Source organism: Sorex fumeus, unplaced genomic scaffold, assembly GCF_029834395.1.
Source record: "Sorex fumeus unplaced genomic scaffold, SorFum_2.1 ptg000024l, whole genome shotgun sequence".
Lineage (NCBI taxonomy): Eukaryota > Metazoa > Chordata > Mammalia > Eulipotyphla > Soricidae > Sorex > Sorex fumeus.
The window spans coordinates 18,285,001-18,345,674 of record NW_026606081.1 but is presented as its reverse complement, the minus strand read 5'-3'; the positions used below and the strand labels follow the sequence as shown (position 1 = coordinate 18,345,674).

Below are 60,674 nucleotides of genomic sequence, written 5' to 3'. Positions count from 1 at the left end.
AAGTCCAACACGCTGAACCTCAGCAGGGTTCCGATGAAGGCGGTGAGGCCTGTTCTCTCGGGTCCGGGCAGGCCCACCCTAATGGCGTGTCCTTGCCGAGATGGGCCAGGGAGCTGGGGGGGTCTCTGTGTGCGTGCACCGGATGGCCGAGACGCTCCTGCAATGGCTAGTGAAGCCCCCTCCAGCTCCCGCGCTCCATGGAGGGATGGTCTCACAGGGCTTCTGCTGGCCTCTGCCGGTTCTGCGCTGACCCCAGGTCTCAGCCCACGCAGTTGGCCCTTCCCTCTCTGTGACAGTCATGGATGGAAATGACTCAGGGTGGCTGGGGTGCGGCAGGTACCGGCCAAACCTCATTATCAGGGGAAAACTGGAAAACCAATCACCGAGTGAATGACTGACGGCCAGGCAAGCAGGAGGGGAGATAGACACGTGGACTTTGTCCCCAGCACGAGGGAGCCCTGCATGTCCCTCCCTGACCGCTGTCCCTGACACTTTTCAGACTTCTTGGCTCCCCCAGAGCCCTGCCGGGGGTTACCACCCTGCCAGTGCTGGGTGGGGCTGAACTGGGTTCCTCTGGGCTCAGGGACATCTTTCCTTTGGGGGGCAGGCGTCTCTCAGCACTGCTCAGGCAGGAGATGGCCACTGACACCTGGGCACTCGGTGGACACTTGAGGATGAACTGATGCATGGCCACCCTTGGGTGTCAGGGAGCAAAGAGGGGCCACTCTTGACTCTGTGCTCAGGGCTGACTCCCGGCTCTGTGCTTGGGCTCACTCCCGGCTCTGTTCTCAGGGCTCACTCCCGGTTCTATGCTCAGGGCTGACTCCCGGTTCTGTGCTCAGGACTTACTCCTGGTTCCGTGCTCATGGATCATTACTGGCTCTGTGCTCAGGGCTCACTCCTGGCTCCGTGCTCAGGTCTCACTCCCGGCTCTGTGCTCAGGGCTTACTCCTGCTTTTGTGTTTGGGATCATTCCTGGCTCTGTGCTCAGGCTGACTCTTGATTCTGTGCTCAGAGATCTGGCTGTGCACTCAGAGATCACTCCTGGCTCTGTGCTCTGTGCTGACTCTTTGCAAGTTTGGGGTGACCATATGGGATGCCAGGGATGGAACCCAGGACAGTGGAGTACAAGGCAAGTGCCCTCCCCGCTGTACTATGGTCTGTCCGGGGAAGGCAGCATCCTTGGGGCAGGTTTCATCACTGGGGTCACAGGCGTGTCGGGGGTGTATGAAAAGGTAGAGAAACCAGGGACACTGCAAGGACATGAGCCGATGGTGCTCACGGCTGCACACGCCGCTCACAGACGCACCCTGGCTCCTACAGGCACTAATCGCGGCTCCGACAGGAGTTTCCCAGTTTCGACAGGCGAGCACCCCGGTTCCTTTAGGCACACCCCGGCTCCCACAGGCGCGCACCCCGGTTCCAATAGGCACGCACCCCGGCTCTTACAGGCACACCCCTGCTCTTAACAGGCGTGTACCCCGGTTCCCATAGGCGCGCACACGGCTCCCACAGGTGCTACCCCGGCTCCTACAGGCGCACCCCATGCGCCTACTGCCGTGGGGTCCGTGTCCAGGGTCCTCCCCGCCTCTGGCAGGGGCACCCACAGAACCACCCGTCGCTGGGGGCCGCGGGGGAGGCCCTGCCCGACCGTGCCCCGCCTGCCCGCGCCCACGTTCCCGCCTTACCCGCTCACGCCCGCGGGGCGCCTCCTGCTGAGACCGCTCGTGCTGGCCCACGTCCACCCTGATCCCTGCGCGCGGCTCCTCCGCCCCGCCCTGTGCCCGGGCTCCAGCCCGGCCGCCGGCCAGCGCCCTGGGGTTCCCTCCCTCCTGCCTGGGACCTACACGGACGCGCCAAACGGACTGACGCGGGACGCCTGGACTTGCTCTGGAGCGCGCCCGTGCACTTGGCGGGTGGGGGCTGTCGGGGGTCTGGCGCTTGCCGGCCGGGCTTCCGGGCCTCTCCGCAGCTGACCGGGAGTCGCAGCTTGATTTCAACACCGCAAAAGAAATCCGGGCATCCTCCCAAGCCTCGTCCACGCGCGCTCGCTGGGCGCCCGGGCTTGCTCTGGAGTGCCCCTGCCCCTAGAGCTGGCCTGCCCTGCGGCCGATGGCTCTGGGGACTGTTGCTTTGTTGGGGGGCCACCAAGCTCAGGACTTATCCCAGGAGCCCCTATGTGGCATTGGGGATCAGGCGAGCCGCAAGCCTGGTCAGAGAGCGCCTGAGCCCTGCTTCTGTCCCGCCCTGCCTGGTCCTGCCTGGCTCCTGGCCTCCTCCCCAGCCGGCCTCCGTCTCAGCCTTAACTCACTTCACCGCCTCCACCTGACCCCGCTACATCACACGGGGCCCAAACACTGTCCAGTCCAGGGCCTGCCTGGTGTTAATTCAGGTGGACAGAAAAGGCAAAAAGAATGTTTTCCAAAGTGGGCAATCGGGGCTCGGGCAGTAACCCAGGAAGCTGCGTGCAAGGCAAGTGACCTCCCTGCAGGGCCACCCTGGGCCTGCCGTGGAGGGAGAAAACTCGCTGCTGCTAGGCCTGGGACCTGAGGGCACAGCTGAGTTAGCAAACCCATATATTTAGCCTTTCCCTAGAAAACCCGATTTTCTTCTAGTGTGCACAGAGGCAGGGCGTTTGCCTTGCACATAGCCAACATGACCAACCGGAGTTCGATTCTTCTGTCCCTCTCGGAGAGCCCAACAAGCTACCAAGGGTATCTCGCCCTCACGGCAAAGCCTGACAAGCTCCCTGTGACGTATTCCATATGCCAAACACAGTCACAAGTCTCACAATGTTACTGGGCCCGCCCGAGCAAATCGATGAACAACGGGAGGACAGTGACAGTGACAGTGTTTCCCATTATATACTTCACTTACGCTTATTTATCCAGAGAGGATTTCTGAATTTCATGCCCTCTTGGATGGCTACCCTGGAGGTGGGAAAACCAATCTACACTTAGTCTAAAGATGTTCCTCAAACTAATGAGGAAGAAGGCCAGCTATTTCACTATGTCTCAGACCCATGACAAATATTGCACATTTTAATCAGTTGTCCCTTGTCATCCCATTGATCATTGACTTGTTCGAGCGGGCGCGCTAGTAAAGACTCCATTTGTCCCTGTCGCGTGCTAGTGTAGCCCAATGACGTATTCAGGGCTCTTTCAGGGTCAGGGGAATGAGGCATATTTTAATAATGATTTTTTTTAAGACTAAGAAAGAGATCATCATAAATGAATACCTCTGTCTAGTATGCAAACCTGAGGATGGGTTTTCTATTACGTAACAGATGAGACCCCTGTTCTGTGGAGTGGACAGTGGGCCAGGTGCCGGGTTTGACCGGGGCCTCGATCCAATGCTGTGCTTTCCTGAGCACTACCAGCTGTGCCCACAAGACGAAACAGTAGAAAATAAATGTGACTTTGAATCGAAACTCCTATTATGCAGGTTCTGAAGCCAAATCCCTTCCTGCCTTGGTGTTCCTATAGGAAAGTGTAGGCATTTCAGTTGGGGTCACACATGGACCAGGGCTGAACTGTGCAGAAATATCCGAGCACTGGGACATGGACAAAGTAGATTTAATCTCTTCTCCTTTAAAAACCTTCCCTTTTTTTCTGGGCCACGGAGACAGAATAGGAGTCCGTGCTCATGGGCTGAGACAGGGTCCCCTGAGTGTTGTGGGTACAGCCCTGGAGGTCCCCAGCCCCGCCAGCTGTGGCCCTGTCCCTCCCTTAGGCCTCGAGGACCACTCCCTGCACCTCGTCCTCAGGCCTCACTGAGCAGCCGGCTTGACCCCAGGTCCCCTCACCACCACCTGAGAGGACCCCCGACCCCTAAACAGAGTAAAACATTTCCGTTATTTCTATGCTTACATTTTAGTTGCATACGCTGACAAATCAGGGTTTATTTTAAAAACGATTCTTTCTGCAGTGACTGTTCTTACAAATCAAGGGTTATTCTTAAGATGATTCTTGGGGCTGTGATAGTTCCCTGGCAGCGCCGGGGATGGGAATAGGGTCTCACACGCAGGCACGTGCCCGGCGGCCACCGTGAGGGTCACCGTTGGTCTCGTCTACAAAGTGCTGGACAGCTGAGCGGAATGTGGCTCCTGCCGGCAAGTCAGGGTGGGCGGGAGGACAGAGGGACCTGGGCTCACAGGCTCCAGCCCCCGTCGATGACCACAGGGCTCCCCGTGACGTAGGCAGACTGGGAGAAGCAGAGAGGGGCACATGCGGTTAGCTGGGAGCTGGGTGGGTCCCCAGGGAGCACCTAGGGAGGTGTGTTCTGTACTTCGGGGGGCTGCTGGCACGCGGGTGCTCGGCTGGTGAGACCGGCTCCATTCTAAGCAGAACTGGCCACGTACTCAGGGTCAGAATCAGAAGATCCGCAAGTCTAGTGGCTTTGCACCAGAGAGCTAAGTACGGGGGAAAGAGCCTTTCACTTCAGCATAGTTCCTGCTGAGTTTTGAGCCGCAGACTTTACTTTTGGGTTTTGTGTGTGTGTGTGTGCGCGCGTGTGCGTGCGCACGTGTGCGTGTTGGGGGGGGAAAGGGTTGGGTCTACACCCCACTCAGGGCTGAGTCTGGCTCCACGCTCTGGGATCTCTCCTAGTGCAGCTCAGGGGACCCTATGGGTGTGCCCAGCCCTCTGTGCTATCCCTCCGACCCCAGACTCGAAACTCAAAGAGGACAGAGTGTGGAATGCCGCACCTCGTCGGAGGCCAGGTACACACACAGCAGTGCCACTTCCTCCGCAGTGGCGAACCGTCCGGTCTTCTGCCTCTTTAGGAAATCACTCAGCGCCTGTGATGAGAGCGTGAGGCATTGGCACTGGGGCCGCTCCCCTCCCGCAGCCAGAGGCAATGCCGGAGGGGTCCTGGAGGCCACAGTGACCATGAGCATGCTGGCATGCTGACCCTCAGTCACCCCCAGACATCCAACAGATGTCTGCAGCATGACCCCATGGCACATGCCAGGAGGAGGATATCCAAGGAGCATTTCGTGGGAGATACAGTGACATGACCCCATGTTGAGCTTCTCTGAGAGTGGGGCATGTCACTGCCACTGTCACTGTCCTCCCGTTGTTCATCGATTTGCTCGAGCGGGCCCAGTAACGTCTCCATTGTGACACTTGTTACTGTGTTTGGCATCTCGAATATGTCATGGGTTGCTTGCCAGGCTTTGCTGTGCAGGCGAGATTCTCTCAGTAGCTTGCCGGGCTCTCCGAGAGGGGCGGAGGAATCGAACTCGGGTCGGCCATGTCGGCCGCATGCAAGGCAAATGCCCTACCCGCTGTGCTACTGCTCCATCATGGGGGGATGAAAAGTGATGCTTCAGAGGCCCTGAGGTCACTCTTGGGCTGGCCATTCGGCGTGGCCGTCCCCTGCCTCTCGAGTGCCCAGCTCCCCGGGGTTTGGGATGTCAATGGGGTGCAGCCCTCCTGGACACTTCTCAGCTTGTGAGGCCGAGGCAGAGCCCCCAAAAGCCACTCCCGGCCCCCCTGCTCAGACCCGGGCAGCCCCTCCCTTCCACGAGTGGGCACCTCAGCGGGGTCCGGCCGGGCCTGGATCCTTTCCTGCAGAGACGGGGTGTCCACCGTTCCTGGAATCAGGGCGACACGGAGCTTGGTCACTCGCATGCTGAGAAACCCAGGAAGGCCTCATGGCCCTTTCCAGAGGCTCCTGGGGACAGCGCCAGTGTCCCTTAGCCGCACTTGACCCCACACATGCGATGACCTTCACAGACAAACACAGGCTGCGATCTTGGGGACGGGGGTGGTTCTGGGCCACACCCAGCAGCCAGGTGGTGCCGGGGTCCCGGCAGGCAGTGACCGTCTTAGCCCCAAGGATCCCCCCAGACTGGTTCTCTGGCCACTTGAGAACCAAGCAGGGGGCCACTGCTGTGGGTCCCCAGGATGCAGTGGACAGCGCCTCCCCGTGGCTCTGATGGCTCTCAGAGACCTTGGGGCCTTGTCGCTGACCACCAGCACAGCTGCTGTCGGGGACCTCGGGACAACGGCTGCTTGTCAGAGTCCTCAGCTTGGGTACTTCTGTCCTTCCCATGTTGGCTTTAAATGTTCAAAGTCTCTGTGGTCAGGAGCGGAGGGAGGGGTGTTGGGCCACACCCAGGGGTGCTCAAGGCTATTCCCGGCTCTGTGCTAAGGGCTCTCTGCTGGATCTGTGCTCAGGGCTGACTCCCAGCTTGGTGCTCAGGATGACTCCTGGCTCTGTGCTCAGGGCTTCTTCAGGCTCTGTGCTCAGGGCTACTCCTGGCTCTGTGCTCAGGGATCTCTCCTGGCTCTGTGCTCAGGGCTGACTCCTGACTCTGTGCTCAGGGCTCACTCCTGGCTCTGCACTCTGGGATCACTCCTGACTCTGTGCTCAGGGTGACTCCCGGCTCTGTGCTCAGGGATACTCCTGGCTCTGTGCTCAGGCTCACTCATGACGGGACCAGGGGACCCTGTGGGGTGCGGGGGGTGCAATCCAGAGCAGCTGCAATGCTAGTGCCTTTCCTCCACTGTCCCTCGGAGCCCCAAGTATTGAAAGTCTTATCTGTGACACTTTATAGTTTTTTCTTTTCTGTTTTTCGCGGGGACCCCAGGAAAGGCTCAGAGGGTCCCGTGACCATTCCGGAAACACTTAGCCTGCAGGGCTGACAGTGATGCCCAGTCAGATGGCCATGTGATGTGGCACCATGGCTGCTGCCCACCCCCCCCCCCCCCAGACACATGTGTGCCAAGCTGTCCTGGGCAGGCTCCTGTGGCCACCAGTTCCTTGTTCCCGAGTGCACGGTCACGGTTCCAGCCGTCAGAGGGGGCCGGTCACTGAACCAGGCCCCGTTTTCCAGTTCCCGCGTCATCCCTTCCACTGACTCAGTGGCACGGAGGCCCAGGGACCCGCCTCTTCCTGCATTCACCTTCCTGGTCCAGGGCCAGGAAACGCCACCCCCAGCCATGGGGTCACCAGCTTCCCTCTCGGGGGGCCCCACGCCAGGGGTCAGCGTGGGCCACACCAGTCTCCAGAACCTTCCTGACTTCGCCTCCCCCCACCCCCCACAGCAGTGGTGTCCCGGGAGACCCCGATGGTGGGGGGGGGGGTGTCCTGGCCCCTGTGCCCGCGCTCTCCCCGCCTCCATCCGGGTCCTGCAGCTGGCACAGGGCTGGCTGTGCTGAACTTGATCGTGGGCGAAGGCCCTGGGGTGCAGAGCGCAGAGAAGGTCCCCATGCCCCGCACCTGCCCTGCCCCCCGCCTCCCTCCCTCCCAAACCTCCCCAGGTTCTTTCTGAGTCAGGAACCTGGGCCGGCAGCAGGGCGGGGCTGTGGGACCCCTGGGCCACTCACCCGGGCACACACAGTTGCAGCGGATGCCCTGCTGGATGAAGTCGGCCGCCACCGCCTTGGTGAGCCCGATCACCGCCGCCTTGCTGGTGCTGTACACGCACCTGTTCACCACGCCTGCAGGCAGGGACGCGGGCAGGCCTGGGTGGGTGCGCCCCGCCCGCCGCCCCTCCCACCGGTGGTGTCCCTTTCTCCTTTGCCAGGGGTACCAGCCTGGGCCAAGACACCAGAAAAATGGGGCGAGAAGGAAATCTGGGGCCGAGCAGGGGCACAGCAGGCAGCTGCAGGGAGGGATGTGGGCGCCATTTCCTCATTTATGCCCTGGCCTCTGCCCTGGGGCCCCCTCTACGGTGTCCCGGAGGTGGGCTAGCCATTACCTTTGATGCTGGATGCCACCGAGGACATGTTGATGATGTTGCCGGCTTTCTGGGCCAGCATCTGTGAGAGACGGCGGGGAGTGGGCGCGGGCGCGGGTCCGGGGCGGGGGTCCGGGGTCTGGGGTCCGGGCGCGGGGCGTGGGGTGAGGGATGCAGGCGTGGGGCACGGGTGTGGGCCCTGGGCGCGGGTGCGGGTGCGGGCCCTCCCTGGGCGTGGGCCTGGGCTTGGGCTTGTCACCTTGGGCAGGAAGGCCTTGATCATCAGGTACATGCTGCGCACGTTGAGGTTCATGGAGAAGTCCCAGTCCTGCTCCGCACAGTCCAGGATGGTGCCGTGATGCACAAACCTGCAGGGCGCCACGTCAGCCTCTCCCCCCAGTGGGACCCCAACGGGTGGGGGCGGGGCCAGAGAGTTTGGCGCTCAGCCCAGAGGCTCATGGGCATCAGAAAGGGCCGCGCCTGGCCTGGGCCCGGACGCATGCTCCAACCCTTCCCTTGTCCCCTAGACGGACCAGATCCGTGTTTCTCCCGCTCTCGTTTCTTTTTTCCTCCCTTTCTCCCTACCTCCGTCCTCCCTCCTCCCTCCTTCCCTCCCTCCCTGCCTTATGGGCCATCCCAGTGGTGCTCTGTTGTTTTGAGGGCCTGTGTGGTGCCAGGGAAGGAACTGGGGTCACCAGAACTGGAGACCTTAAGTACAAACAGCCCCAGCGATCACCTGTCTCCCCCCAGGAAGGAGGTGGGTGTAATAAAACCAGAAGGGCGCTTGCCTTGTACACCACTAACCCGGGTTCGGTCCCCGGCATCCCATATGGTCCCCTGCGAGCCCCACCAGGAGTGATTCCTGAGTGCAGAGCCAGGAGTAAGTCCTGAGCATCACTGGGTGTGACCCCCAAACCAAAAACCAACTGAAATGAAGCAAAACACAAAGCCAGAAACAACAAACCCGGGAAGGGCCCCAGAGCCTGCGGATGTGGGTGGGGTCCATTTCCCAGGCAGCAGTGCCCCCTGGTGGCAAAGACGGGGCATGTCAAGGGGCATCCAAATGGCAGGGAAAATGGGGGTCCCCTGGGGAAGCTGAGGGACAGTTACAGTGGGCCCTGCGGACCCCACAATGAGGAGCAGCATGGGCAGGGTCTGGGCCACACCTGGCAGGCGCAGATTCCTGCTGACTGCTCAGGGCTCAGTTCTGGTGGGACACGGGGACAAGGGGGGGCAGCGTGTGTGAGGCAGCACACACACAGTGCCCCTGAGCTGTCTCCCTGAAGCTGCCGCCGAGACCCACTGTGTTGGCTTCCTTCGCATGCTCCCCAGGACAGCCAGGCCCTCCCTCTCCGCTGGTCACAGAACCCTCCAGGCCTCTGAGCAGAACCCGTGGGGCCTCGAAGGACCTCTCTGGCCGTCTTCCTGCTGGCCCCGAATCTGTTCTACCAGGCTCCGGCGGGTTGTTCACAAAGCAGACGGCACCGATGGCTGAATTTCTGCACGTCCCCACACACAATCAGCTACGACACGCTGAGAGGCTGTGCCTGTGTGTGTGCGTGCAAGTGTGTGTGGGCACGTTTGTGTGCATTTGTGTGTAAGTATGTGCGCATGTGTGTGTGCATGCGTGCGTGTGTATGCATGTGTGCATGTGTGTGTGTGCGTGTGTGTGCATGTGTGTGTGTGTGTGTGTGTGTGAGGGAGGGCACACGTGTCCTGAACATGGTGGGGACTCTGAGGCCTTGGTCTTCACGTTAGGGGAGTGATGCAAATGTGGCCTGGGTGCCCATGTGCTGCTCCGTCTCCCGTGTCCGTCATGGCTGTTCCCAGCTGCACCTCCCTGGCATGGCCCCTGCCTGGCCTGCACTATGGCACTCCACAGACTCGGCCTGCCCCACCCCCTGCGAGGCCAGTCTCCCGGTCCCTGGGTCAAACACCCATGTGCAGATGCTGCACTTCTCGGGGCGGGAAGCCAGGCTTGGGCACAGATCTGCACTGCCCCACACTCCTTGGGGCCCCTAGGGGGTGGTGGCCAGGGGAGCTCCCCTGGGGGTGCCTCCAAACTGTCAGCCATGAAGAACTCTCTGCCCTCTCCCGCCAACCACGCGGGGCGCCTGCACCCAACCCCCCAGCCCTGCTTTCTGGAAAGGATGCAAGTCCACAGTCAAGACAAGAAAAATCCCGAGTTTCGGTTCAGAGTCCGGCGGGGGGTGGGGGCGAGGGCGGAGAGGTGGCCTGGAGCAGGAGCATAGGCCCCGGGGTGCCCGTGGCTACCGCCACGGTGCCTGCCCATCATCCTGGCCATGCTGTGCCCAGGCCATGGCCCCCAATAACACTCTGCCATGTCCTCCACCCCCTTTGATGAAGACCTCGGGACGCTGGACATGGCAGCGTGATGCCGACTCACCCAGCGACATTGAAGAGCACGTCCACTCGCTCCACCTCGCTGGCAAACTGGTCGATCTGTTTCTTCTTCGTGACGTCCAGGACGCGGGTCTGGATGCCTGAGGGGACACAGAAGGGGCCACCTCTCGGGTCTCGTGGACAGAGCTTGTCTGAGGTGCTGCCCGCGGCCTGGCGCCCAAAGGGAGCTCTGCGATGTGAGGACTTGACTTGAGACAGTCAGTGGCTACGGGCTGTGTGTGTAGAGGGCCCCGCACCCCTGAGCTCAGCCAGAAGCAAGTCTTGCAGTGCCAGGAATGACCCCCGAGCATCTATCAGGGGCATCCCCAGAGCCTGGAGCACTGCGGGCGAGGCCCGGGTCAGCAAGACCTTGGCGGCAGCCTCCCGCATGGCTTTGCCCTGGAAGCTCGCCTGTGGCCACTTACCCGGGTGCCCATCCAGCTCCTGCAGCTTGGCTGCATTGATGTCAGTGGCGATCACCCTGGCGCCTTCCCTCGCAAACGCCTGCTCGGCAGAAGCACAAACCGGCCTTTGTGGGCTGGAGATGAGGCCACGCTCCTGCCGGGCCCTGGGGACAGCCCGGCCTACATTGCCCGGTCACGGGGCCTCAGGCCAACTGGGCCCCTAGTGCCGGGTGTACTCAGCTCTGGTTTCAGAGAGCGTGGGTCAAGGCTCCTGGCGTTTGAAGCCCGTGTCTGACCCCAAAACTTGAACAGGAGCCCCCCAACACCTTTTAGAGGGGGAACCGGGGAGACCAGTCTCTGCAGGCCAGAGGAGGGTGGAGGCGGAGGCAGCTCAAGGGTGGTGAGGGCGGGGCCAGTGAGGGCGGGGCGAGCGAGGCGGGGCTTATGAGAGAGGGGCGGGGCAAGCGGGGCAGAGCCAGTAAGGGCAGGGCGGGGCGAGGAAGGAGGGGCGGGTCTAATGGCCAGGGGGCGGGGTGAGCAGGGCAGTGTGGGCGGGGTGAGAATAGTGGGTGGGGCTAATAATCATAGGACGGGGCAAGCGGGGCAGAGCCAGTAAGGGCAGGGTGGGGCCAGTGAGGGCGGGGCTAATGATCACAGGGCAGGGGTGAGTGGGGAGGGGTGGGGCTGATGGTCAAAGGCGTGGGGCGAGGAGGGCAGATCCAGGAAGGGAAGGGTGGGGCCAGTGAGGGCGGGGCCAGGGGGCCACTGAGGCGGAGCTAATGATCAGAGGGGCAGGACAAGGAGGAGGGATGGGGCTAACAGGCAGAGGCGGGGCTAATGGGCAAAGGGGCGGGGCTCATGAGTAGAGGGGCGGGGCCATTGAGAAAGGGGCGGGCTAATGACCAGGGGGCGGGGCGAGTGGGGGCAGGGCTAATGGCCAGGGTGGTAGAGCGAGCAGGATCGAGAGGCCGGGGGCCAGCTAGTTGCTGTGGCTGGTACCCAGGCCCTGGGCGTCTGGGGACCCGGAAGCCCAGACCCCCTGCAGAGGTGGGTGCGCCCCCGCGCAGCCCCAACCCCCGGCGGTTGGTCCTGCTGTTCTCACCAGGGCAGCTGCGCGGCCGATGCCCTGGGCTGCAGCGGTCAGCACCACCACCTTCCCGTCCAGGCGGCCCATCGCGGACGCTCCCCGCAAGCGAGGGTTCGGTTCTCGTCGCAGCCAAGGCAGCCCCCCTGCGAATGCCTGTACAGGGCCCGGGAGTCCAGGTTTGCACGCAGAAGCCACGGAGCATGGCCCAGGGAAGGGGTTGAGGATGGACAGAGGGTTGGGAGCTGGTGTCCCCCACGGCCAGAGCCCACGAGGCGCAGCTACACGGGCCTTGTCCCTGCGCCGGACTCCACGGTTCAGAGTCCCTGGGCGGTGCTGCCTGGCTGCTGCCCTGGGCCACTCCAGCCACAGTGCTGTGATGGACAGGGTCCACAGACAGCTCTGTGTTGGCGGCAGGGGCACATGGGGGTGTCGGGGGACAAAGGGCAGCTTTGAGGGGGCCCAGCCTTCCGTGGCAGGAGACTCAGCAGGCTGCAGATGGGGCCACACGGCTCCACCCTGCCTCAGGGCAACCAGCTGACCACTGTCAGGGCGTCTGGCCCCAGGCTGCTGCTTGCTGGCCAGCGGACACTTGTGCCTGTCTGGGCCCCTCCACGGAGCCTGGGCTCCCCAGGCCAGGGCAAAGGCAGATGGGTGAAGACGCTCTCTCCATGCATGTTTTCAGCCCCATCCCCGGAGTCTCCGGCCCGAGGGCTGGCCAGGGTCTCAAACCACCGAGCTACCTCTCGGGGCTGAGCCCCTGTTTCTCTTGCCCTGCTGTCCCCAGAGCCTGCCGCACACCAATCACAGAGTGGCTGCAGCAGGCCACAGCGTCACGGCTGTGTTCCAGCAAAGGGAAAGAGAGAAAGGGAAAGGAGGAGGGTGAGAGAGAGAGAGAGAGAGAGAGAGAGAGAGAGAGAGAGAGAGAGAGAGAGAGAGAGAGAGAGAGACAGAGACAGAGACAGAGACAGCGCGAGAGACAGAGCCTCCCCCCTCCAGGGGCTGCCTGTCCCCAAGGGAGCAGGTGGGGCTGGCGCCACAGTGAGGTCGGGGGAGTGGGCGCGGGGCTGCGGGGAGGGTCAACGGGCTGGTCAGGCCGCTCCCTCGTCTGTCCACTCTGGGGGAACCTCCCCGGTTCCCAAGAGTCCACTCGCTGTCCCCCCGCCCCGGGGCCTCCCCCGGGCGCCCCCAGAGGCGCCAGAACTTACGTGCGCGCCGCTGAGTCCCGCGCCCAGACACCTGCCCAGACACTCCCGCCCCAGCTACTCCTGCCAGCGGGCGGCCGGACGCGTGACCACTGGGCCGGGCAGCGGGGGCGGCGCCGGGATGCTGCGGGGCCCCGCGCCACTGCCGCCCCCTGCCGGCCTGCTGGGGAACTGCACCCGGGTCGGGGGCGCCCAGCGTGGGGTCACTGCTCCGCGCGGGCGGGGGCCGCTGGCGGAGACGCGGAGGCCCCTGAGTGTCCAGGGTTGGGAGTGCGCCCGAGACGGGGGCTGTTCAGCCTGGAGTGGGGCGCTGCCTGCACAGATGCCCGGCAGTCCCCGCAGCCCTCCCAGGACTGGGACCCCCGGCCCAGCGCCTGCCTGCGCCTGCCCCGTGACCACGACTCACAGGCGCTGCTCTTCAGAGGGACGGAATGAGGGGTCGACACTGATTACACGTCTACACTGATTTACACATCTATACAGATCTACAGGTGTGCATTCACCTACAGGTGTGCGCTGATCTACACGTCTACACTGAGCACACATCTACACTCATCTACACGTCTACACTGATCACATCTCTATAATGATCTACATGTCTACACTGATCTACATGTCTACACTGAGCTATACATCTATACTGATTACAGGTCTACACTGACACATCTGACTACGCGTCTACACACTGATTTACACTGATCTACATGCCTATACTGATTTACACGTCTGATTACATGTCTACACTGATCTACACGGCTACACCGGTTTACACTTCTGATTATGCATCTATTCTGATTTACACGTCTACACATCGATACTGATTACACGTCTATCCTGATCCATGAATCTATACTGATTACACGTCTATACTGATCCACAGGTCTACACTGATTTACCCGAAGGGGGCAGCTGGGGTAACCACCTGCACATTTCCCAGAGAGTGGGAGGCTGACGCTGACACCAACAACTTTATTCTGTACACATAAATAAATAAAAGGGCGGGTTGGCCCTGGCGGCCAGCGGAAGCCAGGGTCCGGTTCAGCCCACCGGCGGCGGCTACTGCGTCTTGCACTCCGGCACGTCCACACTGGTCTCCGCCAGCCAGGGGCGGGGCTGCGCGTCGCTGTCCACGTCCTCGGTGCTGGGCGGCCCTGCGCGGGAGGGCGGGAACAGGCCGGTGTGAGCCCGGACAGGTCCCCCGCGAGTGGCCCCGTGCCCGGGCCGGGACCCCCGCACCCACCTGGCAGGCCGAGTCCCGAGTTGTCGAAGTAGCGCGCGGGCAGCGAGCGGCAGCGGCCGTCCAGCAGTCCTGGCGAGCCCGGGCCCAGGGGCCCCGCGTTGCGCTCCCGGAAGCGCGTGGGCGACGGAGTGGGCGCACGCGGGTCCGCAGGGGGCTTCGGGCAGGGGCGCAGGCTCCGCTCCTTCCAGGCGCGCACCTCGCAGGACAGCTGCTGGTTACTGCTGTGGAGACACGGGCGGAGACGGGGATGGGGTGAGGGGGCGGGGCTGGGAGGGCAAGGTTGCCGCGCAGGAGTGCGTGTGAGCGTGTGTGCGCGTAGGTGTCTGGGCACGAGTGTTTTCGCAAGCATGCGCGTAGGTGTGTACGTCTGCGAGCATGTGTGTAGGTTGAGTGTGCACGTATGTGAAAGATTGTGAGTGTTGAGTGTGCACGTGTGTGCATGAGTGTCTGTGTGAGTCCAAGTGTGTGTGTGTTTGAGAATGAGTCTTGGGGGCAGAGTGTGTGTGTGTGTGTGTGTGTTTGAGTACCAGTGTGTTTGACTGTGTATGAGCAGGAGTGTGTGTATGTGTGTGCGCATGTGTGTGTATGTGTGAGTATGAGTGATGAGTGTGTGCGTGCCTGCGCGCCCACTTGGGGCTCAGTCTTGGTTTCAGGAGATGGCCCCTCTGCGGTTCCCTCTGGCCGTCACTCATCCTGGCCCCTGAGGACTCTGGCCCAGGCCAAGCAGCTCCTAGACAGTGGCAAGTCTGTACCCGCCGGGGGTCCTGGAAATCGAGAGCATCCCCGGGGCAGAGTCCTCCCCGCCCAAGACCCCCCAACTTCCTCACAGTTCCCGAGACCTGGGCTGGCCTCCACCTCTGACAGTCACACTGCACGCCCGCTGCCTGAGGAGGGGCCCGTGCAGAGGGCATGGGTCTGGGCATGTGCGGAACCTGCATCCAACACAGGTGCCCTCTGGCCTCCAGGATGGGGCCCGTCGGGCGCAGGGTGCATGCATGGGGACGGCCCAAGTGGCGTGTCCGTGACTGCCACCTGCCACCCGGCGCGCCTCACCTCTCCAGCTGCGCATTCTGCCGCTTCAGCTGACAGTTCTCCTTCTCAAGCCGCGTGTACTCGCTCCTCAGGATCAGGGCCTTGGTGCTCTGCACGATGCCGCTGCCGCCGCCACAAGTCAGGGGCTGGCTTGGGGGCTGCGTCTCGGTGGGCTCCGGCGCCACTGTGGGGGGACGCGGAAAGGCCAGTGGCGCCACCACTGAACACGCCCCTGCAGGCCCAGCCGCGCGGGCCCTCAAGCACCTGGAGACCACTGGCCACAGACCCCGGACAAGTCGGGTCAAGGCCCTTGGCTCCTGCCTGACAGCAGCGCCGGCCCCAAGGCAAGCCCCTGTAGGACACTTCCTTCCTCCCTCCCTCCCTCCCTCCCTCCCTCCCTCCCTCCCTCCCTTCCTTCCTCCCTCCCTCCCTCTCCTGATGACTGATCCTGGCTCCATGGCGGGCGGCCCTGCACATCACAGCAGCAGAAGGTCAAGGCAGCACATGCCCCTTTGGCATTTTCAGTCCCGAGGACAGTCAGGACAATTTAGGAAAATGCCCGCTCTAAGGAACATAAGGCCGGGCCCGGAGAGATAGCACAGCCCAAGTGCTGGCCTGGTGTGTGGCAGAACCTGGGTTCGATCCCTAGCATGCCACATGGTCCCCTGAGCACCGCCAGGAGCCGGCTGTTGGCGCGGAGCACAGCTGGGTGTGGCCCCCAAACCAAAGGAGCCTCTAACTTCCTTCTGCTGCACACGGTTAAAATCCGTCAGACTATTCCCGTCTTTGCGGATAATGCTGCCTCAGTCGTTAAGTCACTGTCGGAAGTGCTGGGAGGACCTGCCCCGCCACCAAGCTGGGGCAAAGGGCAACTCCTGCCCACAGGGTTGCTGGCAGGCTGTGCCTGACCGGCTCCACTGCCACGAGACGCTGCCATCCCTCGCCAGCTGCCCGCCGCCCTGGGCACCTGTGGTACTCACTGGACGTGTCGTGGGCCTGCTGGGCCCTCCGCAGGTTCTCCCTCAGGACCCTGATCAGCTCCTTTTGGTGCTCCACGGCCGCCCTGGACGAGGTCAGTCTGTGGACAGAGGGAGCCGGTTACGGGGGCCACCCCGGGGATGGGCAGCGGGATGGCCCCTGCCCGGCCCCGGTGAGGAGCACCAGTGCAGCCGACTCAGCTCTCAGGGGACGGCGAAGGCCCCGGCGGCTTGTGGCGGTCACAGGGGCTGGGGCTTAGGTGCCGCCTGCGTGTCTGACCCCACAGGAGGGATGCGGAGGGAGAGAGCGAGGAGGGGCCACGGGCACCCGCCCAGCCGCGCCCTGTGTGGATGTGAGGCCTGGAGCCAGGCCCAGGCCGGCGTTCCCTGTGGCTCCCGCCGTCTGTGTGCCGATGGGCAGCACGGGGCCCCGGCAGGCCATGCAGCCGCTCCAGGCTCAGGGCCGCTCGCTCTCCACACAGCCAGACACCGTGGCGAGCTCAGTCCTGAGTCATGTTCCCGTCACGGAAAGAAAACCGCTGGCCCGCCACCAAAGGGGAGCCTGAACAGTGCTCTCAGCAGCCCCGGCAAGACGGCCAGGCGGGCAACAGTGCCAAGCGGGGCCGCAGTAACCCGGGACCACTGGGCACAGGCGTTTTGCTTAAAGAAGTCAGTGGCACTGAGTGACTTTGTTTTCAGAAAGCAGTGCAAGACCCTCATCAGGAACCCCTGCAGGGTGAGCGGGCTGGACACACAGACGGATGGACAGACGTACTCCTTCTTGAGCTCCTTGTTGTCCGTCAGCATCTCCAGGTCTCTCCTCACCAGCTTTGTCTTCAGCTCCTCGATCTCCTCCTTATAGGGCTGTGCCCCTGCGGCCACTCTGTCCTGCAGCGTTTGGGGGATGGGAAGAGCCGACCTGTCAAGCCTTGAGCATGGCCCGCCCAGGAGGGTTCGAGGGTCCGATAGGCCGTGCGGGGACAGTTACGCTGCTGGCCCAGGGGGACGGTTTAATGCCTGCTCCAAAGCTCTGAGAAGCGGGGGGAGGGGCGCACACATGTGACTGAGACAGGAATACGAGCCTTTGCTTCTGGGCGTCACCAGCAGCGCTCAGGGGCCTGGGGGTGGTGAGGGCAGGGGTCACTGTGGAGCTGGGGGTGGAATCAAGGACCCCACAGCTCCGGGCCCTGCTCCACTCCCCAGGGATACTCGTCACCCACAACGATGGCGGCTAGAAAGGCCCTTGAAGCTCGCAGACAAGACGGAGCAAGAGCACATCTGGGGCGCCCTCTAAGGACTGCTGCTGGGGGAGCACTTCCCAGTGCCAGGGGCGAGGAGTGCTGGGTGGGCGCCTTACTCCAACATCCAGGCCAGCATCCTGCGCCCTGGAGTCTCCTTTTAAGGCCACACCCAGCTGGGCGCAGGGTCACTCCTGGTGGGGCTCAGGGAACCATATGGGGTGCTGGGGTTGGCCGCATGCAGGGCAAGTGCCCTATCCACTGTGCCATCTCTCCGGCCCCTGGAGCTCCCCCTTTATTTTTTTGCTTTTTGCGTCACACCTGGCGATGCACAGGGGTTCCTCCTGGCTCTGCACTCCTGGCGGTGCTCAGGGGACCATATGGGATGCTGGGAATTGAACCCAGGTCAGCCGCGTGCCAGGCAAACGTCCTACCCGCTGTGCTATCTCTCCGGCCCCTGGAGCTCCCTTCTTAAAAGTGATTTTGGGGGCTGGCAAGAGAAAGCCCTGAGTCTGGCCCCCAAGTGAAAAACAAGCCAACGCCCCCTAAACAACTAACTCCCTGTCCTCCCCAGGTGAAACACCAGGTCCTCCCAAACGCAGCGGGGCAGGTGGCAGTTGGAACCCCATTTCCCCTCTGGATGGTGCCCCAGGGCTGGGGCGCCTGAGGGCTCTGGCCTCACCTGCAGTGCCTGGACGGTGTCCTGGGCCTTCTCCAGCGCGTCCTGCAGTTGGCTGACCTGGCCCCGCAGTGTGGCCACGGAGCCTTGGGCGGCCTCCAGCTCCCGCTGCACCTGGGCTGCGTGGCTGTCCTTCCGCCGGATGCTCTCCCTTGCCTCCCGCAACCGCGTCTCCAGCTCCCGCTCCCGCACCTGCTGCAGGAGATCGAGTGGGCGCTGGGCAGAGGGACGGGCCACGCGGCCAGCACCACCGTCCCTCCCGCTGGGAGGAAGAGCCCGCATCACACGGAGAGGCAGTGTTGGCTCCGCTCGTTGGGAGCACGGGGAAGGCTCTCTTATTCCTGCTTGGGGCCACATTCGGCGGGGCTCAGGGAACCCCGCGGGTGCCAGGGACAGAGCCCGGGTCGGCCTGTGAGGCCAGGACCCTCGCCGCGGCCTGTCGCTCCGGCCCCGACATCACGATTTGAAGCTGACGGTCTGTGGAAAGACCCTCAGGCCTGCCTGAGGTGCGGGATGCCCAGCCCCCAACCCCCCCCAGGCCCAGCGGGGGTCTCAAGACCTGAGTGCAGGGGCGGGGCTATGGCAGAAACCCCAGGACACTCCTGTCACTGCCCTGATGCTTCAGTCAGTTTATTTTTGTAAAAATGATAAATTATGATCAAATCAGGATGCCTACGAAGCCTTTTGGTGTGCTAGTGAGACAAGCAGCTCACGGAGCCCCAAGAAAGGGCAGTGAGTGGGCGCTGGGTGTCCCAGCACAGCCGGGCCTAAGAAACATCCTCGCTCCGAGGGCTCTGAGCACAGCCCGAAGCTAGGGAGGGAGCGAGAGGGAGCGAGCGACTCCCTCTGGAAGTGAGTCGAGGTACTGATACTGATGCCGAGGTGTTTAGACTCTAAGGAGAGCAACGCACAGGCAGTACGTGGGCGGGCATCCGTCACGCCCAAATCCCCACCACTCCTGATGGCAAGACAAAGAGAAACTCCCACAGAAAGTCTAACCTCAGAGTCGGTTCAGCGTCACCATAGAGGTACATATAAACACACACACACACACACGACAGCACCAGACTCCTTCACACACACCTTCACAAAGTGTCAGGACCATCACTTTCACTTTGTCCTGGAACCCTCTAGGCCCCTTCTGCTAAGGCCCAGGGCGAGCACTTGCCTCTGAGTTGGGAGGGGCCGTGGCGGGCTGGGGTGGCGGCCCTCTGGGCTGGGCTGGGGGCCCCTGGGGCTGGGCTGGGGGCCCCCGGGGCTGGGCTGGGGGCTGGGCGCGTAGCAGGGCCTGGTGGTCCCGGGCCAGCGCCTCCGTCCTCTCCCGCAGGGCCCTGAGGTCCAGCTCCCACTGGCCAGCGACGGCGGCCTTCCTCTCCTCGAACTCCGTGGACTCGTTCAGGATCGTCTGTGCCGGGCAGAGACAGGTCATGCTGCAGGCAGGGGCCGAGGGGACCCTGAACCCTGAAAGCGCTGTAGGGAAGGTGGAGGGGAAGCCGAGACCCTGATAGACGGTTCCAGAAGGGGACTACTGCTCTCTGAGGGTGGGGGCGATTCTTGGTGGGCGGGGCGGGAGGGGTCAGCGGCTGGAGGTGACTGCCCTAGCTGTGCTGGCAAGGCCTGCCTCTGGGCCGGCTGATGGCAGGTGCTGGCCCCAGGGGGACTGGGCTGGAGACTGGCCCGGGGGGACTGGGCTGGACACTGGCCTGGGGGGGGTCGGGGGCTGGGCTGGACAGGACACTGGCCCGGGGGGACTGGGCTGGACACTGGCCTGGGGAGGCTGGGCTGGACACTGGCCCGGGGGGGGGGGCTGGGCTGGACACTGGCTGGGGGGGGCTGGGCTGGATACTGGCCCGGGGGACCCATCTGTGAGCGTGCGGTGGGGGTGGGGGGTGTCTCACGAGGATCCTGCGGTTGTACAGGTTGTTCCCCGCGCAGAGGCGGTGGCTGGCCTCCTGGACTCTGGTCCTGAGCGTCTCCGGGTCGAAGCGGGCACTGAGCCACTCCTGCAGGAGCCCGAGCGCCTCCTTCCTGTTCTGCAGCAGGCCCTCGACCTCGGCCCGCACGCTCTGGAAGTCGTTCTCTGAGAGGTCACGGGCTAGCTCCTGGCAGGAGGGGGCTCCCAGTCACCAGGGCCCCGGCGGCAGCTCGGTTTCGCAGGGGCCCACGCGAAGGGGAGACCCCCCTGGTCGCGCCCCATCTCCACAGCCTGAGCTCCCCTGACCCCGACACGACCCCGAGAGAGGCGGCCCAGATCAGGGGCCACGGGGCTCGCCACACAGCGCTGATCCCAGCAGGGCGGGACTGGCCCTTCGGTGGGCGCAGCAGGGAGAGAGGAGGGCAATGGATGCAGCCCTCAGCCGCCCCCTGCCCCCCCAACCTCCCCCCGCCCTCCCCTCCCCCACGCCCGCCCGCCCCGTGCTACCTCGAGGTGCAGGTCCATGTTCCGGCCCAGCTGCGGGCCCCGCAGGCCCCCGGGCGCCTCGTAGTCCTGCTGCAGGTGCCGGATCTGCCGCAGCAGCTCGTCCTGCTTCTCGGCCTCCTCCACGGACGCCGCCTCCAGCCTGCTGACTGCCTCGTGCTGCTCCTCCTTGGTCTTCGCGACGTGGCTGAGCACATACTGCGGGACAGGACGGGGCCGTGGGGGCGGGGCTCGACCCGGTCAGCGGTGAGCAAGGCCAGTGCCCTGGCCCGGGAGACCCTGATGGCTCCCATGGGGGCTGGGCACCCCGGGCCTCCTGGGTGCCTCCTGTCAGCAGCAGTGCCCGTGCGCCCTGGACAGGGGATGGACGGGCCCTGCGGGGGATGGATGGGGGGATGGACAGGCCCCTGGATGTGGGGGTGGACGGGGGGAGGGCCGGCCTTGCAGGCCCCTCACCCTCAGCTTCTTCATGATGCGCAGCAGCTCCATGGAGCCGCGCAGGCTGCCGGTCAGTGCCTTGTCCACCTGCTTGGCCTGTGCGTAGGGCAGCGGCAGCTGGGCCTTCACGCGGGCGGACAGCTCCTTCTGGGTCCCGATGTCCCTCTCCAGGTCCTCGGCGAGCCTGTCCAGGCACTCGTAGTGGCCGCTCATCTCCGCGTACTTCCTCAGGAGCTCCTGGGGGACGGGCGGGTCAGGGGGCGCGGCCACACAAGCCGGGAGTGACCGCCGCGGACTCAGGAGAGAGGACACCGGAACCAGCTCCGGTCACGGTGACTGGCCCCGCCCCAGGCCCAGAGCATCCTGTCACATCCTGTCATAGGCGAGTCATGGGCACCCAGCAGAAGTGCGTGTCCATGAAGCGCGTGTCTGTGGGGCGTAGGTGACTGCTCATATGCCTACGTGTCTCTTATGCATGTGCGTGTGTGTGTTTGAGCAACTGTGTGTGTACGTGTTGTGTCTGAGCATGTGACTATATGCATGGGTATGTTTGAACATCTACATGTGTTTGAACATGTGACTATATGCATGTGCTTCAGCACATTTCAACATGTATATGTATGAGCATGTGTGTGTTTGTATGTAAGGCTGTGAGTACGTGTGTGCTATGTGTATGTTTGAGAATGTGATTCTGTTTATGTATGACTATACATTTGAGCATGTATGAGTGAGTATAGGTGTGACTGTATCTGCATGTGACTCTCTACATGTCTGTGTGGGTGTATGTGACGGTGTGTATGGGCATGTGTGAGTGTATGTGCAACTGTGTACATGTGAGTATATGTGTGGCTGTGTACATGCATATGTGTGTGTATGTGTGACAGTGTGTACGAGCTTGTGTGAGTGTATGTGTGATGGTGTGTATGGGCTTGTGTGTGTGTGAGACTGTATGGGCGTGTGTGTGATCATGCGTATGTGCTTGTGTGTGTGACCATGTATGGGCTGGGGTGACTGTGTATATGTGCTTGTGTGTGTGACTGTGTACGGGTTGGTGTGAGTATGTGACTGTGCGTACGTGCTTGTGTGTGTGACCGTGTGTACGGGCATATGAGTGCGTGTGACCATAGTGTACGGGCCGGTGTGAGTGTATTTGACTGTGTGTACGTGCTTGTGTGTGTGTGACCATGTGCATGGGCGTGTGTGTGTGTGACCATGTGTATGGGCTGGTGTGAGTGTGTGAGACCCGTGTACAGGCGGTGTGAGTGTACCTGCTGATGATGTGGGTCCTGCCTAGGCTGCTGTAAGTTCAGGGCATGTCCAGGGGCCTCCCAGAGTCTGGCAGCCCCTGGGGCCACAGCAGACCCAACCCTGCTGCTCTGGGTGGGGCCGGCCTGCAGATAACACGAGCGTCCCCACCAGCTGACCCCTTCCCTGACCCCTTTCCTGGCCCAGCTCCCTGACACAGGGGTCTCGGTCCTGCCCTTCCCTGGGTCCCGCCTGCTCCCCCAGAACCCCAGACTCACTCTGATGCGGGAGCACTTTTCTTGGAGGCTCTCTGTCAGCGGCTGCTTCCCGTCACATGGCGACTCCCCGTCACCCCTCGAAGTCCCCTGGCTGTGGTCCTGGGGGTCGTGCACGGGCAGCGGGCGGGTCAGCTGCCAGCATCTCAGTGACATGCCCACCAGGCGGGAAATGACAGCTGCACCGGGGTGGGTGGGAGGCGGGGCCCGAGCCCAGACCTGCTGCCCGCTGTGTCCGCCAGACTGACCACCATGGACAGGATTCCCTACAGCTCCCGCAGCCCTGGAAGAGCAGCTCTGGAAGCCGCTGGCTCAGATTCCCGATCTGCCTGAGGCCTGGGTTCTGACCCATGGGAGCACTGGGCCATGAGTCCCACACCGCGGAGCAGCCCCTGGGCTCCGCGTTCACACAGCCGCTCCTGGACTGTCTTGCTCCCCAGCTGTGGGCCCTGGCCCTGAGCTCACTGCACTCTCCGTGTGCTCGGCCCGCCTCCACACTCCCCTTCCTCCTCCTCAGCTCGTCTCTCATCCCGAGCTACAGCTCTGGGGCTCCTCTCGGCTCTGCCTGGCGTCCGGGCCGGGAGCAGCCGGGGCCCCGCGGGCCGGGCCAGCCGCGCTTCCTCCTCTGCTCTGCATGCTTCCCACACGCCCCTTCAAGCTGACGCTGTCTGTGCCAAAGCTCTTGGGTCTTGAGATGATTAAGCGAGTTAGAGCGCAAGCAGAACGGCTCCGGGAGGGAGTAGCTGCACGTCCCACCTCCCTGCCCACACTCTCTCTCCCCCCACACACGGGGGTCTGCAATCAGCAACTGTCCCAGGGGAAAAGAACCGGACTTCACTATTTTTTTTGGCTTTTTGGGTCACATCTGGCGCTGCTCAGGGGTTAGCTCCTGGCTCTGCACTCCTGGCGGTGCTCGGGGGACCATGTGGGATGCTGGGGATCGAACCGGGGTCAGCCCTGTGCAAGGCAAGCGCGCTCCCCACTGTGCTACGACGGCCCCGGCCCAGTCCGCACCTTTCTCTGTGGCTCCTCCTGGATGCGTGGGATGCTAGCCGGCTTCTCCGAGACTCTCTCCCTGAGTTTCTGGATGGTTTCCTGGTGCTCCTTCAGATGTGTGTGCGCCATGTCCAGTTCCTGCTGGACCTCCAGGTGCTGCCGGGTGGGGGGGAATGGGGGATGGGGACATGGAATGAAGCCGTGCTGGAGGAACAAGTGGCCCGGAGAGACGGCTCTGGTCAGCTGTGCAGGGTGGGGAGGGGGCAGGGTCCGCGCGTCCCCTCCGGGGGCCTCTCCTGGGAGGGGAGCTGTGGCAAGTGTGGAGCTCCACGCCCGCCCCCATCGGGCCGAGTCCCCCAGAGGGTGCCCTCACCCTGGAGGTGGCCGCCTGGAGGCTGTCCCGCAGCGTGTCCTGCTCGGCGGCCAGGGTGCGGGCCTCCTGCTGGCTAGCATGCAGTTGCTGGGCCAGGTTCAGGTTCTGCTGCTCCAGCGTGTCCAGGGCCTGGGCCTGGTCGTCCAGCCGCCTCCGCAGCCGCTGCGTCTCCGAGAGCTGCTCCTGCATCTGGGCCAGGTCCCCCCTCAGCTGGCCGAGCTGCTGCTCGCGGGCCCGCAGCTCCTGCGTCTGCAGGAAAGCGAGGGCCTCAGGGAGGGCGCAGGGAAGCTTCTGGAACCCCGGCCGCTCCGCTGCAGACCCACATGCCCCGCGGTGGGGCGGGAGAAGCTCCTGCGGGGGTCCCCAGGGAGGCAGAGGCCCTACTCCCCTTGCCCGACCCCACCTTGCCTCTGTCCCGAGAGCCTGGTGGGGGAACCCTTGCCGGACCCGCCTGCTCTCTCAGGAGCCGCCTGCGGGGGGCCGACAGGCTGCCCAGAGCCCGGCCCCGGTACCTTCTCCTGCAGCTCAGCGTGGGTGGTCTCCAGCTGGGCCCGCACGCTGGCCAGTGCCGCCTCCCCCTTGGCCACGTGCGCCCGGAGGGTCTGCACGGCCTCCTGCTCCTCTTGCAGGCGCCCTCGGGCTGCATCCAGCTCCTCCTGTTGTTCCCGGGCCTGGCGGGCAGCCGAATCACGGTCAGCGCTCCTGAGGACAGGCACTGGCTGGCCCCGTGGGCGCCGGCTCCAGCACCGCCCAGCGCCATCCCGCCCTGCCCACAGTTCCCATGGCTCTGGGCCGTGTGGACCCTGTTTGTGTGCTCTGGCTGACGGCCCCGGGCTGGGGAAGAACCTGAGCCGCACCAGCCACTGTGCCACCCACCTCTCAGTGCACGCACCCGCTTATTTCAAGGAACCCCCCCTTTGCCAGTTCTGCCCGTGGGGATGGAGGGCGGGGGGCATCCCCCAGCCCCTCACCTGGGCCCCGGCTGCCCTGAGCTGCTCCTCCAGCCGCTCCCGCTTGGCGCGCCCAGCCCCCTCCTGGGCGTCTCTCTGGGCACGCACATGGCCCGCCTCCTCCCGCGCCTCCTGCAGCTGCTGGGCCAGCTGTGCCCGCGCCGCCTCCAGCTGCCCCGCCCGGGCCTCGCTCTCGCCCAGGCCGCGTGTCACCTCGCACAGACGCTGCTCCTTTTCCTGAAGCTCCAGGGCCTGCGCAGAGACAGATGGGGAGAGAGGGAGACGGACGGAGAGACAGAGACAGAGAGACAGAGACGGAGACGGAGAGGCAGAGATGGAGAAAGAGACAGAGAGACAGAGAGTGATGGAGAGAAAGACAGAGAGACAGAGAGAGATGGAGGTGTGGGGGAGAGCTGACTGGTGAGTGGCTGCGCCGAGGGCCCCCGTCCCCGTGGCTTCTCCCTCCGTGGGCCAGCAGGTTGGGGCACCTGTGTGTGCAGCTTGGCGTGGGTGGTCTCCAGCTGGGCCCGCACGCCGGCTAGCGCCGCCTCTCCCTCAGCCACACACGCCTGGAGGGTCTGCATAGTGTCCTCCTGCTCCTGTAGGCGCCCACGGGCCATGTCCAGCTCCTCCTGCCTCTCCCGGGCCTGGCGGGCAGCAGAGAGGGGAACACTGAATGGCGACGGCACCACTTGCCTCGCCCTGGGGACATGTTCAGCCGGGACCCAGACCCAGGTCCAGGCCTGAGCACTGAACTCTGAGCCCCTCTGTTGCCAGCTGGGGGGTGGGGGTCCCACTGAGCATGCCCGGTGGGCTTCACTCCTGACCCCCAGGGCTTCAGGCTGTCTGCATGCATGTGGCATGTGTGTGCCAGGCTGGCCCAGCACGGGATAACACGCACGAGACTGGAGGCGCAGTGGGAAGGCCCCCCCGGCCAGCAGGCCGCACCGACAGGGCGGGAGGTGGACAGGACAGATGGTCGCACGGACACTCACACGGACTGTGGCTTCCTGGAGGCTCGCGCTCAGCCCGTCCCGCTCTTTGGTCACTGCGGCCGTCTCCTTGAGATGCTCCTGCAGCTGCTGCACCAACGCTGCCTTCTCCGCCTCCGCACCGTCCAGGGCCGCCTCCAGGGCCGCCTCCCGGGCCTCCAGCTGCCCCCTGGCCCGCTGCGCGTCCTCCAGGGCCGCCGAGCGCTCTTGCAGCAGCTGCGGGACCCTCGTGCCAGTGAGAGGCCCAGCGACCCCGCACCAGGGCCCACGCCAGCCCCTGCGCCGTGTCCCTGCCCGGCTCACCTCGGCCTCCGCGGCCCTCAGGCTCGCGGCCAGCTGGTCCCTCTCGGCTGCCAGGGCCGCCCGCTCCTGCCGCCCGGCGTCCCCCTGTGCCCGGCTCTCGTCCAGCTGCTCGAGCAGCTGCAGCTTCTCCTGCCCTGCGCCCTGCAGGGCCGCGTCCTGGGCCGCCACCAGCTCCCTCAGCCGTTGCAGCTCCGCCGCCGGCCCCTCGGCCTCCCTTGCTGCCGTGCCACACTGCTCCCGGGCCTCTTCAAGCTCCTGGATCTGAACATGACGGCAAGACACGCCGGAAGTAAAGCCATGCAACAACCCCTCATGTACACACACCTGCGCACGCGTGTCAGCATGCGTGCAGGCGCACACCCAATCATTGTCTCTCTCTCCTGGGCTGCGGCCGGCAGTGGCGGGAGTGGAGCCTGCCCCAGCCGGGACTCGGGCACCGAGACGCCGGGCACTTGTGTCTGCCTGTGTCCACGCCCAGGAGCACTGTGACCGAGAGCCCGCAGCAGCGGCCCTAATACGGTGCACGCCATAGCACCCCACGACGGTTCCTCCCACCATGCGCAACTCCCAGGCAGGGCGGGATTCGGGCACCACACTGACCCGGCTCTCCAAGTCCGCCCTGGCCGAGTCCAGCTCCCGCTGCAGGCTTGCCGCCTGGGCCTCCTGGCTACACAAAGCCGCGCGCAGCTCCTCCTCGGTGGCCTCCCGGGCCCGCAGGTGACCGCGGGCCACTGCCAGCTGCTCCTCGGCCTCCTGGAGCTGTGACGGAGGAGAAATGTGACGGGCACAGGGGTGAGGCGTCCCAGCCGCTGCTTCTCCCTGGCCTCCGCTTGCACGGGGGCAGCCCGGCCGTGTCTGGGGGACAGCGCTGCGGCCCCCGGCCTGCGGGCATCTGTCCACATGCCCGCCGGGGACCCACCTTGGCGAGGGCTGATCCCAGGCGCTCCCCCAGCCCCTGGGGGTCCTCGGCCTGCGCCGGCACCACCCCGTCCTCGCCTGCGCAGGGCTGAGTCTCCACTGCCGCCTCCTGGCCGTCGCCACCCTCTGACTCGCAGGACGGCTGCTCGGGCTGGTCCTGAGGAGAGACGCAGAGACGCACGGTGGCCGCTCCAGCTCCGCCACACCCAGGGGCCTCTCGGGGATGGACGGGGTCGGGCCACTCCCCTCCCTCTTCCTCCTCGCTTGCTGTCTCTCTCCTCTCCCTGTCTCTCTCTCTGTCTCAGTATTCTGTCTCTCCTCTCCCCGTCTCTTTCTGACTCTCCCTGTCTGTCTCTCTCTCCCTATCTCTGTCTCACTCTATCTCCTCTCCCTGTTTCTGTCTTTCTGTCTCTCCCTGTCTCTCTGTCTCACTCCCCTCCCTATCTCTCTGTCTGTCTTTGTCTCTCCCTGTCTCTGTCTCACTGTCTCTCTGACTCACTCTCTGTCTCTCACTCTCTCCCATCGCCATCCACATCCTTGGCTCCCAGGGTCTCCAGCAAACCCACCGGCACCCCCCTCCGGCTCAGCTCCTCCTTCAGTTGGTCACGCTCGGCCTCCAGCCTGGCCCTGGCGCTCCTGAGCTGATCTCGTTCCTCCGTGAGCGACTCTATTTCCTGGCGACAGGCCTGGACATCCCACTCTGCGCTCGCCAACCCCTGCGCAACTGGATTCCGGGAGGCCCCGTTCTGGGGTTCTGCTTCCTCCGGCACCTCCCAGGCGCCTGTGGCCTCCTGGGTGCTGTCTGTGAGAGGCTCTGGAGTTCCAGAACATTCCTAGGACACATGTGGCCATCAGCACATGTGGGGAGGGGCTCAGGCCCACAGAGCACCCAGGGATGGGGGGCCTGTCGTCCTGGCAGCGTCTGCAGTCCAGCGGGACCCGAAAGCATTTCTGGGGTCCCACCCCACCAAGGTTGCTGGCGGCTGATGACCCCCCCTGCCTGATGCCTCCAGCTGCCATGCTGTGCGCTGGGATCCCCAGGCCCTGTTGCCCCCCGCCCCCATGGGGAAAAGTCGGGTGTCGAGGCCTGGGCCTGTGTGGGAGTGGCGGCTCCCGCTCCAGGCTCTGCACCCGGCCACCCAGCTCCTCCTGGGCCCGCGCCAGCTGCTGGCTCTGAGCAAGTGCAACGTGCCATGAGCCTCTGGCGTGTTTCCCTTCGGGTGACGCCCTGGTCCCGTGGGGAAGCCACCATGCCCGTGACACTTGGATAGAGGGACGGCAGGAAACATCCCTGCCATCAGTCTGGGCTCTGCAGATGCTCACTGGGCCTGTCAGGCGCCCACCCAGAGACCCCACACACACGCCAGGGCGGGTCTGGGTTCACCCCTGACATCCCATGGGGTCCCCCGAACCCCACCAGGAGTGACCCCTGAGCCCCGCCGGGGGTAGCCCCCAGACCCAAACCCAAAGCTTCCCAGTCTGAAAAGAGCCACGGGTGGGGGGGGGGGGGCGCTCACTGGCTCCTGCAGCCTCTGCTGGGCGCTGGCCAGGGCTCCTCCACCCACGGCGTGGCCCTGCGCCTCCTCCCGCTGCCTCCTCAGCTCCTCCCGGAGCTCCCTCAGCTCCTCTTGGTTCTCAATGGTCTGGAGTCAGAGAACGAGAACAAATCAAGTGGAGACTAAGATCGACACGCTCCTGACACCAGGTCCAAACGCCCCGGGAGCTGAGAGGTAAGACCTGGGCCAGCGGGGCGAGAGCCGCAGGCTCAATGAACACCTGCACGCGCTCCCGGAGAGGACTAGGCAAGCGTTCTCCTGCCACTGCTCTGCGCCACGCCTCGCGAGACTGGGGTCAGGCCCAGGCTCTGTGTGACCAGGCCCACGAGACGGTGCCTCTGAGCTCGGCAATGCCACATGTGGGGGATGTCAGGTGACGAGGCGACACCCCAGTTGGTGACAGGCTGGGGGGTAGGGGTACACAGCACATTCACCCCAAGGGGCAGTGAGCAGGACACACGGAGCCACGCCGGGGCACGGAGCCATAGAGCCACACAGGGGCAGGGAGCTACACAGCCACGCCGGACCACGGAACCACACCGGGCCATGGAACCACGGAGCCACGGCAGGCCACAGCACCACGCCTACCATTTCAATGCTCTCCTGCAGGTCACTCCTGAGCTGCTCTCTCTCCGCCCTCACAAGCTCCAGCATCTGCTGCAGCTCTTCCTTCTCCTGGGTCAGAGCAAAGATCTTTCTCTGCGACTCCTCGTCCTCCACTGGGGCGGTGCTGGCTTCCGGTGGCCGCTCATCCCCACCGGACACCTGCAATGTCCAACCAGCAGGAAGAGTGAAGAGTGAGTGAGACGCCGGCTGCAGTCACCATGCTCTGGGCAGAACCCGAGCGTGCGGGCTACACTGTGTTTGTCTCCGTGGAGAGGCTGAGCCACTCACGGTGGGACCGGGCTGGGCCCGGACCCCAGATGCTCTGTGCCGGCCACAGTGGGCAGCCCGGGCCGGCCTAGGGCACTGGCTAAGCACTTTCGGCAGATGGCACACCCTGCGGCCAAGGCCATGTCCCTTTAGGCTGGCCACGTCCCCAAGGCTGCGGGGTGAGGTGTAGGACGGGAGAAATGCTGAGACATGCCGCCCAGCTGGTCAAAGAGCCACCACACCCCACACACGCACAGTCCCGCTGTGGCCAGAGCCACACACGCCCGACGCCTCAGCTGGGTTGCAGCAGGGATGGAGGGACCCACACAGGGAAGGGAGTCCACATGGAGTGGCAGACTCAGGTCTGACCCCTGACAACCAGTTGGGCCTTGAGCCCAGCAGGAGTGATCCCTGAGCACTGCCAGGTGTGGCACTTATAGAGACCACACACACACACACACACACACACACACACACACACACACACAAAATCAAAAGGAAACCCCAAAGCGCGCTGGGTCTGAATGTGTGGATGCAGGCGAGAAGGCTGGTGCATGACTTCCTGCTGGTGATGCCCAGAGGACAGCCGTGAACACAGGCCACCAGCAAGCCCCGCCTATGTGAGCACAGACACCGCCCCCAGCCCAGCCCCCTCCCACCTGCTCTGGGCAGCCCACTGAGGCGCCCTTCGAGGCGAGCCTCCTGCTCAGGGAGCTGATGGTTTCCTCTCTCTGTCTCAGGGCCTCCTGGGCGTCCCGCAGCTGCTCCTGCGTGTCGATGTTCTGTGGAGGGACGTGGGGGGGGAGGGGTGGTGGTGTGGGGGGCCGTGGAGGGCAGGGAGGAGGGGTGGCTATAGAGGGACAGGGATGAGGGTAGCTGCAGAGGACAGGGGTGAGGGGTGGCCGTGGAGGGCAGGGGTGAGGGCAGCCACGGAGGGCAGGGGTGATGGGAGGCCGTGAGGGGCAGGGGTAAGGGGCGGCTGTGGGGGGGGGCCTGCAGTGTCCATCCCAGGCCTCACCATGTTCACCGTGTCCTGGATGTCGCCCCGCAGCTGGTCGCACTCCGCCTGCAGGCTGGCCTGTGCCTCCCGGAGGGCGTCCTTCTCCTGGGTCAAGGTCCTCACGTCCACTAGGGCCCGCTCCAGCTGCTCGGCCACCTGCGCCCTGTCCTGCTCCACGGCCCGCAGCTGAGACTCGTGGCTGTCCCGCTGCTCCTGGCTCTCGGCCGCCCTTTCCCGGAGCTCCTGGGTCTTCTCGGAAAGCTGCGGAGGGACGACAGCACATGGAGGGGAGCCTTGGGCACCCGACCCCGACCCCGCCGGGACCAACCTCTGCCTCCAGGGTGGCCAGGCTGAGCCTGAGGGCTGCGAGCTGCTCGCTCATCGCGGCCTGGTCCTCCAGGAGCGCCCGGCACTTGTCCTCGTCACCGAGATGCTCAGGACCCGGCACGGCCTCGCGGGCACCGTTCTCCCACCCCGCGAGCTCGGAAAGCAGCCGGTCCCTCTCCGAGGCCAGCAGGGACACCTCCTCGGATTTCTCAAGGATCTGTGGAGAAGGAGCAGATGAAAGGAGTGGTCTTGGGGGGAAATCGCTTTCTCTGCAGAGGAGAGATGAAGTCCAGATCTTCCTGAAAATGGACCTCTAGAAACCAACTCTGGCCACGTCCCCGGCCACCTGCAAGCCTGTCTGAGTCTCCACCCTACTTCCACCTTCCTTTCTCTGTGTCCTAGCAGAAGCTACCCAGGAAGTGGAAGGAAACCTGGGTTGGGACGTGCCTTCAGGGCCAGGTACTCTAGAGTGGGGTGGGGGGTGTGGAGGGACGCCCCGTTCCTGCTAATATGGTCACCGGGATCTGGTTCATTCGGGATCTGGTCACAGGGATCAGGGATCATTTGGGATCTGGTCACCGAGATCCGGGTCATTCAGGATCTGGTCACCGGGATCAGGTCACCGAGATCAGGGGTCATTCGGGATCTGGTCACTGGGATCAGGAGTCATTCGGGATCTGGTCACCGGGATCAGGGGTCATTCGGGATCTGGTCACCGGGATCAGGGGTCATTCGGGATCTGGTCACCGGGATCAGGCTCATTCGGGATCTGGTCACCGGGATCGGGGGTCATTTGGGATCTGGTCCCCGGGATCGGGGGTCATTTGGGACCTGGTCACCGGGATCGGGGTCATTCGGGACCTGGTCACCAGGATCGGGGTCATTCGGGATCTGGTCACCGGGATCGGGGTCACTTGGGATGGGTGGCTCATCAATTGAGCCTACGGGTGTGGTGCTGTCCCAGCCCTGAGTGCTGGGCCCTTAGGGTCTGGAGCTCGTCTGGGAGCAGACTCTGTCCATCCTGGGACGGGTGGCCGGCATTCAGTGGTCACTTAAACAGTTGAAACAAAGTGGCGAGCTTGGGGCTCATCACTGAGAAACAGGCAGTGGCGGGGGGCGGGGGCGGTTGGCGGGCCCAGGGGCTGCAGCCCCAGGCCAAGGTCGCCAGAGCGGGCAGTGCCCTGTGCACCCCCCCCACCCCGAGAGGGCTCCTCAGGTGGGAGACGGTGATCCAAAAACAACGTGTGCCGCAGAGCGGGGCCGACGCTTGGCTTCACACACAGGCTGGGGACCGCCCACCCCCCCCCACTCCTCTCAGCGCAGAGCTGGGACAGATGAGAGACAGGCCTGGGGGGTCCCGGAGACGTCTGTCCCAGGACAAGGCGAGGGTGCCGCCGCGTAGGCCGTGACCTGGCGTTTGTTTCCCCCACAGCCCAGGGCCAGTCTGTAAGCCAGCCACTTGGTCCGCGTGGACAGCATGTCCCAGCCACTCGGTCCACGTGGACACCTGTCACTGCCACCTCAGCACGAACCCCGGCAAATACTCAAGGCACAGCTGGAGGCATTTCCCTCTCAGCAGAGGTGATTTGGCCCAGTTATTTGGCTTACCTCCTTCCTCAGCGTCTCGACTTCCGAGGGCAGCGGCTTGAGCGCCGCGAGCAGCGCCGCCTCCTCCTGCAGCGCCGCCTTCTCCTGCGCCTCCCTCCGCAGCTCCGCCTGCAGCTCCTCGACCTTCCTCTCCAGGTCCGCGGTGGGGAGCGCGTCTAGGAAGGGAAGTGCACGGGGACGGTCTGCGGGCGGGCACTGGACACTACGGCCGTCTGGGCAGGGGCTGTGACCGTGCCAAGGTCTGTCTAGTGACCGAGGGGAAAATGTTCAACTCTTGGAGTTCAAAGATAAAAATGTTTAATTTAGACCTTGAAACGTACTACGAAGCTGCTGGGAAACAGGGAACGGGCTTTCATTTTGCTGGTGTTTTGTCTGTTTGCTTTTGGGCCACACCCGACGGTGCTGGGGACCCTCTAGACACCGGAGACAGACCTGGAGCAAGGCAAGGCCTTCCCCATGGGACTGTCCCCCTGGGACCCAGGGGTTGGGTTTTTAACCACTGGAATATTGCAAAATCTTTCGTGCTTTTTTTGGGGGGCGGGGTGCCTACCCACTGGATGCTGCCCACTCTGGATGCTGCAGGAGACCCCCGTACCTCGGGGCCCCTGGCCGCCTGGGACGGCGGTGAGCCTGGCGATCTCCGTGAACGAGAATTGCAGCTCCTTCTCCAGGTCGGCCTGCATCTGCCTCTTGGCCTCCAGCTGCCGCTGGGAGCCCTGCAGGTCACTCTCCAGCTGCCTGCACCGGCCCTCCAACTCTCTCTGCGGAGGACACGCCAGGCAGCGGGGAGTAAGTGGCTGCCACTGACGCCTGGGTGCCAGGGCACCCCGGGACGGCCACCAGCACCGGCACACGTACCAGCCTCTCAAGCAACTCCCGGTTCTCGCCCCGCAGGAAGGCTGACTCCCGCTTGGCGTCCAGCAACACGGTCTCGGCATCCTGCAGGCTCTGCCTCAGTTGCTGGACGTCTGCTGTGGGTTCCTGTACCAGAGACAGCTTGCGTCAGGCCACCCTCCTGGCCAGCACAGCCGACGCCGTCCCTGACCGAGCCCCTCACATCCCGGCTGCTCGTCCATATCACAGGAGCCCCATGTGGAGACTGGAGACACCGGCCATTGTTTGGGTGAACGAACTGCTGGCCGGCGCATCAGGGATGCTCCCGTGTCTCGGGAGGTGGTGGTGGACAGAACAGATGAAGTCCTAAAGCAGGCTGGACAGCGGACACCCCGAGAAAGGTGAGAACTCATGGAGCCGCAGCAGTGTACAGAGGGAGGGCGTCTGCCTCCATGCTGCCTACCCAGGTTCGATCCTCGGCATCCCATATGGTCCCTGGGCCAAACCAAGAGTATTTTTTTTCTTTTGGGGCTACACCCAATCATGCTCAGGGGTTACTCCTGGCTCTGCACTCAGGAATCACTCCTGGTGTTGCTCAGGGTACCACAAAGGATGCCGGGGATTGAACCTGGGTCGGCCACGTGCAAGGCAAAGGCCCGCCCTGCTGTGCTATTGCTTCAGCCCCCAGGAGTAATTCCTTAGTGCAGAATCAGGAGTAAGTCCTGAACATTGCTGGGTATAACCCCCCCAGCCCCCCCCCCCAAAGCTCATTAAAAAATGATGGAAATTGGCCATCTTTGAAGCGTTCAGCATAAGAGAAGGAACACATGGAGGGTGCGGGATCCCGGAGGAAAAAAAAAAAGAAAAAACAGGTTCCAAAAAGAGCCGAGATCACCGGCAAGTTCCAGATGGAGTAGGCGCCGCATCCCGCCTCCCCCAGATGGAACCCCGGTGACCAGAAGCCTCTACAAACACAGCTCGCGTATGCGGGAACGAGGACTTTTTCTCAAATCTGCTGGACTACACCTCCCAGGTAACCTCTGATTCCAGAAGTCACGCCCACAGCCCGCCCCCCAGCGCCATCTTTGAAGCGTTCAGCATAAGAGAAGGAACACATGGAGGGTGCGGGATCCCGGAGGAAAAAAAAAAGAAAAAACAGGTTCCAAAAAGAGCCGAGATCACCAGCAAGTTCCAGATGGAGTAGGCGCCGCATCCCGCCTCCCCCAGATGGAACCCCGGTGACCAGAAGACATCTCTCTATATACAAAGTGATCAATGAGAAGTAAACCACCCAATCTTTCTCCCTGAAAATCAGAGTTAAGTTTGGAGTACGGCCACAGCCCCAGAAACACAAGGACTTAATGCAGAAACCAGCAGCTTAGAGCAGAAAAGTGAACGGACGATGAGTTAACCCAGACCATCATCTCTGCCCAGAGGGGAAAGGGTGTTGCCCCATTCGCCCTCTCTTCTCTGGAAAGAAGGATGGCGGCCGCATGGGAGCCTTGTGGACAGCAGGTATGAGCCGGGGGTGTGGGGGGCGACTAAAACCTCACGAGAAGGGGGGCGTTCTGGTCCGTCCTTCACGCCCTACCGAGGTCAACAGTTGCCCCCCACGAGCGGCTCCCCAGCACGGCCACAGTCCCAGAAGCACAAGGACTTAATGCAGAACCCGGCAGCTTGGAGCAGAAAAGTGAAAGGACTATGCGTTAATCCAGGCCATCAAGTCTGCCGGAGGGGAAAGGGTGTTGCCCCATTCGCCCTCTCTTCTCTGGAAAGAAGGATGGCGGCCGCATGGGAGCCTTGTGGACAGCAGGTATGAGCCGGGGGTGTGGGGGCGACTAAAACCTCATGGGAAGGGGGGCGTTCCGGTCCGTCCTTCACGCCCTACCGAGGTCACCAGTTGCCCCCCACGAGCGGCTCTCCAGCACGGCCACAGCCCCAGAAGCACAAGGACTTAATGCAGAACCCAGCAGCTTGGAGCAGAAAAGTGAACGGACTATGCGTTGATCCAGGCCATCAAGTCTGCCGGAGGGGAAAGGGTGTTGCCCCATTCGCCCTCTCCTCTCTGGAAAGAAAGATGGCGGCCACATGGGAGCCTTGTGGACAGCAGGTATGAGCCGGGAGTGTGGGGGCAACTAAAACCTCATGGGAAGGGGGGCGTTTCGGTCTGTCCTTCACGCCCTACCGAGGTCACCAGTTGCCCCCCAAGAGCGCTCTCCAGCACGGCCACAGCCCCAGAAGCACAAGGGCTTAATGCAGAACCCAGCAGCTTGGAGCAGAAAAGTGAAAGGACTATGCGTTAATCCAGGCAATCATTTCTGCCCAGAGGGGAAAGGGTGTTGCTCCCTTCCGCCCTCCTCCCTCTGGAAAGAAAGATGGCGGCCACATGGGAGCCTTGTGGACAGCAGGTATGAGCCGGGGGTGTGGGGGCGACTAAAACCTCATGGGAAGGGGGGCGTTCCCGTCCGTCCTTCACGCCCTACCGAGGTCACCAGTTGCCCCCCACGAGCGGCTCTCCAGCACAGCCACGGCCCCAGAAGCACAAGGACTTAATGCAGAACCCAGCAGCTTGGAGCAGAAAAGTGAACGGACTATGCATTGATCCAGGCCATCAAGTCTGCCGGAGGCGAAAGGGTGTTGCCCCATTCGCCCTCTCCTCTCTGGAAAGAAAGATGGCGGCCACATGGGAGCCTTGTGGACAGCAGGTATGAGCCGGGAGTGTGGGGGCGACTAAAACCTCATGGGAAGGGGGGCGTTCCGGTCCGCCCTTCACGCCCTACCGAGGCCACCAGTTGCCCCCACGAGCGGCTCTCCAGCACGGCCACAGCCCCAGAAGCACAATGACCTAATGCAGAACCCAGCAGCTTGGAGCAGAAAAGTGAAAGGACTATGCGTTAATCCAGGCAATCATTTCTGCCCAGAGGGGAAAGGGTGTTGCTCCCTTCCGCCCTCTTCCCTCTGGAAAGAAAGATGGTGGCCACATGGGAGCCTTGTGGACAGCAGGTATGAGCCGGGGGTGTGGGGGCGACTAAAACCTCATGGGAAGGGGGGCGTTCCCGTCCGTCCTTCACGCCCTACCAAGGTCACCAGTCACCCCCCGCGAGCGGCTCTCCAGCACGGCCATGGCCCCAGAAGCACAAGGACTTAATGCAGAACCCAGCAGCTTGGAGCAGAAAAGTGAACGGACTATGCGTTGATCCAGCCCATCAAGTCTGCCGGAGGGGAAAGGGTGTTGCCCCATTCGCCCTCTCCTCTCTGGAAAGAAAGATGGCGGCCACATGGGAGCCTTGTGGACAGCAGGTATGAGCCGGGAGTGTGGGGGCGACTAAAACCTCATGGGAAGGGGGGCGTTCCGGTCCGCCCTTCACGCCCTACCGAGGCCACTGGTTGCCCCCCGCGAGCGGCTCTCCAGCACGGCCACGACTCCAGAACACAGAAACCAATTTCTTAACTATCTGACTTTCAGTAGAAATACTTCCAGGGTCAATAGGTAAAATAGCAGAAATCCAAAACCAACATTTAATTCTTGAACCCAGCTGTAGAAAGCAAATCACTTCACAATTCTTTTTCAGCATGTCTGATTTGGGGGGGGGGGGTAAACTCTAAATAATAGTGGTGAATCTTATTGAAACAATGAATCTAATCAAGCAGATAGAGTGTTAACTAGAATTCATCTGCCTCACAGGGACGGGGAGGGGTGGGGGGTGGGGTTTTATTGGGGTTCTTCAGGGTAAAAAATAAGTATTGGTAAAGGGAAATGTGTTTGATATTTGCATGACTGAGACATAAACCTGAAAGCTTTGTAACCTTTCCCACAGTGATTCAATAAAAAAAAAAAAAAAAAGATGGAAATTTGAAAAAAAAAATTAATCTTTAATTGCTGATGGTCCACAAAAGTGATCTCTTTAACTCTACAACTAGCTCTTTCCAGGTGAGATGGCTGTGGTTCCACTCCCTGCCACAGAGGCTGCGTATGAGATTGAGTACAGTCCACAGGTGACGAGGTCACGTCACGGTGCCCATGGGACCCTCATCCCCCTGACTGTACAGAGCCAGGCTGGACGGTGCACCCCAAGGGCTAGCATATCCATGACAAGATGGACCCAGCCTTACCGCTGAGCAGGACAGGTCCAGCGTGGGGCCCTCCGGCTGCTGACTCTCCAGGCTTTTCTGCAGCTGCTCGATCTGGTGTTCCTTCTCTCTCAGAAGCTCTGCCTTCGCACTGAGCTCATTCTGAGGGACAGAGGGAGTGGCATGTGACACACCTGACCTGCATCCTGAGCGACCGGCAGAGCTCACACTTCAAGTCTAAATCCACAGGAAAGCCAAGAGCTCTAAAATCACGTTTGATAATTACACATAACGCATGTTCTAGGATGCACATCGTGCATTTTACAGTTAACGATTCCGTATCAAGAGAATGCCAACATAATCGCTCACCTCAAGATCTTGGTTATACACTTCTGCATGCTTAACTAAATTCTTTAGGTTGGAAATTTCGTGAATTAGTTGCATCTGTAAGAGCATGTGAACAGGCAACAGAGCAAATCAAAGGTTAATAAAGCAAAAGGGGGAAAAAAAAAAGGTATTCATTTCCTGCTTCAGAATTCCCCAGCACCGGAAGGCAAGAAGGGCCAACAGTCCAAGCTACTGCAATTATTAAAACACAGAACAGAGAGACTGCCTCAACCAGCCAGGTCAAAATACTTGAAAGGCCCAGAGAAGCAGCAAACCAGAACCAGGCCCCACAGTACCCACGAACACGCCTGTCCTCGAAATGACCCCGCCACGGCACATGCCTGTCTTCAGAATAACTCCTTCATGGCACAAGGCCGGCCAGCCCTCTCGGTGAGAAGAGTTCTGTTTGGGGATGTGTGGGGCAGGGATGGGCTCGCCTGTCAGTTCTTCCTCCTTCACACGGACGCTGACCCAACCCTACCTGGACACTCTCGGTGGGGTGGAACTGGGCAGCTTGTGAGGACGGGGCCGTCCCCATGTGGCCCCCCGACAGGCAGTGACTCTGCTGGTCAGTCACAGGAGGACCAGAACCAGCACTGCTGAATGAGGCCAATCACTTCCACCAAACCCGACTCCCAAGGCCTGGAGAGAGGACAGGGGGCAGGCACTGGTCTTACCCTCGGCCAACCCGGGTTTGATCCCTGGCATCCCATATAGTCCCCTGAGCCCGCTGGGAGTGATCCCTGAGTGCAGAGCAGGAGTAAGCCCAGAATGGCACTGGATGTGGCCCCCAAACAAAAGCCCCCTCACCCCTCCAAAACAGGAATCTGGTCCCACCTGTATTCTCTCTCCTTGCCCTAACCCTGACGCAAGGAATCTCAGGCTGAAACAAAGAACCCACCTGAAGGCACAAAGACACCCAGGGGTGGTCCTGGCATAACAGTGGAGGGAGGGCCTGCTGGGGAGGGGTAGGGGAGGCCTGCTGGGTAGGGGCGGGGTGGGGGAGGGCTGCTGGATGAGCGGCACAGGCAGCAGGGGAGGCCTTAGGGCAGGTAGGACCCTCCCCACGGAGCAGCCCAGGTCACACAGCCACCTGCTGGGGGCAGAGCTGCCCTGCAGTCAGCGGGGGGCGGGGGCCGCTGCCAACAGAGGGTCTGAATCCTGCCCCCGAGTCTGAAGGCAGTTCAGCCCCCTGCTCCTTCTGGTCAATCGAAATACGTTCAATTACATTTGAAAAAAATCCACCTCCCGAGCGGAACTCAGGAGTCCCTGGCAACCCATAGGCTCCCCTGGGCCCTGCCAGGAGTGATCACTGAGCACCACAGGTGTGAGCCCCAAACCACACCCCCCCAGACCCTCCCCTACACCCACATCACACACAGAACCCCCCCCCCACAGACACACACCCTACTTACACGCGCGAGCGTGCGCACACACACACACACACACACTCAGAACCCCCCCCCCCACACACACAGACACATACCCACACACACGCGCGCGCACACACACACACACACAGGTGCGTGCGGGCGCCTGAGCCCCAGGCGGCACTTCTGCCAGGCCCAACACATTAATCTCATGGCAAATCCACCAAAGCCTTGCACAGGTCACTTATTCCTCCTTCTGTATACACAAAGCAAACTTCACCTATTTGTGTTGGGGGTGGGCCTGGCCACATCTGGTGGTGCTCAGGGAACCAAATGTATTTCCGGGCATCCAAACAGATGCAGTTCCAGGCACCCAAACAGATGCAGTTCTGGGCATACAAACGGCATCGGTCAGAGAGGCTGCATGCTAGGCATGGCCCTCACCACTCACTGTACCATCTGGCCTCTATTTATCTTATTATTCATTTGCTTCTGGCTTGGGGCCACATCCAGCATACTCAGGGCTTCCTCCTGGCTCGGCACTCAGGATCAGTCCTGGTCCCTTGGGGGACCGTATGGGATGGAGATGAGCTGCGCTGTCCCCCAGGTAGAATACGCCCACCCGCTGGGCTGTGCTCTGGCTGCTAGGCTCTATTTCAAACACTATAAAGGAATGACTCACTAAAACTCTGAGGTGCGTGTTCCCGTGGAAGAAGGCTGGGTTCTCGGTCTTAGAAATGACCGATTTCTTTTTGGCTTTGGGCCAACCCGGGCAGAGCGGTGGGTTCTGGGGGGAGCTCTCAGTGCGGTTCTGGCCTGACTTGTGTCTCCCTCTTGCTTACCTCTTGATCTTCTTTTTCAGCTTTTTTTTCGAGAGCCTCGAATTCATCCAGGTCATTCTTCTCCTTTAGTTTCATCTCCAGCTCTTTATTCTCTCTCCGCAGTTGCTCATAGTCGAGTACCAGATTGTCATACTCCACACGAAGTGACCCCAGCTCACTCTCAAAGTTGTCCTGTTGCAACAGAGAGAAGCGCTGTCGAGTCAGAGCACCACCCGTGGACAGTTCTGCCTCCTCCACTGACCGCTGTGCTGGGGAAGCGATCGGCCTCCCCGGGGTCACCTGCCAGTAGCTTGTCACCTTTGCACATCGGTGACCTGGCAGGGTGTGTGGAAAGCCACTGGGCAAAACTTTCTCTTCCTTCACGATCTGCCCAGCAGTCAAGCTTCCTCTGGGGTGGATGATGGAGCACAGGACAGGCGGCTACATTAGAGTGGACAGATCACACCAAAGACAAAGGCTGAGTGGCCAGGCCCAGGCGCGAGCTGTCCACGCTGCCTCCTGCCTTGTTTCCTGAGTGCTGGGCGACCAGGGAGGGGGTCACCACCCTCACTCTGCCTCCCCCATGGTGCGGAGACAGAAACACCAAACACCAAAATGCCCAGGAACCTTCCAGGGCAGGTCCAGGGACCAGAAAGACAAAGATGAAAAAGCTGCCTGGGCCGGAGTGACCGCTCAGCAGGGAGGGCATTTGCCTGCATGCAGCCGACCGGGCTTGGTCCCTGAGCACCGCCAGGAGTAACCCCTGAGCATTGCCGGTGACCCAAAAAGACAAAAAGTCTACCCCCCCCCACAAAAAAAAGCTGCCTGTAATACTTGCCTGATTAACTAATGATAATTAATTTTAGTGGTTGATGAAGGGTGATTTCCAAGAAGCACGGCATAATTTTATTTCAGAATTAAAATGTGTTTTAATTTAAAAAGTTTTGCTTGTTTGTTTCTGGGACACCTGGTGATGCTCAGGGGTTCCCCTGGCTCTGACTCAGGACCCTCTCTTGGTGGTGCTCGGGGGACCACATGGGGTGCCGGGCGGGATCAAACCCTGGTCAGGTGTGTGCAAGGCAAGTGTGTACTATAGCTCTGGCCTCCTGAAACGTGCTTGTAAAAGTGCATTTCAAGGAGATGGGCGGTAGGGCAGGGGGGAAGGCACTTGCTTTACAGGTGGGCGACCTGAGCTCCACCCCTGGCACCTTCCATAGTCCCCCGAGCCCTGCCAGGTGTGGCCCTCCAAACCTAACCAGACCAGAGAGTTTGAGGACTGCTCGATGGCCCTATGAAGACAGTGGCTGTGGTCAGGTGGGACCCTGTGCTCACCACAGCGCCTCTGACCACTCCCTGGACAGGCCTCCAGAGGCAACACAGTATTTCTGCTCTTATTTTTCACTGTTACTTTTTTGTTTTCTTTTTGGGTCACACCCAGCAATGCACAGGGGTCAGTCCTGGCTCTGCACTCAGGAATTACCCCTGGCAGTGCTCAGGGGACCATATATATGGGTGCTGGGAATCGAACCCGGGTCGGCTGCATGCAAGGCAGAGGCCCTCCCCGCTGTGCTATCATTTCAGCCTCTTCATTGCTATTTTTCCTTGCTATTATCCCTCCCCAGTGTCTGAGAATTTTGGCACTTTACAACCCCATGGGCTGGAGCGATAGCACAGCGGTAGGGTGTTTGCCTTGCACGCAGCCAACATGGCCGGCCCGAGTTCAATTCCTCCGCCCCTCTCGGAGAGCCCGGCAAGCTACTGAGAGTATCTCGCCCGCATGGCAGAGCCTGGCAAGCTCCCCGTGACGTACTCAACATGCCAAACACAGGAACAACAAAGGCTCACGATGGAGACGTTACTGGGCCCGCTCGAGAAAATTGATGAACAATGGGAGGACAGTGACAGTGACAACTCCATGCCTTCTGCCTTCCCAGGATTTCCCAAGACTGTGTGTATGTGTGTGTGTGCCTATGTATATGTGCATGTATGTGTGTGCATGCATGCGTGTGTATGTGCATGTGTATATGTGTATTTGTGTGCATGTATGTGTGTGTGCACACATGTGTGGTGTTGTGGGCACAGAGCACGGAAGCTGGGAGGGGAGGGCCGGGGACACTCACCGAGGCCAGGAGCTTGGTGGCTGGGTTCCACTCTATCTCGGCTAACATGTCCAGAGTGTTGCTGAGGGGGTCGGCCTCAGAATAGAGGGCTGGAATGCGGAGAGACTCATGGAGAAGTGCCCACAGCCTCCTACCGTCCCCGACACCGCTCAGGAATCCTGAGTGAGGGGGCGAGAAGCACTGGGGCCCCTGTCTAGGGCGCTGCTTGGGTAAGGCTGGATGTTGGAATCAGGACTGAAACAGGTGACGATGACACCTCCTATACCCGAGGTTTGGATAGATCACGATTCCCTGGAAAAACGGCTTTAACACTGGAAATGTGACTTCTTGCTTCTTCCTGGGGCCACTCCCAGCAGTACTGACTCCTGCTCTGCACTCTGGGTTACTTCCTGGCAGGGCTCGGGGGCCGTCTGGGAGCCGGGGACTGAAGCCAGGTGGCTTGCACTCCAGGCAGTGCCTGACCCTGTCTTTCTCTAGCCCCTTCCTGTACACACTCCCTTCCGGGTTGACAGAGTTGAGGGCGCGCTATCTGGGCGCATTGTTTGGGACCCGGCCAGGGCGGGGCACTGTAGCTCAGCTGCACCCCCAGCCGGCCCCAAAGACGGGTTTATTTAGGAAATTACAGGAAAGAAGACAAACAACAAAATCATCTGCCGGCATTCTGTGCGACTGTGGGAGTGACTCCAGGACGGTACTGTCTGTCCCCCGTCCCCTGCAGTCGCAGGGCTGAGGACGGCCAGCACCTGAGTTTGCCTGCATGGGGGGCCCCGGGCTGGATCCTGGCACCACAAACGTGCCGTAGCTAAGTGTGTTTACGAGTGAGCTGAGGCCCTCGCTCCTTTGGCCATGGCTGGCCGTGCTCAGGGGCTGCTCGTGGGTCTGTGCTCAGGGCCCCTGTGGGGCTGGGGTCTGCTGGCCGCCCCCAGGGGCTCTTCCCAGGACAGGAGCAGGACACTCACACTCGTCCATCTCTCCCACGGAGCTGAGAGCCGAGCGGTTTGTTTTCGTGGTCACGCTCGCCGGCAAGGAAAATTCTTCCCCGAACTTGGCTTTCTCCATTTTGTTAATTTTGCCCAAGCACCAAGTGACTCTCCGCTTCTTTTTAGCCTGGAGGAGAGAAACATTACAGCCGGGCACGGGACAGTGATGGAGCTGGTGCCCGTGTTCGAAAACCATCGCAGGGGGGTTTGGAACGATCGTGAAGCCTAGCTTACTCTCTTACCAATCTACAGGTACTCCAGCCAGGAAAACCAACCCCGGCTTCTCAGATCTGTGTGGATCCTGAGATACCCCATAAAGGGATTATTAATCTTCCCTGGTCTATATTCGGTATTGTCCCGGGACCTGGCTGATGGGAGCTGGGTGACACAACCTGTCAACGGTCGATTATCCAGCCAAGGTCTGGGCTCTGACAGTGTTACCCAGAGCTGCGGCAGCATCACCGACGCTCCCCAGCACCTCCCCGCCCCTCCTTCCTTCGTTAGGAAGCACATTGCAGCCATGCCCGACTGTGCTGCAGACATGCGTCCTCAGTGGAGGTCTGTCCATCTGGGGTCCGGGCTCAGTGCTCTTGGCAAGCCCCTGGGTGCTGGAACAGGGAATGCACAGAGCACTGGGTGTCTGAAGACGCTGCAGTCCGAGACGCTGACCCGTGAGCCATGCAGCAGGAGGCCACTGCCCTTCAGGCGGCCCCTGCCCGCTGAGACCCTCTACCTGCCGAGAGACCCCTACCCCTGCCTGCTGAGACCCCGCCCCTGCCCGCCGACCTTTAACTCCTGCTGGGACGTGAGGGAGGAGGAGGTCACCAGCATGCGGGTGAGGTTCTGGATCTTCTCGATCTGCACTTTCTGGAGCAAGTCCTTCTCCTCCAAGAGCTGGGCCAGCTGGTCCTTCTCCATGGCCTGAGCCCGAGTCTCTAGAGACACCTGCAGGGGGAACCGGGGACTGTGTCTGTGGAGCGAGGGAGGGTCTGGGCCCCCGAGGAGTCTCCCAGGAGGGGACGCTGCGGCCACACGAATGCAGATAGGCTCCCGCTCGGGGCCGAGGCCACAGGAGTCACCCCAGCAGGGATGGTGGCGGGTTCGAGCTTCCCATCGCCTGGGATCAGGGACGGCTGAAACCCTGACATGGGGCCAGCGGGCTCAGATGGGCAGGGCTCAGTGCCGGGGCCTGCTGGGGTCCGCTCAGAAGCAGCTCTGCCCAGCCACTCCTCTGCAAGGACAGCGTCACGGACAGTCCCTCCCGGGGCCCAGGTGAGAGCGCACCGCCGCCTCAGGTAGGACTCTCGGGCGAACCGGGAGGCAGCAGGGCTGGGAGGGAGGGTGAGGCCTACACCCCCCTGGTCCCCCCGCACCTCCTCTAGCTGCTTCTTGAGGTCCATGATCTCCTTCCTGTACCGCTTCAGGAGCGCCTCGTCGCTGGACACCTCGTTCACGTAGGGGGTGTTTTTCATGTACTTGGCCGTGCTGGCAAACTGCAGAGCCAGAGAGGTCAGCACCAGGTGGCCACTCGCCGGGAAAACCAGGGACAACTAATGAACGGGTACTCGGGCCGCTGGCCCCCAGCTCCAGGAGAGAGTGTCCGCTCCGAGTACCGCCTTCACAGCCCAGGGACGGCCAACTGCCCCCAGGCCCTGCCTGCTCCCTCCCACCCCAGAAGCTCTGCTTGTCCCGGGATTCTGACTGTCGTGGGCGCACGAGTGACCGCTGGGAACAGACTGTCCTACGACTGGCATTTCTCACTGACCTTTGTTCCCCCCCCAAAGGAAAACAGAGAGAAGGGCCAGGGGGCAACACAGCGACGCATGCCCGCACGCAGCAGGGCCGGGAGCAGCCTGGGGCCCCCAGTACCAAGCCCCCCCCACATCCTCCATCCTCCACCTTGCACGGTCCCTGGGACTGTTGGCAAGTCGCGAGGAACTTTCTCCACACAAATGGTCAGTAAAAACCTATGTATGTACATGCATGTTCATGTGTGTGTGCGTGCGTGTGTGTCTCACACACAGAACAGAGGCCTCAGGCTGGCAGCAGAAGCTGGCAACCATCTCTCTCTACACACACACACACACACACACACACACACACACACACACACCCCTTTTCTTTGATCACCTACTTCTTGAAAGTGGTGCTAGTTTTCATTCGTGAGAAAGCCAGATTCCTTCCAGAGGTTAAAAAAAAAAAGTGAGTTATTCAGAGAAAAGTCAGTCAGTTTACATGGACTGAGGCCGGTCATGGGTGCCCCTGCGGGCCGGGATGTGGTGATGGAGCCGGGGGCCGAGCTGGAGGGAGCACTGCTCAGCGGGCAGCACACCGACTCTAGGCCGCGTCTTGGGGACCGGGACCCCACCTCTCGCTCTGCTGCTCTGGGTGACCGGCAGTGGCTCACCTGCAGGGTGCTGAGTGTCTCGTCGAAGGAGGCGGGTGTGATGGTGCAGACGATGCGGGTCTTGGCGTTGCCTCCCAGCGAATTCTGCAGGATGCGTGTCAGCCTGCTGTCCCGATAGTTGATGAAGCCGCTGGGGGTGGGGTGGGGAGGGGGGGGCAGGCTCAGACAAGGCCACAGCAGTGGGGCCACTCACCGCTCACCCCGACAGGCGCCAGGCAGGGCTGGGGCCCGGATGGGAAGCGGCCTCCACAGCTGCTGAGCCCGAGAGGGACAGTGCAGGGCCGGGAGCCAGAAGGATGGACAGGGCCAGGGCCAGGCCACGAGACTTGGAGGGTCACACAGGGCCAGGCCACTCAGGGCCACGAGACCTCAAGGACTGCTCAGGTGGGCGCCTGCCGAGGGGGACAGTCCACGGGTGGGGCCGGCACTCACCCCGCCTGCTCGTCACTGAGCTTCTTGATGACCTGGCCCAGGATGAAGAGGCTGCGGTTGATGTTACAGCCTTCCTTCAGCCGCAGCCCTGGTGGGACCAGAGGAGACAGGGGTCAGCGGAGGTCACTGAGAGTCAGTCCTGGCCCTGCTGCCTCCTGCTGGCCGTCTGGCTCTCTCCCACCGGGCGCCCAGCAGCATGGCTGCTTCTTCAGGCGAGTGGCTGGTTGACCTGCTCATGACCAGCGAGGGGCCGGGCTGGGGGCGCTCAGAGCCTGGGGTGGGGGTTGCAACTAGACAGACATGATGCCACCTCCTCCCCTCAGACACAACCCCCTGTGCTCCAGGGGATGGGGGCATCCACCAGTTGGGCCCGCAGGTTGGCTGCCTGGGCCCCAAGGTCCTGGACCACCAGGAACGTGGTTCTAAGGACCAGCAGATGGGAGCAGGGTCAGTCATGGCAACCATGGACGTGACTCTCCAGGGGGCAGGGACAGAGGGAGGGAGGAAGGGACAGAGGTGGGTGGGGAGAGCAGGGAAGGAGGAGGGAGAGGAATGAAGGGGGAGAGAGGGCCAGAGGGGCTGGAGAGAGGTTCTCACCACAACGCCTTGCCCTCCTTACCTTCGGCTCCCGTCTGGGCGGCCCGCTCACTGCCCGCCAGGTCCACCAGGTTCTGTGAGAGGGAGGGAGGGAGGGAGGGCGGGAAGGAGCCTCAGAGAGCCTGAGGCATGGGGGACCCAGCTGGTGGTCCCTGGGGTGGGGGTGGGGGTCCCTAGAGCTCAGACCAGCGCTGCTCAGCCCCTGGGGTTCATCAGGGGCTGCGGGACCCAGGGTCTCCCCCGTCAGACACGGGCTGGTCCAGCCCCCATATCTCAGTCCCGGGGAGAGACAAGCCCTCCCCCACCCCTGGGGAGGGTTGGGGCTCACCAGATGGGACACCTTCACGGCGCCCTCGCAGCTCGAGGCGTCCTTCTCTCGGCTCTCCAAGATCTGGGCAGACAGCACGTGTGAGCATGTGAGTGTATGCCCGCCGGCCCGCCCACCCGCCCCAGCCCGGGCCCACGTACCATCCTGAAGATGGTGTGTGAGCGGCTGCTCCTCTGGTTCATCTTGGTGATGCCGTAGTGCCGGTTCTCTGTGGGGAAGGTGGGCGTGAGGGCGGGCTCGGAGGGGGGGAGCTCCCCCCCCCCAACCCCGGGGCCTGGCCTTACTCTCCCCCTTGGCGATCCACTTCAGGGCCATGTCCGACGTGTAGACCACCTCCTCTGTGAGGTCCGACACATACACGCTCCTCTGCGCGGAGGATACAGGGGGATGCACTCAGGGGCTGCCCCTCCCTCAGACGGGAAGGTGAGGGGGACTCGCTCTGGATGCCCGGGCCCACGTGTGGATGCCTGAGAACTAGCGTGGGCCCGAGGCGGCAGCGCCACATTCTCGGCGTAGCTCCCGAAGCCGGTCCACGCCCGCAAGCTCCTGGCCCCACCAGGCACGACCCTGGCAGCCCCACCAGCATCACGTCCCCGGGACCCTGTTCGTCAGAGGCCGCACAGCAGTGAGGGCGTGAGCACCCGGGACAGGACCCTGACCCCTGCCCACCATCAGAACACAACTACAGCCCCCTGAACTAGAGCACCAGGGACACTTTCAAAGACACAGACGCCAAAGGCGAATGCCAAAGAACAATGGCTCCAGCTACGTTTTCATCAGAGGTCCCCCGAGGGCAGCCGGCGTCCACTCACGTTGTAGTCCTCCCGGATGATGAGCGGCTTCACCTTCTGCGTGTCGCAGAGCAGGTCCGTGATGGTCTCGTTATAGATCTCCATGTAGGACACGCGCAGGAGGAACTCCCTGTCCGGAAACTGGGGGCAGGAGGGGAGGGGGCGGTCAGACCGTGGGGCTCCGACCCTCAGCCTTCAGGCTGAGTGCAAGGTCCCCTCTGTGAAACCACAGCCAACCCCTTGCCTCGAGGCCGTCCCTGTGGCTAGGAAAGCTTCGTCTCTGCAATAAGGGGGCTGGGTCACTAGAGGAAGAGCAGATGCCAGCTGAGCCCGGCACAAGGCAGAGGGCGGGCACTGGCCCGTGGCATCGGGAAGCTCGCGGCTCCCAGCCCTGCCGGCCTCACCTGCCTCCCATCACCCACAGCTACTTCTCATCTGTGTTTCGAAGTCACCTGGCTCTGCACTCAGGGTCGCTCCCAGCAGACTCAGGGGGCCCCCGGGGTGCCCAGACCAAACCCACGTCAGCGCTTGCAAGGTCAGTGCCCGCCCTGCAGCCCCTCCTGGCCCCTCGATGATCCTGGCAGCTGAGCAAAGACCAGCTCGCTGGCAAGTGCCTGGCTCTGAGTCACGTGGACAGGACTCGGGTAGAATGAGAACGAGGAGATCCTGAGCTCTGCAGCACTGGGGGAGGGAGTGCAGCCCCAGGTAGAGGCAGAGGCTGCGGAGATCACGCTGTTCAATGGGAAACAAACTCTCCACGTTACCTTCTGAATTTTCTGGAAAATGTCGTGGATGGCCCTGGGTATGACTCCCAGGTGATCTTTGGAGCCCATCATGGTGTAGGTCTTCCCGGAAGCAGTCTGCCCATAGGCAAATATGGTCCCTGCAAAACACAGCGGGCATTGCACGGGCCGGCTGGGCAGTGTGCAGAGGCAGGGCTGAGGGGGTGCAGGCGGGGGCACGGACCGTTGTAGCCCTGGATGGCCGAGTCGATGATGGGCATCGCGATCTCTTCATACACGTTCTTCGTGCTCTCCTCACTCCCAAACACGCGATCTGAAGCAACAGTGACACAGCCAGGGTCACGTGTGTCCTCACGCTCCCTGACCAGGTCCTGGTAGAGCACCTCGGGTTCTGGCCTGATAAAGCAGCTGAGACACGAGGCGTGTCGCGGGCTGGGGCCTGAGGACACGCTTCTCTGGGAGCCCACACGTGGCCTTGGAGGGGCGACATGCGGAGACAGTGGGCAGTGGGCGGGGTGCCCCTGCCTGGGGGAGGGTCGAAGGCTGGGTCTGAGAGCTGGGCACCTTCCCTCCTGACTCCCAACCTTGGCACCTGCGGTTGAGTTTCTTAAAAGACACGTTAAACCCACTGAACCTCCTCTGCTTCCCACCTGTGCTTTGCAGAGACCTGCCAGTTTAGGCCCCTCAGCGCGGGAGCCCACGGGCACCGAGCAGGTTAGGGTCCCGATGAGACACACGCTCAGGGCTGACCCTGGCTCTGGGTCGCAGCATATGAGTGCCGGAGACAGAACTGGGGTCAGCCGCATAAAGGCCAGCGCCTTACCCTCGGTTCTCTCTCCCGGCCCTGGATAGCAACATCCTGATGTTCTTACCAAAATTGAAGGATTTACTCCCGTCAACCTGATAAATAGCATTATTGCCAGTTTTCCAGTAAATCTGGGTGTCTTCTCCGAGAGCTTCTTCTCTGAAAGAGAAACACCATGTTCCAGTGGGGCAGGCAGAGAGCCCTGGAGGGGAACTGAGCTGGGGGACACCCTTTAAAGGGAGGCTCAGGTCCCCTGTAAAGTCCCCCCCATTTCTCGGGACCCTCTTCACAGCCTCCGGCCAGATGCTGCAGCTGGAGAGACCCAGACAGACGGAGCTGCACGAGTGTCCGGTTAACCCCACCGAGGTGCTTTGTGAGGTGCCCCGCTAGAGGTGGGATTTCTCTTTTCCTGGGCCAGTTTCCCTCAATCCTTCTCCAGCTGGACCCCATCTGGGCCAGCTGCAGCAGACACAGACAGACACGCTGCTCCCGGGCCTGAAACACACCCAGCCAGCACCCAAGGGCCTGGCGCCTGCAGACACTCAGCCGGCACCCAAGGGCCCAGCGCCTGCAGACGCCCACCCAGCACCCAAGGACCCCGCGCCTGCAGACACCCAGCCGGCACCCAAGGGCTCGGCGCCTGCAGACACCCACCCTGCACCCAAGGGCCCGGCGCCTGCAGACACCCACCCTGCACTCAAGGGCCCGGCACCTGCAGACACCTACCCTGCACCCAAGGGCCCGGCTCTTGCAGACACCCAGCCGGCATCCAAGTGCCCGGCGCCTGCAGACACCCACCCTGCACCCAAGGGCCCACCGCCCCGCCTCCCCCTAAGCCGCCTGCTCCGGGCGGGACGCTTCCAGCAGCTCCCGGCCACGCTGGCCACCGCGGCGGTGCTTCCGTGCGTCCACTAGCAGCTCCTCGGAGCCGAGGACCCCCGCGGGGCAGCCGCAAGCCCCGCCGCCTCTCCGCGGCCCTGCGCTGGTTCGGGGCCCGGCCCGGCGGGTTCCGGCGGGGACGGACCGGACACCTGCGGGAGGACGGCGCTGACCCCTGCGGCCTGCCCACCTGCTGTTGAGCGGCCGGACCCGCACGCACACGGCCACCGCGCTCGCCTCTGCCATCGCGCCCACCGCCGCCGCCGCCACCGCGCCCAGTTTAAACTTCCCGGCGCGGCGCCCGATTGGCTGAGGGGCCGCGTGACGTCACGGCCGGCAGCGGCGGCGGCGCGTGCGCGTGGCGGCGTGCGCGTCCCCGAGGAGGACGGGGCGCGCTGGGCGGGGCGGGGCGGGGCGCATCCCCGAGGAGGGCAGCGCGCGGGGCGGGGCGCGTTCCCGCGGGCGCCGGGCCCTGGGCAGGGTCCCTGGCCGGCTGGAGGTCCCTAAGCAGCCGCCTCCCGCCTGGCCGCTCGCCTCGCGGAGTGGACAGGCCTCCCCGGGCCTCTCCCCGGCCCTCCCCAGGGTCCCGGGTCCCTGCTTCCCCCACCCTCCCTCCCGGGTGCTCCCCTCTCTGCAGCCCAGCGCCCTGCGGGACACAGCTGCACCCTCCGCTCGCCCTGGCCAAGCACCGCTGCCCTCAGACAGCATGCACGGGTCAGCACGCGTCCACTTTCGGGCCGGCCATGCCACTGCCCCCCCCCCCCCCCCCCCGTATGCCCTGCAGTGTGCAGAAGGAGACCAGGGGCGAGCTCGCAGTGAACATCACATATTCCCACCCGGGTTCGACCCCGTGCCCAGCAGGTGTGAGGCCTGGAGTGTGGAGCCAGGAGTGTGACCCCCAAGAGCAAAAATAGATACTGCGAGTCTAGGCAGGTGGGACAGCAAGGAAGACACTCGTCTCCACACACCAACCAGCTCGTCCCAGACACCCAAAGAGTTCTGGAAGCACCTGCAGCTGATCCCTGAGCACCTCCGGGTCTGGCTTGAAAACGAAAAGTTTCAGATTCAAGCGCTCATGAAATACAGACGTAATTTCTGAACAGATGGTTTCATTTGGTGGGAAGGGAGGGTCAGCCTGGAAATAGACTTACCTTTCGCTCTATTTGATTTTATATTAGCAGCCACTGCTAGCGGTTTCCCAGCTTGAATTAAGGAAAGCCATGTGGAGAGAAGATGAAAGCTTGCATATCACTGCGACTTGAACATCGGCCTCGCTCATCCGTGGCCTGTGGAGAGTCAACAAGGGTTAAGACAATATCAGGTGACTGGGGCTGTAGAGATAGTGCAGTGGGCAGCTGCCTTGCATGTGGCCTACCCAGGTTCAATCCCAGACATCCCATATGGTCCCCATGCACCTCTAGGAGTGATTCCTGAGCACAGAGCCAGGAGTAACCTCTGAGCATCGCCTGGTGTGGCCCTCAAACAAAAACTATCACTGTATCACTGTCATCCTGTTGTTCTTCGATTTACTCAAGCGGACGCCAGTAACGTCTCCATTCGTCCCAGTCCTGAGATTTTAGCAGCCTCTCCTTACTCGTCTTTCCCAATATATTGGAGGCTCTTTCAGGCTCAGGGGAATGAGACCCATTATTACTATTTTTGGTATGTCGAATGCACCATGGCCAGCTATCTTGCCAGGCTCTGCTGTGCGGGCGGGGTACTCTTGGTAGCTTGCCGGGCTCTCTGATATTTATATATATATGGGCTGGAGTGATAGCACAGTGGTAGGGCGTTTGCCTTGCACGCAGCCAACATGGCCGACCCGAGTTCGATTCCTCTGCCCCTCTCAGAGAGCCCGGCAAGCTAGTGAGAGTATCTCGCCCGCACGGCAAAGCCTGGCAAACTACCCATGGCTTATTCAAAATGCCAAACACAGTAAAAAGTCTTACGATATTACTGGGCAAATCAATGAACAATGAGAGAACAGTGACAAGTCAGAGCGGGCCCAGTAATGTCACCATTGTGAGACTTCTTGTTACTGTGTTTTGGCATATCGAATACATCACGGGTAGCTTGCCAGGCTTTGCCATGTGGGTGAGATACTCTCGGTAGCTTGCCGGGCTCTCCGAGAGGGGTGGAGGATTCGAACCTGGGTCGGCCGTGTTGGCCACATGCAAGGCAAACACTATATATATACATATATATATATATATATATCCCTATCAAATATGGTGTGGTAATTATGGAAAATGGGTAAGGAGTGTCTTATGATGCGTCCAGGAATATGTTCATTCATAAGTGAGGCTCGGCCCGAGCATGTGGAAAGCGGCCTGGAGTGTGACGGCGGGTGGGTAGTAGAGGTCGACTTCCGGGGCTGGGTCCCTTGGGGCGGGGAGGGCTCTCACCCGCCCCCCTCTAGGGCTCCCTGAGTGAAAACAGCCTAGCGTGGAGTCCAGTGGCATGGTTATGGGGGCCTCAAACAAACAAACAAACAAACAAAAAGACTATTAAATGGTGAGTAACCCTTGGCCTTGGGCTGCAGTTTACCAGAGACTGCCAGGCAGGGCGGGAGGCTGGGGGTACCGCAGGCCAGTGGTGAAGGGTCTGGGTCACTGGAGGGTGGGGGGGCGGGTGAAGGGGATGTGCAGAAACTATGTTCTCTGAAACCAGGAGAGGGGGCAGTATTGGAACCATGTTACTGTAAGGGAAAGTTTCCCATGGAGGGTTCCCAAGCAGCCTGGCTATTTTGTAGCCAGACACGGAGGTGCTGGCCCCAAGGGAGAGCAGGATGATGCCCTGTGCTGGGGCGGCTGCCTGCCCTAAAGCTGCCCCGCCCCCCGTCCTCCCCTTGCCACCCCAAGGCAGGGCCTCAGGTGGGCTGGGGGTGCCAGGGACAGCTCGGGAGACCAGGGCCAGCCCGCCTGTGGGGTGGGACTTCTGCAGAGCCCAGCCGTGGACATGCCTCTCTAGAAGAGGGACCAGAAACTGCGGCCCCCTCAGGAAGGGGGGAGCTCAGACGGGAGTCACAGATGTGGGTCAGCTGTGACTGGGAGTGTCTGGCCCAGACTCGGCAGCACTCTTGGGGCTTTCCCTCCGTGTGTCTGGTGCTGCTGTCCCCTGCTCCTGTCCCCTATCCCCTGCTCCTGTCCCCTGTCCCCTGCTCCTGTCTCCTGTCCCCTGTTCCGGTCCCCTCCTCCTATCTCCTGTCCCCTTCTCCTGTCCCCTGTTCCTGTCCCCTCCTCCTATCTCCTGTCCCCTGCTCCTGTCCCCTGTTCCTGTCCCCTACTCCTGTCCCCTGCCGCAGTGGCACCTCTGCCTGGCACTTTCCCTGGGGTGGGGAGGGCTGTCAGGCTGCATCTCTGGCGGTTCTTCCCCATCGCTGCTGTGCTTATTCCCGTCCAGCTGCAGAGGGCACCCTAGTCCTTCCAAGCACACCCACAGCCCCGGCTGGTCTTGGGGGGAGGCGACTCTCCGTCCACAGAAGTGCCTGGCGTCATGGATCCACAGGACCCCCAGCCACTTCCCTGCCTGCAGCCCCTGTATAACTAGGGGCGCTGTATGGCAGCCCAGCCTGTGTTTAAGGAACATGGAGTAGATTCCCAGAGAGCGTGTCATGCACACACACACACACATACACATACGCACACACACATACATACACACACGCATACACACATATACATATACGCACACACATACATATACACACACGCACACATGCACACGCACACACACATATACACACGCATGCACACACATACACACATGCACACATACACACACGCACACACATACACACATACACACATGCACACATATACACATACGCACACACATGCATACACATACACGCACAAACATATACACACACGCACACATACACACATGCACACACATACACACATGCACACACGCACACGCACACACATACATGCGCACATGCATGCACACACACATGCACACACATACACATGCATAGTTAATTTTTACACAGACCAGGAGATTTGAGTCTGTGCTCATTTTGGGTACCTGCCTGGTCCTTTGCTCCAGCACCATCTGTGGGAAAAGGATCTTTCCTCCAAACGTTGCCCGTGCCTCAGTCTCTCATTGGGATGGGGTTGGGTTTGAACTCTTTTCTCCATCTAACTTGTGTCTAACTAAATTTTGTGTTTAATAATGTAGGAGTACCGTTATTTGTTCAGCCATTGATTAAGCTGATTGAATTGGGCATGAACTCTACATTGCTTTTTTTTAAAAAAAAACTGTATCACCATGAGATAGAGTTACAAGCTTTCACGTTTGAGATTCAGCCATACAATGATGAAACACCCATCCCTCCATCAGTGCACATTTTCCACTGCCCACATCCCAGTCCTTACCCTGCCTCTGTGGCAGACAATTTCCCTAATACTCTCTAATTTTGGGCATTATGTTTTTTTTTTCTTTTTGGGTCAAACCCAGCGATGCACAGGGGTTACGCCTGGCTCTGCAGTCAGGAATCACCCCTGGCAGTGCTCAGGGGACCATATGGGATGCTGGGAATCGAGCCAGGTTGGCCGCATGCAAGGCCAACGCCCTACCCGCTGTACTATTGCTCCAGCCCCTGGGCATTATGTTTTACTCAAAATTTCCCACCACCATTCAAGCCTACCTGCCGGGGGCAGCCGCTAGATCATTTATTATCCATTGCTCATTTTGAATGTCATGAGAGCTCACACGGCCACAATTGTAAATGTGAATTTCTAGATTGTAAATGGTTGGGTTCCAGAGACATCTCTGTAGGGCACTAATCCATTTTGGGATTCAATTGGGAGTCTCTGGGCCAGGGCTATTGGTGTGCTAAGATGGCACCCGGAGGCAAATTTGCGTGCGACAGTCAGTCTGCTGGGTGGGCAGGGACCCAGGGAGGACCAGCCCAGGTCCTCTGCCACCATGTGGCCTGGAGATTCAATCCTGGAACCGGCGTATCTGGACCTTGCTTGTGGAAGCTCTTGGTTGCTGGGATTCCATCTGGAGTAAGTGGGGAGACTGCACCTGGGGTGCCCTGGTGATATTGGCTCGGTATGGGGCCCGGAGAGATCTTCGGCATTGTGGTGTTTTCTGGGACTTGCTGCTGTGTCTCTAGGTCAGGGTTGTTGGTGTGCTAAGATCCACATTACAAAATTTTCCACATATTATATCTTGGTGTGGGCTGGAGCGATAGCACAGCGGTAGGGCGTTTGCCTTGCACGCAGCCAACATGGCCGACCCGAGTTCGATTCCTCCGCCCCTCTCGGAGAGCCCAGCAAGCTACCGAGAGTATCTTGCCCGCACGGCAGAGCCTGGCAAGCTCCCCGTGATGTATTCGATATGCCAAACACAGTAATAAGTCTCACGATGGAGACGTTACTGGGCCTGCTCGAGCAAATCGACGAACAATGGGAGGACCGTAACCGTGATATCTTGGTGAGGTCTATCCTGAGACAGTCGAGTCAGGCCAGGGGTATGGAGGCAATTTTGGATTGTGGAAGCAAGTAGCTGCTGGGCGTTCTGCTTGGGCAGGCCTAGGCTAACCCGCTCCCTCCAAGTTACCCTGGTCTGTTCAGCCATGTGCGGGTCCGAGATTAACTGTGGCTCTTTTGAGCTTTATCTCTGAAATAAGGCCAATAAATGAGCTTATATAGCTGAGCTGGGGGTGGTTTGTGGTGTGACTCCCACACACCTAACTTTTGGCCATTTAGTTTCTTTGTAAACTTGGTCCCAAGTTGTTGGGGTTCGGCCAAAGCACAGTGGCAATTTTGAGGTATCAGGAAGCCTGAAGGCACCATCAAACTGCTGATACACTTACCCTGCAGATACAGGTTGACCTGCTGGCACCATCAGACCCCCTTAATGAAATTTTTAAATCACTGTAGCACTGTCCTCCCATTAGTCATCGATTTGCTCGACCAGGCACCAGTAACGTCTCCATTGTGAGACTTGTTACTGTTTTTTGGCATATCGAATATGTCATGGGGAGCTTGCCAGGCTCTGCTGTGTGGGCGCAATACTCTTGGTAGCTTGCCGGGCTCTCCGAGAGGGGTGGAGGAATTGAACCTGGGTCGGCCGTGTGCAAGGCAAACACCCTACTGGCTGTGCTATCGCTCCAGCCCCCAATTTTTGTCTCACTGACAAGGTCATGGCCAGGAAACAGGAAGGAAATGATGACTGGTAGACTGTAGGATGGCAGGACAGCTGCCCACTGCCCAGACCCAGGTTAGGGAGAGGGACGGGGCAGCTGCTGTCTGGGGAGACCCAGAGCAGGGAGACAGATGGGTCAGAGAGAGGGGCGGGTCTCCAGTCTGCTTGTGGCCACAGCGGCTGTGGGGCTGCTGTTCTGAACCCCACTCCCCACCCAGGAGTTCAGAGGGCCCAGCCCACGTGGATATGCCTGGAGGGTTCTGGTCCGCGGGTGGCCTGTGGTGCCCTCCTGGCCCCGAGGGGAGTGGTGCCTTCGTTCCCTGGGCGCCTGCTGACAGAGAGCAGCAGGAGGCCGGTCCCTGCATGCCTCTGGAGCGCCTGCCCCAGCTCACAGGATGTGCGGGCCTCTAGGGAGGTGGACGGGTGGGGGTGGGGAGATCTGCTTTGCAGCAGGCAAAGTCCTGGACCGCCTGCCTGCCTCGCCCACCCGGAACGGCCTCTGGTCTGACGGTGGCAGCTGGTGGCTGGGGGTGGCGTGAGACCCGAGGCCAGCCAGCCCACGGAGGACGCCGTTCCCGGTGTGTGATGGGCATTTCCGTCGGTGAGACGCCTATGACCTCGTGAGACATCCGAGGGGGCCCCGAGAGGGGAAGCAGGTCCCAGGGAGCCCTGCGAATGGCTCTCCCTTTCCTCACTGTAGTTTCCTCCTGCAGATGGGGAGTCAGGAGAGCAGCAAAGGAACGAGCTGTGTGACGTCTCAAGCGTGGTGGTGGCCTCGCCGCAGGCCTAGGAGACTGTGGCTGTCCCAGGCCATGGTGGTGGCCTCACAGCAGGCCCAGGAGGCCAGAAGGCCGCGGGGGTGGGCCGTGACAGGACACCGCGGGGTGCCGGAGTGGAGCCTGCTGTTCTGGGTGCAGCTTCGCAGTAATGGACTCTGCCTTCATTTTAGGGGCCCTCCCTAGCAGTGCCCCGGGACCTGGGGGCCACTCTTGGAACACTGTGGTGCTTGGTCCCGCGGGTGCTGAGGGCTGCCCAGGTCACACTCAGGGGCGCTGGGGGACACAGTGCTGGGTGGCTGCTCAAGGCGTGCGCCTTGACCCCGTGTGTCTCTGTCTCTCTGTCTGTCTGTCTCTGGCCCCACTGCTGACCTTTAAACCATGTGTGGGCACCCTCGGACAAAGGAACATGGTGGGCTGGGGGTGGCTGTCAGGGTGATGCGCAGCGTGTGTGACTCTGAAGTTTGGCCCCTGAGTGTCATGCTCATGACTCCGAGTGTGTGGCTCACAGGCCTGCAGCACCGGGGGAGCTGAGGGGCGGCAGAACTGGCTCCCAGGACGGGAAGTAACGAGAGAGAAGCGACTGGAAGAAACGCTCAGCCCCAGCAGTCCAGCCCGGGAGACTGATGGAGAAGGGAAATCCATCTCCCGCCGAACCGCTGCTCGCCAGGCTGTGTCCCTCACCAGAGGGTGTCACTGCCCTAGTGTGATCGCTGTTGGCCGCAGAGGCGGGGTTGCCCGCCTTCTGGTCTGGGCTGGCCTGAGCTGGAAGTGGGACCAGGCTCCCTTCTCTCCTGCCCAGCGTTGGACGCCAGGTGGGGTGGGTGAGGGGTCTGGCTTGGGTGAGGGGCCCACTCCTGCCACCCCTGCCCCAGCTGGCGCCTTGGGAGGCACCCTGCCAGATGGACGGCTGCGCCCCGCCTGCTTCTCTTCTGGAATTAGATTTTCGGGAGCTGTGATTCTATTTCTCTCCGTCCAGACCGCCGTGAGTTCCGCGGGTGCGCAGGGCCTGCCGACCAGTAGGTCCCTCGGGTTTCCTTGTTTCCGGAGCCCAGGAGCCCAGGCAGCTGCAGGGAGCAGCCGAGGGCCGCCACCATGCCCTGGCCAACCTGGGGACACCAGTCACTCAGGGATTGCACCTCTGAGCCAGAGACCGGGGACATGGGCACGTTTTGAACACAACAGCAAAGCTACTTTAGTTTTTTACCCACTGTACATGGGTATCATCACTACTCTGATAACTAAAATATTCTTTTATGGTTAAAAAAACTACTTTATTTTAGCATATTTCAGTTCATTTACATTTAGTGATGGCTGAGTCCAAGAGGTTTGAAGTTCTGACTGATCCCCATTCTCTGTAATGCAATTTGTCCTTTCTGCAATCTCTCTCTCTCTCTCTCTCTCTCTCTCTCTCCCTCTCCCTCTCTCTCTTTCTCATTTAAAATTTGGAATATGTACTAGTAAATACTGAAGTACAGATGTGATTTTAATTTGATACTTTCTCATCACTCCTATCTATTTTTCCTGTTAAAGGCCATCAAAAGTATTATTTTTTGTTTTTCGTTTTAAAGTTTATTCTCTCTGGAGTATTTATGTGTGTTTCAGTGTGCATGTATGTGTGTGTGAATGATAGTGTATGCGAGTATGTATATGTGAGTTTGTGTGTGTGTATGTTTGAATGTGTGTGCATATGTGTGTGTATGTGTGATTTTTTGTGCATTTATAAGTGACTAAATGTGTGTGGGTGCGAGAGTGTATGTGTGAGTGTGTGTATGTGTGTACAAGAGTGTGTGAATATGTGTGTGAGTGTGTGAGTATGTGTGTGAGTGTGTGAGTATATGTGTATGTGAGTATGTGTGTGAGGTGCAAGTACATGTGTATGTGAGAACATGTGTGTGTGAGTACATATGTGAGTATGTGTGAGTACGTGTGTGAGTGTGTGAGTATGTGTGTATGTATGTGAGTGTGTGTAAGTATGTGTGTTTGAGTACATGTGTGTATGTGTGTATGTGAGTGCTTATATGTGTGAGTACGTGTGTGTATATGTGTGTGTGAGTATGTGTGTGTGTGAGTGTGTGAATGTATGTGTGAGTGTGTGTGAGTACGTGTATGTGAGTTTGTGTGAGTACATGTACGTGAGTGTGAGTGTGTGACTACGTGTGTGTACTTGTGTGTGAGAGTGTGAGTGTGTGAGTGTGTGAGTACGTGTGTGTGAGTACACGTGTGTGTGAGTGTATGTGAGAGTGTGATTATGTGTGTGTGTGAGTGTGTCCCCTCTTCCTAGGACTGTCAGCTCTTTCATGACTGTGTTCAGTGTCTCAATTTCGAATTCTGATCTGTCCAGTGGAGCTCATGTGGGTCCTCCCGTGTCTGGGGTGCAGGTGAGGACCTTGACCTGGTCACAGAGGCCGTTGAGTCTTCTGTGAGGCTGGGTGGGAGAGGGTAGCCTCTTTTGGTGCTTGGCACTCCTTTCAGACACGCTCCTTTCCCCCATCCCTGCTTTCTTGGGCTTCCTTCTCCCCAACACTGCACAGGCCCAGGGGACCAAGAAACCCTCCCTGTGCCTGGAGGGAGGCGTTTCCCAAGGCTCTGTGTTGGAAAGGGAAGGAGGGAAGGGGAGTCCAGGGGCCCTGCCCAGAGTGTGTTTCCGGGAGAAACAGGACCTCACGGCCTGGGAGGCTGAAGTCTGTCCCTTTGGGTCCGATTGTTTGTGTTCTCAGAAGCGAGCCAGCAGAGGGAGAGAGGGTAGAGGAGGCAGAGGGGACGTGTCCTGCAAAGTTCCAGGAACCTGGTAGCCGAGGGGCACAGGACCCATGGGGGTGGGTTCAGCAGGTTTGGTACAAAAGTGGTGACCTTGTAGGACAAGCATCGACCTTCTGTACTGTCTTTCTAGCCCTGGGCTGTTTCTTGCTTCCGAGCTCATCCAGTTTGAATTGATACTCAAAGTGCCTATGACAAATTGCTGCAGATGTATGGACTTGATCATGTTGTGGGCGTTACACATAGAAGGAATTTATTATTCATAATTCATTGTAAACTTGATGTAACATGGGTTTACAAGAGTGTAAATGACTCTGTGTCTTAGGGGTGCAGTACTGGAGCCCACCTACCTGCAAAGCACCAATATCTGCCCGCCACAGTCCCTGGGACCCTCTCAACCCTCCTTCCCTTTGGGAAACTCCATTTTGCACCACTCTGAGGGTTCGTTTTGTCTGTATCCCACACACAAGTGAGATCATCCAGTACTTGTCTTTCTCCTTGTGACTTATGACTTGTTTTCCTGAGCACAACCCCCTTATACTGGCATTGCACTGTTGCAACGGGCAAGAAGGGCACCTCTGTTCTCACCCGCACAGCACCTACCCTCCCTCCCACCCCTCGGCTGGGCCTGGCGGTGTCCAGGTCGAGGCTGTTGTGTGTAGCTGCAGGAACACGGGTGTGTGCGCCTTCCCGGGTCGGGCTCTCGGGTTCTTGCTCAAAAGCAGCAGCACCGGGGTCTTTTAGTTCTTTGCACTGTCCTCCCATTGTTCATTGATTTGCTCGAGCGGGCACCAGTAACGTCTCCATTGTGAGACTTGTTGTTACTGTTTTTTGGCATATCGAATACGCCACGGGGAGCTTACCAAGCTTTACCTTGTGTGCAGGCAGGATACTCTCGGCAGCTTGCTGGGCTCTCCGAGAGGGGCCGAGGAATTGAACCCAGGCCGGCCGTGTGCAAGGCAAACGCCCTACGTGCTGTGCTAATTTTTTTTATTTTATAAAGTAATTAACAATATTTCATTACATTTAATATTCGAACACCAATACCACCACCATTACACTTCCCACCACCATACTTTGGATGTTTCCATCTCAAACCCCAATCCCTGCCCCAAAACGGAACCGAAATAATATATTTTGTATTGTTTGTTATGAAAAACTGCTGAGAATGCTACAAAAAAGAGTGTCCTTA

The 60,674-nt window shown here is 61.1% G+C and overlaps 2 protein-coding genes across 2 annotated transcripts; both read right to left on the bottom strand.

Moving 5' to 3' along the window:
- Positions 1 to 4,067: 4,067 nt before the first annotated feature.
- Positions 4,068 to 11,670, bottom strand: BDH2 (3-hydroxybutyrate dehydrogenase 2). Its single transcript, XM_056114262.1, has 9 exons — positions 11,597 to 11,670; positions 10,516 to 10,594; positions 10,095 to 10,191; positions 7,947 to 8,055; positions 7,709 to 7,769; positions 7,335 to 7,448; positions 5,538 to 5,596; positions 4,706 to 4,798; positions 4,068 to 4,203 (listed from the first exon to the last, which is right to left on the bottom strand). Exons 1-9 carry the CDS (start codon positions 11,666 to 11,668, stop codon positions 4,150 to 4,152), a joined length of 738 nt encoding a protein of 245 aa, XP_055970237.1. The 5' UTR covers positions 11,669 to 11,670; the 3' UTR covers positions 4,068 to 4,149.
- A 2,169-nt stretch (positions 11,671 to 13,839) lies between these two features.
- On the bottom strand, positions 13,840 to 50,033 carry CENPE (centromere protein E). Its single transcript, XM_056114298.1, has 48 exons — positions 49,978 to 50,033; positions 48,976 to 49,067; positions 48,327 to 48,416; positions 48,125 to 48,243; positions 47,382 to 47,501; positions 46,854 to 46,935; positions 46,710 to 46,777; positions 46,570 to 46,632; positions 46,264 to 46,315; positions 45,645 to 45,732; positions 45,213 to 45,342; positions 44,179 to 44,298; positions 43,592 to 43,750; positions 42,785 to 42,932; positions 41,826 to 41,914; positions 39,727 to 39,897; positions 37,497 to 37,571; positions 37,170 to 37,289; positions 33,081 to 33,203; positions 32,818 to 32,983; positions 32,223 to 32,377; positions 30,616 to 30,831; positions 30,306 to 30,548; positions 29,947 to 30,069; positions 29,003 to 29,179; positions 28,376 to 28,501; positions 27,425 to 27,532; positions 26,860 to 27,015; positions 26,541 to 26,699; positions 25,941 to 26,201; positions 25,641 to 25,853; positions 25,134 to 25,292; positions 24,667 to 24,897; positions 24,208 to 24,366; positions 23,696 to 23,944; positions 23,341 to 23,478; positions 22,597 to 22,669; positions 22,330 to 22,505; positions 20,825 to 21,043; positions 20,372 to 20,566; positions 19,848 to 20,051; positions 19,238 to 19,354; positions 17,953 to 18,144; positions 16,808 to 16,920; positions 16,036 to 16,133; positions 15,077 to 15,239; positions 14,024 to 14,244; positions 13,840 to 13,934 (listed from the first exon to the last, which is right to left on the bottom strand). The coding sequence occupies exons 1-48, from the start codon at positions 50,031 to 50,033 to the stop codon at positions 13,840 to 13,842; spliced, it is 6,870 nt and encodes a 2,289-aa protein (XP_055970273.1).
- Positions 50,034 to 60,674: the final 10,641 nt, after the last annotated feature.

Excerpts from the sequence above, each read along its gene's own strand:
- BDH2 (XM_056114262.1), bottom strand. The coding sequence starts at position 11,668 with ATGGGCCGCCTGGACGGGAAGGTGGTGGTGCTGACCGCTGCAGCCCAG. Across the intron at positions 7,770-7,946 it reads TCAAGGCCTTCCTGCCCAAG|ATGCTGGCCCAGAAAGCCGG; the intron begins GTGACAAGCCCA and ends CGTCTCTCACAG. Across the intron at positions 4,204-4,705 it reads TGTACCTGGCCTCCGACGAG|TCTGCCTACGTCACGGGGAG; the intron begins GTGCGGCATTCC and ends TGCTTCTCCCAG.
- CENPE (XM_056114298.1), bottom strand. The coding sequence starts at position 50,033 with ATGGCAGAGGCGAGCGCGGTGGCCGTGTGCGTGCGGGTCCGGCCGCTC. Across the intron at positions 37,572-39,726 it reads CTGAAAAAGAAGATCAAGAG|ATGCAACTAATTCACGAAAT; the intron begins GTAAGCAAGAGG and ends ATGCTCTTACAG. Across the intron at positions 20,052-20,371 it reads ACATGGACCTGCACCTCGAG|GAGCTAGCCCGTGACCTCTC; the intron begins GTAGCACGGGGC and ends CCCTCCTGCCAG.